At 47.6% G+C, this 72,089-nt stretch overlaps 1 protein-coding gene across 2 annotated transcripts; it reads right to left on the reverse strand.

The window, feature by feature from the left end:
* Positions 1–26,564: 26,564 nt before the first annotated feature.
* Positions 26,565–40,249, reverse strand: LOC123151682 (uncharacterized). Of its 2 annotated transcripts, XM_044571350.1 has the most exons (4): positions 38,589–40,249; positions 28,292–28,451; positions 27,345–27,838; positions 26,565–27,240 (listed from the first exon to the last, which is right to left on the reverse strand). In XM_044571350.1, the coding sequence occupies exon 1, from the start codon at positions 40,114–40,116 to the stop codon at positions 38,863–38,865; it is 1,254 nt and encodes a 417-aa protein (XP_044427285.1). In that variant the 5' UTR covers positions 40,117–40,249; the 3' UTR covers positions 26,565–27,240; positions 27,345–27,838; positions 28,292–28,451; positions 38,589–38,862. The 2 variants fall into 2 exon arrangements, with proteins under 2 accessions (XP_044427285.1, XP_044427284.1); XM_044571349.1 differs by lacking the exon at positions 28,292–28,451 and having other exon boundaries at positions 26,575–27,240.
* Between the last annotated feature and the right edge of the window lie 31,840 nt (positions 40,250–72,089).

The raw sequence follows: 72,089 nt of genomic DNA on the forward strand, positions 1-72,089 counted from the left end.
CTTAATGTTCGTTGACGATATAGTACTATATGAGTTATGTATGTTGATGAACGAATGTTGTTCGAAATCCGAGATGAGATCACGGACATGACGAGAAACTCCGGAATGGTCCGGAGATAAAGTTTGATATATGGGATAATAGTGTTTGGTCACCAGAAGGGGTTCCGGATGTTTCCCGAAATGTTTGGGTACGAGAACACTTTATTTGGGCCAAAGGGGAAAGCCCACAAGGTTTTTGGAAAGCGCAGAAGGAAGTTTTGCGGAGTCTAGGGGCCAGACGCCAGGGTCCCTGGCGTCTGGGTCCAGACGCCGGGAACCCAGGCGTCTGGCCCTGGAGTCTGAGAAGGACTCTTGCCTTTCGGGTGAAACCGACTTTGTGAAGGCTTTTACTCCAAGTTTCAACCCCAAGGCTCAACATATAAATAGAGGGGTAGGGCTAGCACCCAGGACACATCAAGAAACACCAAGCCGTGTGCCGGGAACCCCGTCCCCTCTAGTTTATCCTCCGTCCTAGTTTTCATAGTGCTTAGGTGAAGCCCTGCAGAGATTGTTCTTCACCAACACCGTCACCATGCCGTCGTGCTGCTGGAAATCATCTACTACTTCGCGCCTCTTGCTGGATCAAGAAGGCGAGGACGTCACCGAGCCGAACGTGTGCAGAACTCGGAGGTGCCGTGCTTTCGGTACTTGGATCGGTCGGATCGTGAAGACGTACAACTACATCAACTGCGTTGATATAACGCTTCCGCGAACGGTCTACGAGGGTACATAGACAACACTTGTGACGCCCCCGATTCAATCGTACACTAATCATACACGCAAACGTGTACGATCAAGATCAGGGACTCACAGGAAGATATCACAACACAACTCTACAAATAAAATAAGTCATACAAGCATCATATTACAAGCCAGGGGCCTCAAGGGCTCGAATACAAGAGCTCGATCATAGATGAGTCAGCGGAAGCAACAATATCTAAGTACAGACATAAGTTAAACAAGTTTGCCTTAAGAAGGCTAGCACAAACTGGGATACAGATCGAAAGAGGCGCAGGCCTCCTGCCTGGGATCCTCCTAAACTACTCCTGGTCGTCGTCAGCGGCCAGCACGTAGCAGTAGGCACCTCCAGTGTAGAAGGGATCGTCGTCAACGATGGCGTCTTGCTCCTGGGCTCCAACGTCTGGTCGCAGCAATCGGGTACAGAAAGGGGGAAAAGAGGTATCAAAGCAACCGTGAGTACTCATCCAAAGTACTTGCAAGCAAGGAGCTACACTACATATGTATGCATTGGTATCAAATGGAGTAAGGGTATCATATGTGGACTGAACTGCAGAATGCCGGAATAAGAGGGGAATAGCTAGTCCTATCGAAGACTACGCTTCTGGTAACCTCCATCTTGCAGCAGAAGAAACGAGTAGATGGCAATTCACCATGTATCATCGCATAGCATAATCCTAACCGACGATCCTCCCCTCGTCGCCCTGTGAGAGAGCGATCACCGGTTGTATTTGGCATTTGGAAGGGTGTGTTTTATTAAGTATTCGGTTCTAGTTATCATAAGGTCAAGGTACAACTCCGGGTCGTCCTTTTACCGAGGGACACGGCTATTCGAATAGATCAACTTCCCTGCAGGGGTGCACCACATTTCCCAACACGCTCGATCCCCTTTGGCCGGACACACTTTCCTGGGTCATGCCCGGCCTCGGAAGATCAACATGTCGCAGCCCTACCTAGGCACAACAGAGAGGTCAGCATGCCGGTCTAAATCCTATGGCGCAGGGGTCTGGGCCCATCGCCCATTGCACACCTGCACGTTGCGTACGCGGCCGGTGAGCAGACCTAGCCTCCCTTATACAAGAGTAGGCATTCCAGTCCAACCCGGCACGCGTCGCTCAGTCGCTGACGTCACGAAGGCTTCGGCCGATACCACGACATCGAGTGCCCATAACTGTCCCCGTGTAGCTGGTTAGTGCGTATAGGCCAGTAGCCAGACTCAGATCAAATACCCAGATCTCATTAAGCGTGTTATTTTGAAGTAACTGCGAAGGCCGACTAGGGCCAGGCCCACCTCTCTCCTAGGTGGTCTCAACCTGCCCTGTCGCTCCGCCTCAAAGTAACAGTCGGGGCCGTCGGGAACTCAGGCCCACCACTACCTGGATGGAGCCACCTGCCCCTTCAGCCCCCATCTCCAAAACAGTATCACCGGTAATGTAACAGTGTAAAGTATATAGTATATGCGCGTGATCACCTCACGAAGTGATCACGGCCCAGTAGTATAGCATGGCAGACGGACAAGAGTGTAGGGCCACTGATGGAACACTAGCATCCTATACTAAGCAGTAGGATAGCAGGTAAAGGTAACAACAGTAGTAGCAAGGTCGTCAACACCGTAGTCGAACTGGGGGTCGCCGGTAATCTTGGAGTCTACCGGAAAGAAGTAACGGAGGGGGAACACAAGTAAATAACAGAGTAATCAAAGCATCACAAAGCGTAACATGGCAATACGTGGTGCTAGAGGTGACCTAATGTAGTAGGAGGTGATACCGGAGAAGGGAGGAAACATCCGGGAAAGTATCCCCGGTGTTTCGCGTTTTCGGACAGGCGGACCGGAGGGGAAAGTTGCGTGTTCGCTATGCTAGGGATGTGTGGCGTATGATCGGACTGCGTACCCAGATCTGTCTTGTCGTTCTGAGCAACTTTCATGTACAAAGTTTTTCCATCCGAGTTATGGATTATTTTATATTAATTTTCAAAGTTTTTATCAATTTATGAAATTATTTTAATTCGAAAATATATATTACGTCAGCATGACATCATCATGACTGTCACATCCCTGGTCCTGTTATGCACTAGTCTAGACCTCATGTGAGCATCATGTTTTAATTCAAATGAAATTTGAATTGAGGAATTTTCAAAGCCTCAGAAACCTTCTAAAAATGATCAACATTAAAATCTCCTCAAAGAAGTCCAAGAAAATGTTCCTCTTAGTCTCTGAAAATATTGCAAAGAGGTAAAACTCAAAACAATATTTTTGGTATCTCAGAGTTAATTATTTTGGGCCTTTGAATTAAATAAATAGCTATTTGCATTGGATATATATTTGATATATAAATAATATATGTCCAATAATTACTGGAACATTTTATGTGGTTTGGTATATTTTAACTCTAGCCACATAACTATTTTCAGGATTTTATAAAGTGGTTTAGTATTTTACTAAACTAAAACAACACAGAACAAAATAGATAAATAAAAACAGAAATAGAAAGAGAGAGAAGGACTACCTGGCGCTCACCTGGTAGCCCACCTGGCCCAGCAGCACGGCCCAGCCCATCTCCACTTCCCCCCCCCCCTGTCGCCTTCCTCCTCGCGCTAGTAGGCACAGGCGCGTGGCCGACGCACGCCGGCGCACGCCCCGGCCACCTCCTGCTTGCCGCTCCACCTCGACACCCCGGACGCCTCCATGCGTGCCACGCCACCCCCCTGGAACTCCCTCACTCTCCCGAACTCTCCCCCCCTCCTCCTCTGCTTCCTCTCTCCCTCACTCGCCCGAACGGACCCGTCGCCACCGACGCCGTTCGCCGCGGCCACAACCACCGCCTCGCCTCCCCGACGCCTCCCAAAGCTCCGCCGGTCCTCCCTCTTCCTCCTCACCAAGACGGAAGGCGCCGGAAGCCCTGGATGGGCCCAGCTTCGCCGTTCCCCTCCTCGGCCACCGCGGATCGCCGCCGTCAAATTCGTCCCCGTCCGGCCTCCCTCAAGCTCGCCGTCCACCTCTACAGGGTCTACGTGAGCTCTCCGTCCGTTTCCCCCTCTCTGTTTCGTCGTTCGCGCGCCGTAGCTAGGTTATCCACCAAGACCGAAACCCCATCGCCGCCGGCCATGGCGCCGCCGTGGCCAGGGCCACCGCAGCCCGCGCCTGAGCACGTCGCCGTGCTCGGTGAACCCCCAGGAGCACGTAGCCCTCCTCGTTTACTCCTCTAGTGCGCCGTAGCTTCCCCACCGTTCGCGCCCGAACTCCGGCCACCGCGGAAGTGCTCGCCGCCGTCGTCTCCGGCCACCCCGCGGCCCCTCGTGCAGCCAGCTAGGTGCGGCCGTGTACGGGCTACCTTCTGGTGGCCTTCGCGCGTCCAGCCGCCGCCCGTAGCGCAACCCCGGTGAACATCCGCCGCGTTTCGGGTCACCATCGGCCGAACTCCGATGGCCAATGACGTGGCACTGTCATTAGCCACTAATGACGCACTAACCAACCCCCTAGGCCACTGACTATGGGCCCCACCCCTGGTCAAACCCCAGTCAGCGCTGGGTTTGACCGGGATTAGGTCCTGTGTCACTGACGTGTGGCCCCCACACGTCAGGTTTGACCCGAGCCAGCCCAGTTGACCCTGCTGACGTCACCGTGACGTGGTGCTGACGCCATATTTCATTTCTGGATTTATATTATTCAGGAAATTCCAGAAAATTGTAAAAACTTCTAAAAATCATAGAAATTCAACCGTAGCTCCAAATTAAATAATTTATATATGAAAAATTATCAGAAAATTCAAGGAATCCATCTGTACCATTTTCATGCATGTTAGAACAACTTATAGCTGCTGTTTAGCACAAATCAATTAAATGGCATTTGAATAATCACATATGGAGTTTGAATTTGAATCTTGTATTCAAACCAACTTCATTTAATCTGTTGCTAGTTGCATTAGCCCAAAACACATTCATTTTGCCATGTCATGATCATGCATCATATTGTGCATTGCATTGATTGTGTTCCTTCTGTGTTGCCGGTATTTGTCCCCTCTCGATAGACGTGATACCGATGATGTGATCGTTGACACTGATGAAGACTCAATGTTATCTTCAGAAGTGCCAGGCAAGCAAAACCCCCTTGTTCATTCCGATACAATCCTACTCTCTCGCTCCTGCTCTCTTTTACTGCATTAGGACAACAACGATTCATCTGTTACTTGCTGCGGTAGCTGAACCCCTTTATCCTTTGCATGACCTGTCATTCCACAGTAAATAGATGAAACCCACTAGCATGAGTAGGAGTTGTTTGAGCCCTGTTGTGCCTACTCATTCATGCTTGTTTGTCATGCCTGCTACTGCTTAGAGTTGAGTCAGGTCTGATTCATCGGGGATGAATCAGAGGTGTGTGAACATGTCCTACTGTGTGTGAGCTAAGTGTGTGAACACGATTTGGTAAAGGTAGCGGTGAGAGGCCATGTAGGAGTACATGGTGGGTTGTCTCATTGAAGCCGTCCTCAGGAACTGAGTTCTGTGTTTGTGATCCATGATTCAGCTACTACCATGCATTGGGCCCTGAAATATGACCCCGCTCGACTTCTTATTCACCCTTGTCCTCTGTCCAGGAGTTGCAAGTAGTTTCTGGTGTTTGTAGTATGCTGGAGGCCGTGGACAGCGCTGACCGTAGGGGTGGGCTGTGATGCGGTAGGCACGTGGCCGGGTATACCGGGCGCCCGTTTGGTGTCACGGAACCCTGTTCACATCGTTTGGGGCTGTGAGCGAAACTCCGGCCGGATCTCCTCATGGATGGAACCCGAATAGGCGATAAACCTGGACTAGAGACTTGAGTGTTTAGGTAGGTCGTGGTCTACACCCACGTCGGCTTTCCGCTTGAAGTCTGCCGAGCACATGTCGTGTGCAGACGCTAAGTGGTGGAAACATGTATGAAGAAGTACACCCCTGCAGGGTTAACATCATCTATTCGAATAGCCGTGTCCGCGGTAAAGGACTTCTGGGTTGCTTATATCAGTTCATAGACAAGTGAAAGTGGATACTCTAAAATACGCAAGATAAGCGTGAGTGCTATGGATGGCGTTCTCGTAGGGAGACGGGAGCGGATCCATAGTGGTGTATTGATATGGTGAATATGTGGACTCGTGTGCGCCACCTCAAAAGAGTTACTTGCAGTCGTAGTTCAGGATAGCCACCGAGTCAAAGCTGGCTTGCTGCAGTTAAACCCCACCATCCCCTTGTTGATAATGATGCATATGTAGTTAGTTCTGATGTAAGTCTTGCTGGGTACATTTGTACTCACGTTTGCCTACTTTATGTTTTGCAGAGAGACTTCGGTCTCGCTAGTAGTTCCACGTGGACTTCGACGTTTAGCTTGTTACCTCAGCTACGATCTTGTGCCCCGGCAGGATCTGGTAGATAGTCAGGCTTCTCAGCCTTTTTCATTTATAGATGTCTGTACTCAGACATGATAGCTTCTGCTTGTGCTTTGATTGTATGCTCTGAATGTTGGGTCATGAGACCCATGTTTGTAATATCTCGCTCCTCGGAGCCTATTGAATAAATACTTGAGTCGTAGAGTCATGTTGTGATGCCATGTTGTGTTTGCACATATCGAGCATATTGTGTGTATGTTATTGAAATGCTTGGTATGTGTGGCATCTGACTATCTAGTTGTTTATCTTTAGTAGCCTCTCTTACCGGGAAATGTCTCCTAGTGTTTCCACCGAGCCATGGTAGCTTGCTACTGCTCCGGAACACTTAGGCTGGCCGGCATGTGTCCTTCTTCGTTCCTGTGTCTGTCCCTTCGGGGAAATGTCACGCGATGAATACCGGAGTCCTGTTAGCCCGCTACAGCCCGGTTCACCGGAGTCCTGCTAGCCCAGTGCTACAGCCTGGATTCACTCGCTGATGACCGACACGTTCGATGCTGGGTCATGGATGCCTGTCCCTGTAAGTCTGTGCCACTTTGGGTTTACGACTAGCCATGTCAGCCCGGGCTCCTTATCATATGGATGCTAGCGACACTATCATATACGTGTGCCAAAAGGCGCAAACGGTCCCGGGCAAAGGTAAGGCGACACCCGTGGGAATACCGTGCGTGAGGCCGCAAAGTGATATGAGGTGTTACATGCTAGATCGATGTGGCATTGAGTCGGGGTCCTGACAGCGTTGGTATCAGAGCTTGACTGCCTGTAGGATTACCAAGCCAAACTGGTCGATGTTGAGTCTAGAAATTCTTTAGTTATATGTAGGGGAATTGATTGTGGGATGGAACGTAAGGCTCTTTTTACTCCTTATACCTCATGGCCTTCTGATCTGAGTCATCATCTTCTCTTCTACGGGGATTAAGAACTAGGCTATCTCTTCTTTCTATTAGGATCACGTGTTACTAATCAGTGGACTTATAAGATTGTTGGATTTAAGTCTCAGTTCAGTTCCTACTACTTCCGTATGTTAATTGTTGATCTCGAACCTTGGTATTGTGCTTCTGAGTGGCTATGCCACCATTTTTGTAGCATGTCTCAAATCTTTTCTGAGCAATTATAGCCGTTATGCTGTCCGAGTCTTCCCAGGTTTCTAAATAGTCTGATGCATTCGCAAAATCCTTTCCCTCTGGTTTCGATGTTCCTTTATGCCAGCTCAATCACACTAATTGTTGAGTTAAGGTATTCTATTGCCTTGACATTTATGTTGGAGTTATTATTATGACCCTAGGTGTCTCAGGGGATCATCTAGTGGTCTAGCCATGATTTGTGTCCTAGTGTGAAGATTCTGGCCTTTATTATCGAAAGCATCCTGTGATGCCATTTAGTTAGTAGGTATTCTATTCCTGGGTTCTTAAACCCGATATTCACCCTACTTACATCATGTTGATAGTGTTGCTAGTTCCTTTAGTATATTAGTAACCTTTGCGATAGTCCTCGAGGTCCGTGGTATATCGTTCTTCCAAATACCATGAACCATTATGGCAGAAGTTTGTTGGATCAAAAGATCACAACAGGCCCTCTATGAGTTCTCCATGCTATATTGTGACTCTGCCAGCTCAACCTTTCTGCATGGGTTATCCGGAAGAATTATGTTGAACTTTGTTCGGCATACCAACCCATGTATCCACAACTGAGAAAGTTATATGTTCCTTTGAGTTGTCCCTCTTTAGTTGTCTACTGACCTTCGTCTATCAATTGATAGTCAAGAGTATGCGTGCGTTCGTTTATCGATGCCTATTACTCTTGTGGTCCGTCAAGCCATTCTATCGCGGAATGACTAGGAGAAACAAACTCCAGTACATCTTCCCTATCCAGGATTGGGTCAAAGAAGTTGTGCTCCGCAGATCAAATTGCTAATCCAGCTTTTGTTCTGCTCTACCTTGGAGTATTACATATTTTTATATCGAGATTGTTATAGGAATTGCACACCATCCTATGAACTCTTGGTACAGTGATACTTCTTGCCATCATTGTTCATTCCTCGGTTCCTGTGTTATTGTAACCGGAATGCCAACAAATGAATCATGGTGTGTGAAATCAATGTTGCTAGCAACTCTGTTGCTTGGTAGTTAAATGGACGATAACCTCATTCTTAGCGTGTTGATTATTGAATCGTCACCCTAAGATTGATTGTGCTACCTAGTCCCTATTTCTGGTGCACTCCTCGACCAATGAGTTAGGAATTATTTCAAGTCCTCACCCATTTGATCATGTCGTCTTGCCCTCAAAAGCAAGATTGTTCTCGAGCTTAGTAACATACCGGTGGTTCGTGACTTTCCAAATATCTTCTTGGAAGTGTTACCGGGTTGTCACCTGACTGTTATGTTGAGCTCGTGATCAAGTTGGTTTATCCTGTAAACCACCCTTTCTCCAAGAATCCGTGTTGGATACCCCTGAGCTAGTTGGTTAAGCTAGACAACAACCTGGAGAGTTGGAAGATAAAAGCTTGCCTGACTTAGTTCGTTCCAAAGGGATATTCTTGTGTAGTGTGTGTTGAAGAGAGATGATATCTTCATCGATTGGTCCCTGTGATCAGTTATTGGACCTATTGCCTGATAAAAACTTTGATTTGAGTATGGGTTATCGTCAAATCAAATCAGAACCAACGATGTTCGTAATGTTGTCTTACTCGTGGTTGATCCCTCGAGCATACACCATTATATCTTTGGGTCTGACCAATGCTATCACTTGTTCACTTAACTATGGAATTCCTTTTAAAAGGAAACCCAGATGAATTGTTGTTGTGCCCATTGACAACATCCTTGTCTTCCCCATAATTTTGCTGAACATTAAGCTAGTGTTGGAAACTTTTGAAAGCATTTGTTCATGCTAGCTCATGAAGCATATGTTCGGATGTAAGAAGTGACTTCCTCTAGTTCATGTGCATTTGATGCAAGTTGCCGCCGTGGACTCGAGAAAGTCAATGTTGCTTCCTCTGGAATCATCGCAAGTCAGTCATGCACACGTGCGAAGTATTCTGTGGTCTGGAGACTTGCAACCTTCATTCCATATGTGTATCCTAGCACACCAAGCCACTGACTGATTTGTTCAAGGAGAAGGAGTATCTTCATAAGAGCTAATCCGGACTTATGAAAGAACTTCGATATCCTCGCTGATGGTTCCCAACCAGAACTCGGTAGTGTTTTATTGTAAGACTACCATGTGGGCATGCTTGTCTGGGACAACGTGTTCACATGTTTGTAGCAGAACCAGCTCATGTTTTGGAGCTTGCTATCGTAGTTCATCTCCCGAGAATCCCGCAACGTCATCTCGTCGATTTGTGTTGCAAACTTTCATTTTCTTCCTAGACTCGATGAGTCTGGAATATCCTGACACCAACCAGATCTGAATCTCAGGCAGATATGATGGTTGGAACATTTCCCAAGAACTATAATATTGGTCTCGCGATAACCGGTAAAGTGGATGTCGTGGCCAACACACCCAGCCGGAAGACCTGTTATTATAGTATCTTGATTTGAGGAAGTTGGCCACCTCCCCATAGGGATTTCGTAGGATTTACTCCCTAGTTGCCCCTATGGATTTCTGTGTTCCGAAGTCCGACCTTTTTACTTGATGTTCTAGATATCAAACCATATCTATGAATGGGTTACACTAGCACATCAAGGAGAACATTAGAAGCGGAGTGCTAAATGTCTCTCGGTCGATCATCCAGATTTTATTTCCTTGGCCCCGCCAAGGGTGAAATCTGAGAAGGTGTTATCTTCCTTTGCATCTGCATCCTCCATCACCATTCATCATGGTAGTAAGTTGTGTTACCGGACCCTTGACACGGATGTTGGTAAAACCTTGATGATTATGGAATTGCTCAAGTTCTTGAGAGCACGCGCAAGTGCTAGGTTTGATCGTCGGCATTAACTGTATAGCGCTCTCAGTTTCCTCGGTTATGCTATAACCATTCCAATAGTGGGATAACTCTCTATTGTTGAGTCTCTCCCCAGTTACTAGAATCATTCCCATCATTTGCATTTTGTTCCCAGTTTGCACCGCCAATGTGCCATTCTACCATGGGTCTCTTCCATTTCCGGTGATAAGCAAATTCATCCATTGCGTTGTCTTCAACAAGGTAATCCACATCATCCAAGTCCGAGTATGCCATTCTACTGACCCCCTCCAAACGATCGCTTGAGAATTGCCTTAGGCTGGTATAAAGGTTTTCAATGATCTCTGAATCAAAGGTAATTCTTTTTGCCACTTAAGGGGATATTCTACGAGTCACCTTCCCTAAGGTGCATCGTTCGTGGTATCATGGCAACTCAACTCCTCGCTACGTGGACAATCGTTTACCACCTTCTTAAGTGTGGAATTGTTGTCCACCTAGTGAACCTTCGTCATCCGTTTCTTTCCACCCCTCTTGATGTGTATCTCGTGTCTCAACCCGAGAGATGGTCCTATGTCTCATTCCGTGAGTTGTTCGATCTTCGAGAAGATCGACCCTTCTAGAGTCTCCTTCTTCCCTCCATGTCATGTTGACAGGATTTCTCAGAGCAAGACTTCAAGACAATGAATGGTGATCGAATCAACGTTCCTATGAAGTGCAACCTGGATCGTGAAGATTGTACTAGTTGCGTTCCCCCTTCACCTTACCCTACGCTTGAATCTCGGGACGAGATTTTTGTTTAGTGGGGGTGAGTTGTCACATCCCTGGTCCTGTTATGCACTAGGCTAGACCTCATGTGAGCATCATGTTTTAATTCAAATGAAATTTGAATTGAGGAATTTTCAAAGCCTCAGAAACCTTCTAAAAATGATCAACATTAAAATCTCCTCAAAGAAGTCCAAGAAAATGTTCCTCTTAGTCTCTGAAAATATTGCAAAGAGGTAAAACTCAAAACAATATTTTTGGTATCTCAGAGTTAATTATTTTGGGCCTTTGAATTAAATAAATAGCTATTTGCATTGGATATATATTTGATATATAAATAATATATGTCCAATAATTACTGGAACATTTTATGTGGTTTGGTATATTTTAACTCTAGCCACATAACTATTTTCAGGATTTTATAAAATGGTTTAGTATTTTACTAAACTAAAACAACACAGAACAAAATAGATAAATAAAAACAGAAATAGAAAGAGAGAGAAGGACTACCTGGCGCTCACCTGGTAGCCCACCTGGCCCAGCAGCACGGCCCAGCCCATCTCCACTCCCCCCCCTGTCGCCTTCCTCCTCGCGCCAGTAGGCACAGGCGCGTGGCCGACGCACGCCGGCGCACGCCCCGGCCACCTCCTGCTTGCCGCTCCACCTCGACACCCCGGACGCCTCCATGCGTGCCACGCCACCCCCCTGGAACTCCCTCACTCTCCCTCACTCTCCCCCCCTCCTCTGCTTCCTCTCTCCCTCACTCGCCCGAACGGACCCGTCGCCACCGACGCCGTTCGCCGCGGCCACAACCACCGCCTCGCCTCCCCGACGCCTCCCAAAGCTCCGCCGGTCCTCCCTCTTCCTCCTCACCAAGACGGAAGGCGCCGGAAGCCCTGGATGGGGCCAGCTTCGCCGTTCCCCTCCTCGGCCACCGCGGATCGCCGCCGTCAAATTCGTCCCCGTCCGGCCTCCCTCAAGCTCGCCGTCCACCTCTACAGGGTCTACGTGAGCTCTCCGTCCGTTTCCCCCTCTCTGTTTCGTCGTTCGCGCGCCGTAGCTAGGTTATCCACCAAGACCGAAACCCCATCGCCGCCGGCCATGGCGCCGCCGTGGCCAGGGCCACCGCAGCCCGCGCCTGAGCACGTCACCGTGCTCGGTGAACCCCCAGGAGCACGTAGCCCTCCTCGTTTACTCCTCTAGTGCGCCGTAGCTTCGCCACCGTTCGCGCCCGAACTCCGGCCACCGCGGAAGTGCTCGCCGCCGTCGTCTCCGGCCACCCCGCGGCCCCTCGTGCAGCCAGCTAGGTGCGGCCGTGTACGGGCTACCTTCTGGTGGCCTTCGCGCGTCCAGCCGCCGCCCGTAGCGCAACCCCGGTGAACATCCGCCGCGTTTCGGGTCGCCGCCGGCCGAACTCCGGTGGCCAGTGACGTGGCGCTGTCATTAGCCACTAATGACGCACTAACCAACCCCCTAGGCCACTGACTGTGGGCCCCACCCCTGGTCAAACCCCAGTCAGCGCTGGGTTTGACCGGGATTAGGTCCTGTGTCACTGACGTGTGGCCCCCACACGTCAGGTTTGACCCGAGCCAGCCCAGTTGACCCTGCTGACGTCACCGTGACGTGGTGCTGACGCCATAATTCATTTCTGGATTTATATTATTCAGGAAATTTCAGAAAATTGCTAAAACTTCTAAAAATCATAGAAATTCAACCGTAACTCCAAATTAAATAATTTATATATGAAAAATTATCAGAAAAATTCAAGGAATCCATCTGTACCATTTTCATGCATGTTAGAACAACTTATAGCTGCTGTTTAGCACAAATCAATTAAATGGCATTTGAATAATCACATATGGAGTTTGAATTTGAATCTTGTATTCAAACCAACTTCATTTAATCTGTTGCTAGTTGCATTAGCCCAAAACACATTCATTTTGCCATGTCATGATCATGCATCATATTGTGCATTGCATTGATTGTGTTCCCTTCTGTGTTGCCGGTATTTGTCCCCTCTCGATAGACGTGATACCGATGATGTGATCGTTGACACTGATGAAGACTCAATGTTATCTTCAGAAGTGCCAGGCAAGCAAAACCCCCTTGTTCATTCCGATACAATCCTACTCTCTCGCTCCTGCTCTCTTTTACTGCATTAGGACAACAACGATTCATCTGTTACTTGCTGCGGTAGCTGAACCCCTTTATCCTTTGCATGACCTGTCATTGCCACAGTAAATAGATGAAACCCACTAGCATGAGTAGGAGTTGTTTGAGCCCTGTTGTGCCTACTCATTCATGCTTGTTTGTCATGCCTGCTACTGCTTAGAGTTGAGTCAGGTCTGATTCATCGGGGATGAATCAGAGGTGTGTGAACATGTCCTACTGTGTGTGAGCTAAGTGTGTGAACACGATTTGGTAAAGGTAGCGGTGAGAGGCCATGTAGGAGTACATGGTGGGTTGTCTCATTGCAGCCGTCCTCAGGAACTGAGTTCTGTGTTTGTGATCCATGATTCAGCTACTACCATGCATTGGGCCCTGAAATATGACCCCGCTCGACTTCTTATTCACCCTTGTCCTCTGTCCAGGAGTTGCAAGTAGTTTCTGGTGTTTGTAGTATGCTGGAGGCCGTGGACAGCGCTGACCGTAGGGGTGGGCTGTGATGCGGTAGGCACGTGGCCGGGTATACCGGGCGCCCGTTTGGTGTCACGGAACCCTGTTCACATCGTTTGGGGCTGTGAGCGAAACTCCGGCCGGATCTCCTCATGGATGGAACCCGAATAGGCGATAAACCTGGACTAGAGACTTGAGTGTTTAGGTAGGTCGTGGTCTACACCCACGTCGGCTTTCGCTTGAAGTCTGCCGAGCACATGTCGTGTGCAGACGCTAAGTGGTGGAAACATGTATGAAGAAGTACACCCCTGCAGGGTTAACATCATCTATTCGAATAGCCGTGTCCACGGTAAAGGACTTCTGGGTTGCTTATATCAGTTCATAGACAAGTGAAAGTGGATACTCTAAAATACGCAAGATAAGCGTGAGTGCTATGGATGGCGTTCTCGTAGGGAGACGGGAGCGGATCCATAGTGGTGTATTGATATGGTGAATATGTGGACTCGTGTGCGCCACCTCAAAAGAGTTACTTGCAGTCGTAGTTCAGGATAGCCACCGAGTCAAAGCTGGCTTGCTGCAGTTAAACCCCACCATCCCCTTGTTGATAATGATGCATATGTAGTTAGATCTGATGTAAGTCTTGCTGGGTACATTTGTACTCACGTTTGCTTAATTTATGTTTTGCAGAGAGACCTCTGTCTCGCTAGTTGTTCCACCCGGACTTCGACGTTTAGCTTGTTACCTCAGCCACGATCTTGTGCCCCCGGCAGGATCTGGTAGATAGTCAGGCTTTCAAGCCTTTTTCATTTATAGATGTCTGTACTCAGACATATTAGCTTCTGCTTGTGCTTTGAATTGTATGCTCTGAATGTTGGGTCATGAGACTCATGTTTGTAATATCTCACTCCTCGGAGCCTATTGAATAAATACTTGAGTCGTAGAGTCATGTTGTGATGCCATGTTGTGTTTGCACATATCGAGCATATTGTGTGTATGTTATTGAAATGCTTGGTATGTGTGGGATCTGACTATCTAGTTGTTTATCTTTAGTAGCCTCTCTTACCGGGAAATGTCTCCTAGTGTTTCCACCGAGCCATGGTAGCTTGCTACTGCTCCGGAACACTTAGGTTGGCCGGCATGTGTCCTTCTTCGTTCATGTGTCCGTTCCTTCGGGGAAATGTCACGCGATGGATACGGGAGTCCTGTTAGCCCGCTACAGCCCGGTTCACCGGAGTCCTGCTAGCCAAGTGCTACAGCCTGGATTCACTCGCTGATGACCGACACGTTCGATGCTGGGTCATGGATGCCTGTCCTTGTAAGTCTGTGCCACTTTGGGTTTTCGACTAGCCATGTCAGCCCGGGCTCCTTGTCATATGGATGCTAGCGACACTATCATATACGTGTGCCAAAAGGCGCAAACGGTCCCGGGCAAAGGTAAGGCGACACCCGTGGGGATACCGTGCGTGAGGCCGCAAAGTGATATGATGTGTTACATGCTAGATCGATGTGGTACTGAGTCGGGGTCCTGACAATGACATCAGCGGCCAACTCAGACTGTTGACCAGTCAAACAGGGCAGTGGGGCCCTTCTGTCATGGACTTAGTTAATTAAGCAGGTTTAATTAGTCTGATCTAGTTTAATAGGCTAATTAAGTTAATTAATTACCCAATTAATTAATTAATTAATTAATTAATTAATTTTTAAAAATTATTTTCTCTCCTTTTTTTAAAGCGGTGTGGGGCCCATAGGCCAGTGGGTCATGGCCATAGCGGGCATGGGCTAAGGGGGCGCTAGGGTGCTGGCACCCGCACCCGAGGCCAACGGAGGCGAGGGTGGGCACGGCCGGGGCCTCGGCGGCCGGCGACGGCGGGGGTTGGCCGGCGGCCACGACGAGAAGCAGGCGCGGCGGGGTTCAGCTGGTAGCGGGAGGCAGGGCCGGCAAGGTGCGGTGGTAGTAGGCCAGCAGCAAGGGCGGAGCGACGCTGGGAGAAGGAAGCGGGCGAGCCAGAGCGCATGGCGGGGCGCGGGAGCGGTGTGCGCGGGCGGGGCGCCGAGGGGTTGGCCGGGCGGGGCGCTGGAGCGGGTGGGGCACGGGCGCGCTGGAGCGCGGGCGGGGCGCGGCCGACGCGTGCCCCGGGCGCTGGTGGAGCGCGGCGACCATGAGGGGAAACGGGATGCGGGCGCGGGCGCGTCTAGCGCGCACACGAGTAGGACGAGGACGGCAGCGGGCACGCGCGAGTGCAGAAGACGAACAGAGAGTTGCGGCGACGTGGACATGCGCGGGCGACGACGGATGCGCACGGAGACGCGAACGGGGTAGCAGAAGTGGGGAGCAGCGAGAGCAACAAGGGGCACTCCAGCAGTAACCGCATCAAGCAGCAGCAGTGGGGCGTCGGGAGAACGCGGGTCGCGGGCGAGGCGCAAGCAGCACTAAGAGACTCGAGCAGCAGCGCAGCGGCAAGTGAATCAGCAGTAACGTGGCAGCGGGCTCCGGCGCTCGGTTACGGCGGGACTTCGAGGAGAAAAACAGGGGGTGAAGGAGGTGCTCACAGAGGAGGCCGTAGATGAGCTCAGGGGGGTTGGGGACGGCCGGAGCAGAGGGATCTGGCGATGGACGACGATGACCATGGCGGAGAAGACCGGCGGTGGCGAGGCACTGTGGTCCTCCCGGTCCTATCTAGTAGGCGCAGGCGACGAGGCGGGGCGCGAAGGAGCTAGCGGACACACCCGCAGCCGGAGGGGACGACGGTGGCCACGGTGACGACGACGGCCATGGCGGGCGCGGTTCAGCTGCGCATCACAGAGAAGAAGGCGGCGCGAGGGGGGAACCGGGAGAAGACTAGGTTTGTCTACATCATCGGGGGTTTACTTATGCATCTCGGGGCATCGATGGATGGACGACACGACGACGATCGGTCGGGATAGACGGCGTGCGTGCGCGGCCACGCCATGGCCTCCCTGCCTCTGTACAGAGAGTAGGGGAAAGGCCAGCGCGGGCTGGGCCTTGTGCACCATGGGCACTTAAGCCCATATGTACAGTAGGCCTAGCTCTTCTTTTTAATCCTTTTCTTTTCTGATTTGCACTTTTGCTTCTTCTTGCAAAATGATTTCCCACCAATTGACTTTTGTAATTTATGCAAGTTGTCAAAACAATTACTAGGCATTATTTAGCACTCCCACCAAAAGTTTGGAGGCAAGACGATTTAGTTTAAAATTTACCTAAATACAAATGGAATAAATAGGTTGTTTTGGGCACTGTTTTAAAAAGGGTAGGGGGTAACTTAATAATTCAAATAATGTTGGATTATTCATCAAAATTAGTTAGTGAATTTTTGCAACCCACCGAACATTTTTGTTTTACCGATTAAAGAAATAATAACTTGACTTTATTTTAAATTTCAATTTCGAATCGATTTTTAAACTAACGCGGGTTTAACTACAGTGATAGCGGTGACATGGCATCATTAATAGAGGGTTACTGTAGCTTAACTATCCAGACGTCACAACACTCTCCCCTCTTGTTGCTATGCATCACCATGATCTTGCTTGTGCGTAGGAAATTTTTGAAATTACTATGTTCCCCAACATTAATTGCCTCATTTTTGCTCTAATTAATCATCAGACGACTAATATAGCCGAAATACTTTCGCTTTGTTTTCCGAAATGAAACATTTTTTAGCCAACATACTTGTACTAAAAAATCGCCTCGTTTGTCAGTTGTTTGTTGCGGTTTGTTCTTTTAGGATGGTCATAGTGGGAGTAACATAAGTAGTAACATAGATGCCACATGAGCAAAAATGATGAGATGGCAAGTAATTAATAAGAAGAGAGACAAATAGAGTAACGTAATATGTCTGACACACCTAGACAGAGGGAGTACCATGACATAACGCTACCCGATACAAAATGAGTCTACAAAGTAATAAATGAACACATCTATGTTACCAGTTACCATACATATGACACTACCCACTATAAAAGTAGTAACGTAGACTAGTAAGACTACCCACAGTAGGAGTAACATAGGTGGTAACATCACACATCTCTAGGCAAAATAGATGATGTGGCAAATAATTAATGAGAAAAGAGAGGCATGTGGTAACATAGCTAGTTATTGTAACATCACACATACCAAGATAAAATGAGTCTACAACCTAATAAATAAAGTGTTGCATGACACCACACATATGTTACTCCCCACTATAGAGGTAGTAACAACATGTGTATGTTACTAGTCTAAGTTACTACCCATTGTGACTAGTCTAACAACTCTCCACTATGACCAGTATTTTTCTTTTCTTTTTCCTTCCTCCCGAGTCACACGCGCGTGCGGCTCCGTAGGACCTCCAAACCCTAGAAAAAAGAGGGCCCTGATCTCCTTCCCTGGCCGCTGCCGCCGCCGGCGTCGGAGGTGGCGGTCGCGCCCGGTCATCGAAGGTGGCGGGTGCTGGTGGCATGCCCCGACGCCCCCCCCCCCTTCGCGCGGAGGCGAGACATCAGAGGGGCTGCGGTGATGTGGTCAAAGGCGCGAGATCTCAGCGGCGCACGTCGGGAGCGCGGAGGAGCGGCGGTGCCCAGTGGGGTAGGCTGCAAAGAGGAGCAGCAGGGTGGTGTGTCAGCGCGAACTAGTGGCGGCGGCGCTGAGGAGGCCCAGCCAGGAAGGAGATCCTGGCGGGCGGTTGGCCGCCTCCGCGTCTGTGTGAAGGAAATATGCCCTGGAGGCAATAATAAAGTTGTTATTTATATTTTCTTATATCATAATAAATGTTTTTTATTCATGCTAGAATTGTATTAACCGGAAACTTGATACATGTGTGGATACATAGACAAAACAAAGTGTCCCTAGTATGCCTCTACTTGACTAGCTCGTTAATCAAAGATGGTTAAGTTTCCTGACCATAGACATGTGTTGTCATTTGATGAACGGGATCACATCATTAGAGAATGATGTGATGGACAGGACCCATCTGTTAGCTTAGTATAATGATTATTTAGTTTTATTGTTGTTGCTTTCTTCATGACTTATACATGTTCCTCTAACTATGAGATTATGCAACTCCCGAATACCGGAGGAACACTTTGTGTGCTATCAAACGTCACAACGTAACTGGGTAATTATAAAGATGCTCTACAGGTGTCTCTGATGGTGTTTGTTGAGTTGCCATAGATCAAGATTAGGATTTGTCACTCCGTGTATCGGAGAAGTATCTCTGGGCCCTCTCGGTAATGCTCATCACTATAAGCCTTGCAAGCAATGTGACTAATTAGTTGCGGGATGATGCATTACGAAACGAGTAAAGAGACTTGCCGGTAATGAGATTGAACTAGGTATGATGATACCGATGGTCGAATCTCGAGCAAGTAACATAACGATGACAAAGGGAATGACGTATGTTGTTATGCGATTGCTTAACATTCGATGACGATTTGTATTATGAGTTATGTGATTTGATGACCGAAGTTTGTTCGGAGTCCTGGGTGAGATCACGGACATGATAAGGAGTCTCGAAATGGTCGAGAGGTAAAGATCGATATATTGGAAGTCTATATTCAGACATCGGAAAGGTTCCGAGTGATTCGGGTATTTTTCGGAGTACCTGGGCCTTATTGGTCCATACGGGAAAAGAGGAGGCAGGCCAAGGGGAGGTGCCCCCCATGGGTCCGAATTGGACTAGGGGAAGGGGGCGGCGCCCCCTTGCCTTTTCCTATTCCCTCTCTCTTTCCCTCTTTCCTTCTCTCCTACTCTGAAAAGGAAAGGGATTCCTACTAGGACCTGGAAGTCCTAGTAGGACTCCATACTCTTGGCGCGCCCCTAGGGGGCCGGCCTCTCTCCCTCCCTCCTTTATATATGTGGGCAGGGGGCACCCAAAAGGCACATCAAGTCTTCACTTAGCCATGTGCGGTGCCCCGTCCACAGTTAGACACCTCAGTCATATCGTCATAGTGCTTAGGCGAAGCCCTGCGCTGGTAACATCATCATCACCGTCGCCACGCCATCGTGCTGACGAAACTATCCCTCGGCCTCAACTGGATCAAGAACTCGAGGGACGTCATCGAGCTGAACGTGTGCTGAACGCAGAGGTGTCATACGTTCGGTGCTTGGATCAGTTGGATCGTGAAGATGTTCGACTACATCAACCGCGTTATTAAACGCTTCCACTTTCGGTCTACGAGGGTACGTAGACACACTCTCCCCTCTCATTGCTATGCATCTCCTAGATAGATCTTGTGTGATCGTAAGTAAAAAATTGAAATACTGCGTTCCCCAACACTGTGAGCGTGCGGTGGTGCTTTTCTGGTGGAGCCGACGCTAGAGTTGCTGCGAGATGGGGCGGGTCAGATCTAGATTTTGATCTGGGCCTGAGGGGTCGGTCAGCTGCGTGGCTGTCCCCTGGAGCGGGTGACGGCCGTCGCGGTGGCTCTAGTCCTTGCCCGAGGTGGTTGGAGGCTGTTGCTCCTCGCCTGGGTTGTTGGTGGAGTTTGGGCCGCTTTCTCTCAACTGTGTGGGGTGTTGGCGGTCCATAGCAGTGCAGCTTCGACAGCAAGGGGCTACGGTGGCGGCGGTACGAGGCTTCATGGACAGTGCTACCTCAAGCCTCGGAGGTGTGGAGATGTGTGGCCATACGGATGAAAATCTTGTCCGGTTCTTGTCGGGCCGGTGGCGATGGCACCCGTGGGTGTCATTCCCCTCCTTGGAGGTGTCACCGAGGCGTGTCACCATCTCCCTCGCTCACTTGGTGTGGGTAGGTATCTTCGGGCGAAAGCCTAGATTCGGTGATGGATCGGCACGATGGTGGCGGCGTCGACATCGTCTTTCTGGTGGGTGCATCGTGCTTGGAGACATGATTTGGAGGTCTATGTTGCACTCCTCCGGCGATCACTGTCGTCCATGATCGATCTTCTTTAGCGCAATGTACGACCGCTGTTGGTGAATCCAAGACGGAGCCTTTCTCAGGACGGATTGAGTCTTGCCATCCTCTTGCCATCTCCTTTTAGGCACAAAGGGGGGGTGCGTCGACAAGAGAAGCTCGGTGGGAGATGATGTTCTTCGGAGGTGATCGACAACGGTTGAGATGCAGCGAGGTTTTCTGATTTGGACAAGCCCTTTTGCTTTGTAGTTGTGGTGTTGTCAATGGTTATCCTTTGGACTTGCCTGGGTGTGGAGTTCTTGCTACGCTCGTTGTTCGCAGCGAGTGATAGTTATCTTGTACTTGCAATTACCTCTTCTATAAAGGTATGGTACGTAATTTGCGTACTCTAAAAAAACAGCCTTAATACAAAGTGGATTTAGCCGCATTGTAACGCCCTCGATGCGGCTATATCTCCCACGTGTCGAAGCACGACTTAGAGGCATAACCGCATTGAAAGCAATGTCGCAAGTGAGGTAATCTTCACACAACTCATGTAATATAATAAGGGAAAGAGATACATAGTTGGCTTACAATCGCCACTTCACACAATTACATGAATAAAACATTACATCATCCAGATACAATCAAGGTCCGACTACGGAACCAAAATAAAAGAAGAACCCCAAATGCGACAAGGTCCCCGATCGACCCCAACTGGGCTCCACTATTGAACAACTAGAACAAAACAACACAAAGGACAAGATCTTCATTGAGCTCCTCCTGAGCTTGGTTGCGTCATCTGCACGGACTCATCGGCACCTGCAAGCTGGTTTTGGAAGTATCTGTGAGCCACAAGGACTCAGCAATCTCGCACCCTCGCGATCAAGACTATTTAAGCTTATGGGTAAGGTAAAGGTATGAGGTGGAGCTGCAGCAAGCGACTAGCATATATGGTGGCTAACATACGCTAATGAGAGCGAGAAGAGAAGGCAAAGCACGGTCGATAAAAGTATGATCAAGAAGTGATCCCAAAACCACCTACGTCAAGCATAACTCCAACACCGTGTTCACTTCCCGGACTCCGCCGGAAAGAGACCATCACGGTTACACACGCGGTTGATGCATTTTAATTAAGTTAAGGTTTAAATTATCTACAACCAGACATTAACAAATTCCCATCTGCCAATAACCGCGGGCACGACTTTCGAAAGTTCAAATCCCTGCAGGGGTGTCCCAACTTAGCCCATCACAAGCTCTCACGGTCAACGAAGGAATAGACCTCCTCCCGAGACATTCCGATCAGACTCGGTATCCCGGTACTACAAGACATCCTCGACAATGGTAAAACAAGTCCAGCAAAGCCGCCCGATGCGCCGACATCCTGATGGGAGCTGCACATATCTCGTTCTCAGGGCAACATCGGATGAGACATCCTACGAGTAAAACCAGCCCTCAAGTTTCTCCGAGGTGGCCCCGCAGTCTACTCGGTTCAGACCAACACTTAGACAAGCACTGGCCCGGGTGGGGTTAAAAAAAAGATGACCCTTGGGCTGGCCTAACCCAAGGGAAAAAGAGGCTAGGAGGCGAATGGTAAAACCAAGGTTGGGCCTTGCTGGAGGAGTTTTATTCAAAGCGAACTGTCAAGGGGTTCCCATTATAACCCAACCGCGTAAGGAACGCAAAATCCGGGAACATAACACCGATATGACGGAAACTAGGGCGGCAAGAGTGGAACAAAACACCAGGCATAAGGCCGAGCCTTCCACCCTTTACCAAGTATATAGATGCATTAATTAAATAAGATATATTGTGATATCCCAACAAGTAAACATGTTCCAACAAGGAACAATCATCTCCATGTTCCAACAAGGAACAAACTTCAATCTTCACCTGCAACTAACAACGCTATAAGAGGGGCTGAGCAAAGCGGTAACATAGCCAAACAACGGTTTGCTAGGACAAGGTGGGTTAGAGGCTTGGTTCAACAATATGGGAGGCATGATAAGCAAGTGGTAGGTATCGCAGCATAGGCATAGCAAAAGAGCGAGCAACTAACAAAGCAAAGATAGTAGTGATTTCGAGGGTATGATCATCTTGCCTGAAATCCCGCAAGGAAGAAGAACAAGTCCATGAAGAAGACAAACGGGCGTAGTCGAACGGGTCCTCACAATCACGACGTTACCGGAACCAACCCGAAGAAGCAACACCGGAAAGAAGCACACAACATAGTAAACAACCAACACATAAACATGGCATGATGCACAACCAAGTATGATGCATGTTCGGATTAAAGAGGCATGGCATGGCAAAGAGCACACACAATCCTACAAATTAAGTGGAGCTCAATATGCAACGAGTTGCATATTGATGGAACACCACATTAATTATTTAGTTCTCTCTCGGTTAGGTACTCAAAAATATTAAATGTTGGTTAACATGGCAAGAGGAGAGGCATAACAAAACTATACCATCTAAACAATTTAAATGGGGCCGGGTATAACAAATAACGAATCCGGTAAATCCCCATATGCATTAGTAATATATTGCAACAACAATTTAAACATTTTAATTGTTGCTGTCATGATGCGGATGACATGAACAAGTTTATGCAATTTTTATTAAAAATTTGACAAGAGCATTATGAAGCATTTGTCACCGTGGTGGAAAGGAAAGGGGTGCCACGGCAACGATAACGAAAACGGTACCACGGCAGTGTTCCGGTTCCGGTAACTCGATTGAGACACCGATGCAAAGGAGAAGGGTGCGGATGCGTGCAAAAGATGGTGGGGCGCTCCCGGATTCCGGGGGTCCCACGAGTTAGTGGCATGGAAATGAGTGACAAAACGGACACGGTGCAGACAAAGGGTGCATCTCATCCCACATGCATTCATTCGTTCACGGGCGTCGTCTCGGGGTTATACCTTCGAGGTGAGACTTTTCGGAACGGATCAAGTTCGTAGAGGGAAGTAGGCGTTCTCGCGACGGCGGTAGTGGAAGTAGTCGTTCTCGCTTCGTAGATGTTCGGGGTCACGACACGGAACTTGATGTCCACGGGGTCTTCCGCGATGGTCGTGGTACATGTTTCGTAGACGTTCGTGGTCGCCGATAGTTGTACATAGTCGTTGTTGGACTTGACGGATCCGATGACTTCGGGGTTCACCGTTGGACTTGACGAAACCCACGGCAACGGAGAGGTACGCGTCGGCGGTAGTGGAAATAGAGGCTCACGACGTCTTCTCGAAAACCACGACGGCGGTAGTTGTACACAATCGATGGTAGTCGTCGTTCATGTTCGTATTGGTACTTGGCGCCATTGTGTCTCGAGTACTTGATGGTTCCAGTCGGGACAGCAAAACGTAGTCGACCGTGACGATGTTTCGGTGCGGACCTTAGCGAACCAAAACAAGGCAGCACCATGGCAGGGAGGCGGCGTGCCCGTTTCGTTTGTCACGGGAAAACACGGCAGCAGCAGGAACGACAGCTCTGGTGTGGGGCTGCCCGGTTCTCGCCGGAGCCATGGCCAGAGGCGGGCGGCGCGGCTTCCTAAGGAGCCTAGGGCGGCCATGCTGGAGAGAGAGGCGCAGGCGGGAGGAGGCGCCCTCGTGTGTGGCCGCGGCGTCGAGCACGGGAGGAGGGCAAGGCCACGATGTGGCAGCGGGGAACTTGGCAGAGCCGGCCATCCATGGCTGAACCAAAAATGTATGGTGCTCAGGCAAAGGAACGAGGAAGCAGAGGGGAGGCTTCGTGCGGAGAAGAGTTGGCAGGGCGCGGCGCTCGCCGGAGTCGAGGCCGAAGGGGGCGGTTCGAGGGTGGTGATGCCATGGCCGAGAGGGAGAGATGGGTGTTGAGGGAGAGAAGTGAACGGCGCGTGGAGCTCTCCCTCCCTTTTCTGACTGCAGGTGTGGCGCAGGAGGAGGACTCGGCCGCGAGTCGACGAGCTCGACCAGCAGGGTCGGGCGGCGGCGCGAAGTGGCATCCGGGCGTCGAGGCGGGGCGCGGCGGCCATGGAGGTGGGGTGCAGCATAGCGGCAAGACGACGACAACTGCAGGGCGCCGGCGGCGGGCCGGATCGAGGAGGAAGGAGGCTCGAGCTGATGGCGATGGGGATCGGGCTGCTCTCTGTGAGTGCGAGAGAGAAGGTGAGAGGAGAGAGCGAGGGGGATCGAGGAGATGGCTCTGGCGGCGGTGAGGGAAGGAGGGAAGGAGTTCGAGGGAGAGGGTAGCGAGGGGAGATGCTGGGCCTAGGGGTTAGGGACTGTAGCGGGGCCCTGCTGGGCCTTGGAGGCCGCTAGGCCTAGGTGGGCCGCGGGGATGGCGCCTGCTTGGCAGGTTGCAGCTGGGCTGGGAGGCCCAGCCGGGCACTTCTCTCTCCCATCTCCTTCTCTTTACAAAAAAAACAAAGAAATAAAAGAAGGGAAAAGAGAGAAGAGAAGGTTAGAGGAAGAATTTGGGCACGGGGGTAATTTTTATGGACTCAGAAAAATGTGCATGGTCGGGAAAAATAGAAAATGTCAAGTTTGAAAGAGTAAATTCAAATTCCTTTAAATTTAATTCAAAAGATTTGATCTGGGACAGGTTTATCAAAGTGCCCAAAATGTTGAGAATTTAGGTGGAGCTCCGAAAAATGATGAAAGAAATATAAGGCAAGGTTAGAGAGTCAACACTTGAAGAAGAAAAATGCCAAGGGATTTAATATGCAAGTGTGTTAAGGTGAATTCCAAAACAATGGAATGGTTTTATATAGCTCCCTAAATATTGGGAGGATATGTTATAAAGAGAATCACCATGTGAATTCCCTCGGTTTAAATGGATCAAAGATACATGCCATTTATTTAGTTGAGTTGCAAAAGATTTATGAGATGATGGCATGATGACATGATGCAATGTAAAAATAAAAGGGCAGGCACAAAAGAAACACACGGAAAAACCCAGAACATATGGAACTATTCTCGAGCATCGGTCTTGGGACGTCACACGCATGCAGTGGAATGGGTCATTTATTAGTCGAGGCATTCACCCTGTAAGACAAGCAGCAAGCAAGAGCAAGCTTGCATGTTGACTGATTAGTCGAGGCATTAATGTGTGGCTTTTGATTGACTGCTCATTTATGGCCTGTTTGGTTTGCTTCCTGAGAAAGCTGCCTGACTCAAGCAGGAATCTAAGGCATTGGATTTCTCAAGCCTGAGGCTGAGATTGTTGCCTGGGCAAGGAGCTGCCTGTATGGCCTCCATCCAAACAGGCTATTATTTCTCTGACGTTGTGCTGCCTGAACTGATACTACCATATTTCTCTGTATGCTTATTTGTGTAAAGAATAAAAACTCTTTTAACTAAAAACACTACTTTTTTTTGAACACCTAAAAAAACACTACTTTATCTGCATATGTCAAAGCGCCTGCAGACGGACAGGATACATGGACATGCGCCGCCCAGAGCCAAAAGTGCGCTTCCCCCTATATTAATATACGCCCCTCACTACGAGCCACTCATACTGTTTTACGATTAAAAAAATGAAGTGCTGACATGAAAACGTAGAGAACCAAAACAAAAAAGCATGAATAGCATAACAGTAGTACTCCCTCCGTTCGGAGTGAGGCCTTTTGGAGGCCGAGCTACCTGCATGCCGTTATCTAGGCCATGTGTTGAGACGATGTGATGTGTGAAGCCTGTATTTGCAATGCATATACGGCTAGCTATTAACTGGGAATACACAGATGCCATTGGCCGGTGTGCTAGATTTGTACATGGGCCTCCGTTTGGGTGGAGATGTCAAGTACATGATGTGCCTCCTGGCCAGATTTGAATTTTCCACATACGGCGCCAGAGAGCCTGGCTGATGTGTCATTAAATTAAATGGTATGAAGGCGATGATACAAGTCATTTACATTTGTTGGGAGGCGATGCACAGGTTTACCTTTTTCCAGTCGTCCACTTTCTCTGGCACACTACACAGGAGCGATTAAACCATGGATTGAATGGAATTCTTCAGGAGTGTCAAAATTTATACTTGTTCTAATATAGGGACTCGGTTGGGTGTGCGGGGAATCTCAGCTAGTGTGATGCTATGAACCCCCAAAACGGTTTTTGCTACCAATCTTCTTACAACTTAACACGGTGCTAGTTAGAAAATAAAAATAAAATCAGTGACGAACATGGTGCGTATAATTGATTTTAAAATAAAATCTGACGACACCAGGTAGAATGCATCTTATTTTATCTGGTTAAAAATAAATATGATGTAAAACATAAAAATAGAATAATTATTTTTCCATCTTCATCTGATAAAACTGCCACCATAAAAAATGGTAGGGTGCATCTTAATTTAAATGATTAGGACAATGGGGTATTATTTTTGATTGGCTGAAAAATTGAAGAGCATGGATAGTTGATCAGTTTTCAGTCTTTGCTAGAGGACTGACAATAAAATATGATTCCGTGTGTGTGATTTATCTTGTGCCCTTGCGAGTATAACATATGGGAATTTCTTGGAATTTTCACATCTGCAAAATTCTAGTTAGTGGAGTGCCAAGAGGTCGATGTGAGGTGTGATTATGGTATGGCATCAAAGAACCAAATTAGGATGTATGGTTCAATTGGTAATGGAATTATTCGCGCGCGTGTGCGTGTGTGGGGGGTGTCTATAATAAACCGCTAGTAAAAAGACAAAATATCCGAATGCATTTTTTTCACTAGGGCAGTGCTGTTCATACTGTGTGAAAAATGATCATAGATTGAACGAGTTGTAGTATCTGTGCAAGGTTGGCCAACATGTACTTAAATATGTATCACATGAGGGGTGTCTGATTGTTACTCCTTCTGTCCGAAAAACCTTGTCCCAAGTTTGTCGCTCAAATGAATGTATTTAGCACTAACTGGGTGCTAGATACATCTATTTAAGGGACAAGCTTTTTGTATGAAGGGAGTACCTGTTTAAAAGAGCATGACTTTGAGAGAAGGTAGTGCATAAACATATTTGCCAGCAAAATTAGTGCGGTGGGTAAATAGTGCATAATTTTTTACTGTAGCCAACCTGGCATATGTTGACGGACTCAATGCCGTGCGGTGTACATGTGTCTTTGGCATGATGCGCGTGACAAGAGATGCAACTGGGCAGCACTCTTGCGCCTGCTAGTATACTTCAGCCCGCACTTTTTAATCGCTAGCAAATACGGGCATCATGGAGCAGCCTCTTCTACAAAATACAGTAGCTGGATACCTGCTTGGCATGGATCGCGACGAGCACTGACGGAGCTGATTCCGGCCTGCAGATAGCTCGGCCGCGACAAGTAATTCCGAACGGAGGGAGTAGATATCACTTCCCCGGTCGCAGAGAGATAAATTAACGAGGATATCAACCAATACGGCTAGATGTTCAACAGAAAAGTCATTATAGCAACATCCTGAATGGACTATTACTAAATGGACAACTTTAACTAGTGTGTCCATGGTATTCCAAGCACAATACTTCGGTTGGTTCCGTCCATCCAAAAATACAACCAGGATCACCAACCATTCTTCTTCTTCCTGAAAATTACATAGTTCAGTGAGTTCATTTACACACACAAAAGAGCAAGCTCATCATGTATTTATCTTTAAATATAAATCAATGTCCCCACACTGATCATATCATAACAATATATAAGCAGTCAAAACATCATAATGGAAATCGTTAACAATCCGGGTTTAAAGCTCATGAGGTGCTTCCGATAAGTTAGCAGTTAACACGAACCACCAGAGTAAAATAATGAGCATTGTCCTTTATGTACAAGATCCTCGAGCACTTCACCATTATAGTAGTTAACCCTTTTTAAAAAAACATAGTAAGTTATGTTACCATGCAACTATTTTATTGAACAACTTTCATGGTCAGGCTGCCAATTAACTAGCTAAATGCTAAGATAGTCATTTTTGTCGAAGTAACCATCCCTACAGTTTCAGATTTTTAGTTTATAATAAAAGTTGGTGCATGAAACTTACTAAAATTTTGTTTGTCCCCTTTCTGCCCACGTTTACACATGAAAGCCACATGAGAGGGGTGTTGTCATGTCAAAGTATAGTGGATTGCCCAACCTTCACCATCAGTTCAGACATCCAGTTCTATTGGTTGGTGAATAAAACTTAATTTTCTGATGTTTACCTGAAGACAAAGATAGTCAAATGAGAAAGGAAAGTGGAACAGTGTTTTATGCTTAAATCACCTTGTTTATTTTTGTACGGATATAATAATTTATAACAGAAATATTGACGAAATAAGGAGCTCAACTGTCGTGCATATTCATGTACCTGATGTGATATTACATATATGTACACAAAATCAAATGGGATAGTGCTCAGCAGCTCGACGAGAAGAGGGAGGTCTCGGCACCCAAATCTCACTGAAGCACCAGGGCAAAGGAGAAGAGGGAGGTCTCGGAACCCAAATCTCACTGAAGCACCAGGGCAGTCCTACACAGGTTTCTCAGGTCCACAGGATTGTGCCACGGCGTTACATGTATAGACCACAGTCCTCGCCCTCCTAGCTCTCGCGCCGCCGGCCACCTTGGCCGCGGCGTAGCCGTGCTTGCGCCACCCAGGTGCAGGTCCCCACCGGCTCCCCCCCTGCCTTGCTCCGCTTTGGGCATGGCAGCCACTCCTCCGCAGTCACGGCCCAGTTTCGAGGTTGGTGGACCGAGTTACTCCCCCGGATCGGCGGAATCTGGGGAGCGTGTTTCTTTGTCTGAGCCGGCGTCCAACATTGATGGCACTCCGCTATCCTCGCCTCGGATGCTTGCGCGTGCGTCCTTCGCTGAGGTGGTCAGGCTGCCTCCTGCTGCGGCTGCGGCAGACGCTCCGCCTGCCCCGGCGAGGCCGCGACTGCTCTCCTTGGTTGTGGCGCCACCAGCACACCAGTTCGGCCATGCGCCTGCGCCGTGCATTCATGAGCATGGCCGCACCTTGCCGCCCCACGACATGGCTGATGCTGAGGGTTGGCAAGTGGTCGGTCGCAAGTCCGGACGGCATGGGTGCGCACTTCCCTCTCAAGAGGACGCATTCAAGGCGCACCAACGCTGCTCTGCGGCCGACAGTAATGGTGCTGGCGGCTATAAGCTCGACCTCCTCGGCCGTCGCTTCAGATGTCTTGACAAGAACCACAAGGTGGCCGCTTGCCGCAACCCAACTCGCTGCCTCCACTGCCTCCGAGAGCGACACACGGCTCGCTTCTGCCACCGCAAGCACCTGCCCCGTGTGCCTCTCTCCGAGCTCGACAATCCTTCACCGCCTCCACCTCGCCTCCGGGCCCAGCCTACGGTTCTTTCTCGGCTGATTTTCCCGCCGGAGCATCCGGTTTCCACCCGCGCCCCCATGCACTCGCGCCTCTGTTTCCCTCCTCCCTGCCACGTTCCCACTGTTACTGCCCCCGTGGCGTCGGTACCTGCTTCCGGAGCGGCGCCAGCAATGGACGTTGGCGAACTGCTGGCCGCGGCCGCATGCAGGGCGAGGAGGACGAAGTGCCTCGTCGATCAAGATGAGGAGATGGAAGCCGAGGAGGCGCGGCTCCGAGGGTCCGCCCTCATGCTCATCGTCGCCGGCATGCGCCCCGCCCTTGTGCCGGCGAACATCGCAGACAGCATCACCGCGGAGTTCCCGGAAGCCCCTCCTTCCGCGTTCCAGGTGTCCCTCCACCAGGACGGATTTTTCGTCCGCTTCTTCAACGACCGGTGGTTCCGTGCCGTTGCCGAGAAGAACATGCTGCACTTCCATGGCGTCCCTATCCTCGTGCGGCGTTGGACTGGCCTCTCCTTCGCCTCCTATCGTGCCAACCGATACAGCGTGCGCCTGTTTCTGGAGGACCTGCCGCCGCACGCCTGGTCCATCAACAGGGTCCAAAGGATGCTGCCGAAGTGCCTCATCTACCGCATCGCCACTGAAACGCTCGAGAAGGAAGACCTCTCCTACTTTGTGGCCACGGCATGGGTCGAGGACCTGGCGGAGGTGCCCACGGTTGCCACTATGACGGTGCGCGGCAAGCCTAGGCCGTGCTCAAATCCGCTGGCGCACATCTCGGTGCCGGTGGGCTTCTCGGAAGACGGCGGCATGGACGAAACCTGCGCCTGCACCGACCATGCCCCGCGGCTGCTACACCACAAGGTCCTCATTCATGTGGCCTCCGTGGCCCACCACCCTGCCAGGCCGGCTGGGGCGGCGAGGCGTTCTGGACCTCGCGGTGATCGCTACGAACAAGATGACAATGACGATGGCCCGCCGCCAGACGTGCACCCGGTGCCATGGGCGTGTGGCTTCGCGGATGACGACTTCCGGCGTTTCCAGCAGGCGCAGGCGCGCCGCCAAGCTCATGGACGGGGTGGTGGGGGTAGCGGCCACCACCGCGCCTGTGATGCGTCTACCGACGTGTCAGGCACGCTGACCGTGCACGCTAACGGCGTCAACTCTGTGGCCGTCGCAACCTCTGATGGCCAGCATGTGGCCGTGCACGAGTTGACGCCGTTCCCTCGGCTGCTGACGACGCGGCGGCGACTCGGGGCCACGTGATGGAGCTGCCGCAACCTGAGCCAACACAGGAGCTGCATGCTAATGTTGATGCCACGGCCACCAAACAAGGTGACAAGGATGAAAGGCAGATTGCCCTGCCAATGATAAGCTCCTCGATTGAGACCCCTGTGTTTTTGGATGCCGATCTGCACCATACCCCTGCTGCCCATGCCCTGTCGGCAGGCGTGGAGACGAACGACCTGACGACGGATGGGGTGCTGCGACCTGCTGCATGCGATACCCACGACCAGTCGCCGCCCATGGTCAACCGCAACGCCGAGCCTGGCCCGTCTGTTGGGCCGAGAATCCTTGCCGCCCAGATGGGCTGTGCTGAATCCACCACGGCCTGCTGCCTTGTGCTGGACCAAAGCGGTGCTATCGACCAGCATGCTACGACGTCTCTTGACCCATCATCGCCACCTCACCCCGTCCAGCAATTCCTCTTGGACATGACTTCCCCTGTTTCAGCGCCGCTTCTTGCCGGACCCAGATCCCCTCCGTCGTTGACCAAGCAAAGGCGCGCCCGACGCCCACCAGCAACGGCGACCAGGCGTAGCTACAGACTGCAGGGAAGGAAGGAGGCCCTCAGTGGAGGGGGCAACACTTCGCTGCGGTTGGCCCGACGAGTCCTTGTCGGAAAGAGAGGGCTCGCCATTGCCGAGCCTGGAGAGGAAGAAGAGGAGGAGACCCTCGAGAGGTACAAGCTTACCTTCAAGAAGCCTCTGACTGACAGGCAAATCGATGCCCTCTCTGCTCTGGCCAAGTCTGCCTCCGTTAGGAACGCCCGGAAGGGGCGGCGTACCTGATGCTGCTCTGTTTCTGTTGTTGTTGTTGTTGTTTTCTGTCGATTGAGTTCTTATGATTAGCGCAAATATCTTAGCATGGAATGTTCGAGGGCTTAACAACCCTGCCCGTCGTGGGGTGGTCAGAAATGTTGTACTGTTGCATAGCCCAGCAATTATCTGCCTGCAAGAGTTGAAGCTAGCAGTGGTTGACAGTATGATCATTAGTCAAGTCTGTGGTCCAAAGTACACAGAGTTCTTATTCGAGCCTGCTTTGGGTACTAGAGGTGGTTTAATTGTGGCTTGGGACCCCGATGTGGTTGATATAAACCTCCTTGCTCAGCAGAAATCTTTCATTGCCATCGATTGCTGTTGGAGGCTGACAGATACTAAGTTCAGATTAGTCACAGTCTATGGACCTCAGTCTGATGCTGACAAGCTAAATTTCTTAGATGATCTAAGACCATTGTGTCATTCCAATCTTCCTTGCATTTTCATTGGTGACTTCAATCTTATTGCTGATGCTTCGAACAAGAACAACATGAATATAAATCAAAGAATGATGGCAGCTTTTAGGAGATTTATTAATGAGCTGGAGCTTAGAGACATGTACCTCCATGGCAGAAAATATACTTGGACCAACAAACAGCAAATTGCAACAAAAGTGAAGCTGGACAGGGTGCTCTATAATGATCCATGGATGACAGCACACCCTTGTTGTCTACTTGCTTGCCCTTGCCACAGACATGTCTGATCACTGCCCATTGCTGCTCTCCACTGATGTTTCCTTCAAGCCTCCAAGACACTTCAGATTTGACAATTATTGGGTAAAGTTCGAGGGGTTCAATCAGCTTGTACTTGACTGTTGGGCACAACCAACCAATTGCTCGGACCCGTATCTACGACTGCACTGCAAGCTCACAAGAATGGCCAGAGCCTTAAGAAAGTGGAGCACTGCTCACATCGGAGACCTCAAGCTCCGTGCGCAATTTCTAGTGAGCTTATTGGACAGTTGGACGCCGCCCTAGATGAAAGGGATCTATCTGACGGTGAGAGACGGTTAAGGGCAGCCCTGAAGATGAATCTGCTTGGTATTGTAGCTGTTCAGCGTGCTCACAGCAGACAACGCTCTGGAATTGATTGGTTGAGAGATGGAGATGCCAACACTTCCTTCTTCCAAGCAAAAGCTTCGGCAAGACGACAAAAGAATTTTGTGCTAAATTTGCTGCACAATGGGGCAGTTGTCACTAGCCAAGAAGAGAAATTGCACGCTGTTTGGGAGCATTTCTCCTCGGTTTTGGGTTCTAGAACTCAAAGAAGCTGCTGCATAAACTTTGCTGCTCTTGGCATCAACCCTATTGATTTAAGCAGTATTGACGGACCCTTCTCGGAAGATGAAGTGAGAGCTGCTGTTATGGATCTGAACCCCAGAAAAGCACCCGGCCCCGATGGTTACACGGCACTGTTTTTCCAGAATTGCTGGGATATAATAAAAAATGACATAATGTGTGCAATCAAAGCTTTTTAAGGGATGAACATTGCAAACCTTGCCAACTTAAATAATGACACGTTGATTCTCAGCAGGAAAAAGGCTGATGCTGCTGAAGCCAAAGATTATAGGCCTATAAGTCTGCTCACCTTCTTCGCAAAGCTAGTCATGAAAATTCTTGCACGAAGATTACAACCAAGGCTGAAGGAATTAGTATTGCCTTCGCAAAGTGCTTTCATCAAAGGAAGAGCGATTCACGACAACTTTATGTTTGTCAAAGGCATGGTCAGGTCCCTCTACTTGAAGAAGATTCCATCCATTATGCTCAAGCTAGACATCGAAAAGGCATTTGATAGTGTCTCTTGGGAATTTTTGTTGGAGGTCCTTGCGGCCAAAGGGTTTAGCCAAACTTGGAGGAACTGGATCGCCTCCATGCTCGCCTCGTCTTCAACCAGAGTCCTTGTCAATGGGGAGCTCACTGACATAATTATACACCGAAAGGGCCTAAGGCAAGGCGACCCGCTGTCTCCGCTCCTGTTTGTGCTAGTTATGGACATTCTCGATGCATTGGTGAGGCGTGCTGTCTCTGCCAAAGTATTACCTCCCTTTGGAAGAAACCTACCAACATTGCGAGCCTCCCTTTATGCCGATGATGTGATGATTTTTGTCAAGCCCAACCCACAAGAAATCACAACGGTGAAGATGATCTTGGAAGTATTTGGAAATGCAACCAGCCTTTGGACTAACTTCAGCAAAAGCAATTTATGCTACATCCGGTGTGATAACATTGATATCCATCAGCTGGCCATGATCCTGCAATGCCCAATCAAGGAGTTCCCTGTCACTTACCTTGGGATGCCCCTAAGCTTTACAAGACTCCAGAAAATTCACTATCAACCTATCTTTGACAAGCTCAAGCGGAACACCTCTGGATGGATCAAATTAATGCTACCCACTGCTGGCAGACTTGCCTTGATCACCTCGGTTTTATATGCTCTGCCTATCTTTCAGATTTTGGCCATTGAGCCCCCTAAGTGGGTGGTAAAAAAGTTTAACAAGGGCTCCAGAGGATTCCTTTGGGCAAATAAAGATGAGGCAACTGGTGGCAAATGTCTAGTCAATTGGAATCAGGTGTGCTTGCCCAAGAAACTTGGGGGTCTCGAAATCCCTTGTTTAACCCGAAAGAGTGAGGCAATGAGATGCAGATGGCTTTGGCTGTCGTGGATGGAACCTGATAGGCCTTGGCACGGCTTACCTCTACCAATCAGCACCTCGGTCAGAGCTCTTTTTGAGGCATCAGTGCAGTTTAATATTGGAAACGGTGCCAACACAAAATTCTGGATTGACCCTTGGCATCAAAGGGAAAGTTTCTCCAGAAGGTTCCCCGAGCTTTTCAACCATTGCACGATCAAAACAATCTCCATCAGATGTGCCCTTGCTGATGGAAAGTGGATGAGACATTTCAAGGGAAACCTAACTCAACAGTCCATCACCCAATTCACGACCCTTTGGAATGACCTGCAGTCGATCCAGCTCACTCAAGCTCATGACGATTCACTTACCTGGCGCTAGACTAGCAATGGTCAGTTCTCCTCCAGCTCGGCCTATGCTGCCACTCTCACTGCCAACATTAAACCACCATTTGCGAAGCTCGCCTGGAGCTCGGATGCCCCGCCCAAATGCCAGTTTTTCATTTGGCTAGCTACGCAAGATCGATGTCTAACGGCGGACAACCTTGCTAAGCGAGGATGGCCCCATAACCCGCAGTGTGTGCTTTGCCTACAAGAACCAGAAACTGCTGCCCACCTACTTGCTTCTTGTCCTTATGCGAAGGAAGTATGGCACATGACACTCTGCAAGCTGAATATGAGCTCTAATTAGGCAGCAACCGATGATGATTCCCTTGTAAGCTGGTGGCATCGTACAAATTCTTCCATGGGAAAGGAAAAAGCGAAATCTTGGAGATCAATTTTGGCACTGGTATGGTGGAACCTCTGGAAAGAAAGAAATGATAGAACCTTCAGAAATAGTTCTTGCCGCCCCACACAAGTGTTCCAGAAGATTCAACTAGAAGCGAAGGACTGGGTAGATGCTGGACGAAAGCGTGCAATGGCTCTTGTAGAGCGACCCCTAGAGCCAGACTGATGTATTTCTGTTGTATCTCTAAACTCATTCCCCCCTTCTCTAATCTTTTGTAACTGTTTATTTCTCCTACTCGCAATGAAAAGCAGTGGCCCTGCCTTTTCGTCAAAAAAAAACAGGGCAGTGGAGAAGAGGGAGGTCTCGGAACCCAAATCTCAGTGAAGCACCAGGGCAGCTGCCCTCGGTCTATAGCCAGCCAGTTGGAGCTCAGCAAAGCTCAGCAACAGCCTCAGTCATCCTTGGCACAGCAAGGACATTGGGCAAGAGATTAATCCTAAAAGTGAGTCCCAGGAAGGACGAGGTATGGCCTATGCTTAAGGAGATAAGGCCCACACAAAAGGCAACTTTGACTAATCAGGCCTTATTTGAAATATAGAAACTTCGGACAAATGTCGCTTGGATTAAATGGAGCTACCAAATTCCTATGGGGTTATCGATGCTGCAATTCCATAAGAATGTCAACATCCATGACAACCGCTTTTTAAGATCTGATGATTCAAGTAGGATCAAGGCACTTAACTTTACTCTCTTTTCCCTATGTTACATCCAAACAAGTATTCTTGGCCATTTTCTCGTGTTTTTGCAATTGTCCACTTGCATTCCAGTAAAAAAACATTTGATTTTCCTATTCTGTGTTTCAAAGTGGCCCTTGACATGAAAACTAGCGATGAAGCCAAATCAAGAGAGAATCCTCCTCTCAAACACTCCACTGTGCCAATGCTACAGTGCTGCACGAAGGCACATCATTTATAAGTTTCTGCGCAGCACTGCCAGTAGCAGACTGCGAAACAGGCAGCAAGCAAATCAGCTAGTTAAAAGGGACGCGCAGATGTATCTCCAAATCTCAACACTGGGTCACAGCCTCAGCTCTAAACATTTGGTCTCAATTTTCGAGCTAACCTTCTTTACATAAAAAGGAGGTGTTGCCCGCGGTCTCTGCATCTATAGATGCACACAACAATATTTTATTTTCTATCTTTCTTTCTAAGATTATAGTTACCAAAAAGATCTGGAAAACATTGTCTTCTATCTTTCTTCTCAAGATTACATATTCTAATAATAAGTTCCCAAAATCAACACATTATCAGGACGGAATAAAGTGATGGATTAGGCACAACAAATTCAAGCATGAATTATTATGCGGGAATGATCCATAAAGTAAAACCTAAATGTCTTGGCTACTGGACGGAAACCAAGTTTTAGAAAGAGTTGAGAAAAAACAAGCAGGAATGGTTCATGCAACCAAAAGGACAGAGATGCAATTGTTTAAACTACAAAAGAAAACGCACTGATATATGAATATGCATTAAAATAAAATGGTACAGGTGCTTTCTCCGATTTTGTTGCAATTTGCACCCTCCACTTGGACAAGCTAAGTACTCCCTCTGGTTCACACAAATGTAATGTTTTGGACACTGATACCGTCCAAAATGTAACTTGACCACTAGTTCCCATTGTACTACTAGTAATTTGTACTACGTGAATTGCATGTCAGATTATTGTGTATCAAAATAATACTAAACCATTTGAATTGAATCTAAAGCACCTATGTTATGATAAATTTATCAGGTACTTCAAAAGGAGATTTATACTTTTTAGTGGGAACTCATGGAAGCATTTTTATTCTTCGTGTCAAATCACAGAAGTGCAAGAATGCAGTAGGCAAAGCCTTCAAAAATAAATGTCGTGAATGCCTGTTTGGGCATTTGTACGGTTTTGCCGGGATTCCATAATTAACATAGCAATTCTCTTTTGTTGTTTCTTCCTCTCTCGCATCAGCCTCTTTTGGTGTTTCTCGCGTTATTTGGCTGGTGTGTTTGTGTTGTCTGCCACGGTTTCTTCTCTCCGCCCTTATCTCCGCACACCCGACAGAAAAACCGCTTGCAAGACACTCGTGTCACTCTTGTACGTACTACAAGACCACGCAAAGCTAGCTCATGCCAACTCTAGCATCTTCCTACCTACACCCACGTTACCTGACTAGCTTGGAGCCAACAGATACTCCTGGATAAACGAATAATCTTAGTTGGTGACTGGCCCAAGGCAATAAACTAGACCTAGCAGCAAGCAAGTAAATCTCAAGGAAACTACACTGCATAATCACATCCAAAGCAATCCATTCTAAATTTTCCACACATGGACATGCACTTAATATATTGTCCCTAATTAATTTGGGTTTTGGTGATCTTATGCATCTTGAGATTCGCTATCATCGGAAAAGGAAATATTTGATCGTCACCCATGACCAGAGGCATCTTTTGACACAGGTCGGTCTCACAAATACTCGTTTATTATTATACTTCATTTAATTGGCTATGCATACGGCAGTACTTCTATGTGAACCTATCCTGTTGCTTCCTCTGCATCGTTGTGTGTGCACTTCTCCCTCTCACTATGGGGTCACCATCGTGTGTGCACTGTGCAGGAGGTCGCTAACCTATGCAAGTGAAATTTCTAGAACCTGTCCACCACACATGGACAGGGAATGGTAGCTGTACGATTGGACTGATTGATGACCAAGAATGCAGGGATTCGCGGCTGTACAGTTGCACTCGTCTAGCGTTTCGAGCACTTAACACCGTCCAATACGGTAAATCAATGGCATGCAAGTCATCTAAGATATTCAGGGGACAGTTTCAGGTGTACCTATCATTGTTCCACTGGTACACTATATAGGAGTATAGAAGTATAGATATGTAAAACAAGCAACAGACTATAATACTCTGAAATTACTTCCCAAGACAAATATATGAATATGGTTTTCAAGTTCCCAATCTATATATTCAAAACAATATATGTGGTTGGGTATTCAAAGTTCAACTTAAGACATGTCCAGAAGGTTACTTTTTTTGCTTACTGGAGGGAGCATATTTTAGTTCCTACAGTTTTGGTATATAATGTGCAACAAAAGTACATGTGGTAAGTCTTGCTTTAATGCTCTAGTGGGAAATTGGATAGCAAACTGAAGATATGTGTACTCTGTAATTGATTTTTTTCAAGGCATGCTCTGTAAAATGGATCTTCCATTCAAAGAACCTTGAGAAGCACAAAAAAATCCATTTGACCAGTTCTCTTGCAGGGGAGAAAGACTGGCATACAACAGCTCAATGTACAGAGGAGATGCACAAAGAGAGCATAGAGCACAAACGGTGAAATAGTCTAAATTAACAAGGCTAACCTTGAAAACATGATGAATATGTAGGATCATGAGGTAAGATCAACAAGACTGTAATAGTAGCAGGCCGCAACTGCCCAGTAGTAGATAAGAAACAAAAGGGGGTCCTGTGTATGCAAGAACGAGGGGGAGGAATAGCATATGAGGTGTAGTTACCTTGTTTGATCCACCTTTTTGATGCACTTGGGAAACTCACATGGAATGAATGCATCAGCAGCAGTAATGTTTCTGGACGCCATGTCACCATCATCACAGTAGTTGGAAATTCCGTCTACTTCAGTAGATGTAGAGGATGACTGCGTAGATGTAGAGGATGATTGCACAGTTTTATTGGACAAGTCAATTGAAACAATCCATGTATCGGCATCGACACAGTTGGCATCACCATCATCTCTCAACACAATGTACAGCAGACAGGGATCCTCCATACTCACGAGAGGGAATTCTGGCACGACATGTGGAAGATCGCATATCCATGAAGAGACCAGAGCTCATAATCTTGCAACTCAAACATCTTTTCCCATATCATATAATCTGCCCCCAGCTTCCACACTCTAACGGAAAATCTAGAAGAATCGGGTTCCGGGTTGCCTGCAACGAAGACTGTGGTGCAAACAATATCGACAAACATCAACACGTTTCCTTGGGTGACACACACACTTCGTAAAAGATGAGGACACCCTCTAGTGCCCAATTCAGGGTCTGTGGGGTCACCAATGGGAACCTTCACGGGTAGATGGATGTAAAGCAGATGAGGGTCCTCGTTGAGGACAGTCCCAAGTAAGATACCACGAAGGTAATCAACATAACATAGAAAATTGTCGCAAGGCACCACGGTGTCCGTTGACCACCACAGCAGGTCCCTGTCTTGATCCTTCTCATGCCTGATCACTGGCCAGCCACCTGGGCTGTCAGAACGAAAAATGCAAAACTGAGCCTCCAATGGGGTAACAGCGTCATGACCTTCTTCGACTGGTAACACCCGGAGGTCCGCAACCACATACTGTTCACCAAAGGAAAGGAGGCCAATGTGAGCAATCGTGAGCATGTGTCGTAACCCACCATGCGAGAGGCGGTCGCTTGCCATTTCTTTCAGGCAAGCAGGAAGACGGAAGAGGAACGGCTTCCCATGGAAGCGGATAGTGTAAACGAAGAAGTCTGGAGTGCGGGCGCCCAGGCCCACGTTTGGGGTGAGCTGCAGAAGGATGGAGTTACCGTGGGCAGACACCACTCGGGGTTCCACCCCGTACGACCAAGACAGGCGTCTGCTTATCACTCCCGATGACTCGCTGTTACAGTGCTGGTTGTAGCGCTCGCGCTTCATCCATAAGAGGTAGAGGCGGGAGGTCCCTGGGGGGGACACAGTGCGGAACCAGATGCCAACGGGCTCGCCAATGGAGTTCTTACTTTCGGCATACGTGTCTTCGCAGTCATCAAGATGAGCGGTAGTACCGTAATTCAGACGAACGTGGGAGTCGAGCATAACCCAGTTGGGACGGTGGGAGGAGGAGACGCCAGTGGACGCGTCGATGTTGGGGCGGTGGGAGGAGGAGACCCCGGTGGGCGCGTCGAGCATCGCCTGGCGGTGGGAGGAGTCGACGCCGGTGGACGTGTCGATCATCGCCCAGTTGGAGTTGGGGCGGTGGGAGGAGGAGGCCCCGGTGGACGCGTCGACGCTTTCCATGAGGCGGCGGGGCTGGGGGATAGGGGTGGATCTGTATGAGATGAAGTACGGCGGCCTTTAAGTTAGGGTTCCAGAGGAAGGAGAAGGGGATCGATCACACGGAACACGATTGCTTTTTTTTTTCTCGACAAAACAGAACACGCTTCCGGAGACACGGCAAACCAGGAACGGCTACAATAAGAGCGTGTTTGGTTGCCGTTATGAATAGTTCATCACATACCCTTCTTAACCCAGCTTGATTGAGCAAAAACAGGTCTTAATATGTCATTTGCTAGTTGTTTGGTTGCCTGCATCTAGTGTCCCTGCATTAGGAGTACATAAGTGCATTTTGTGTGGTTGCCTGCATTGGTCCTCGCGGCACATGAACACGGCGTTTGGTTGCATACGGCGTACATGTTGTGCTTATCTTATATCCTAGTTGGTGAGCTTACCCACACCTAGCACAACAACGTCACAACACAGCAATGGCGATGAATTGGGCGAAGATGATAAAGTTCTTCAGCTTCAGCCCAAACTGACGATCCACCTTGACATATCCAACCTTGCGACTGTCAACACTGCTGTCGTGCTTTTGCACCCACTCGGAGTAAGCTTTTTCTGCTGCCTGCCTAGTCTTGAACCCTCTATGGGTGATGTTGCTATACAATGCCACTTGTGCACTGACTTCTTCCTATGAACTATAAACCCCTCGGACCTTACCGATGAACACGGCATACCACTTGCCCTAGCAATGCACAAGAGTAAGAGTTGAAGCAGCAAATCAATGGAGCACACAAGTAGAGCAAAGTAGCACACAAACAACAATTGAGCAGAAGAGAAGTAAAACATGCATGATCATACGGCATATCAAGTTCTTCCTAGCACTATATTGGTGTTAACCTACCACCACATCCAAAAGAGGGTGTCGTCCTACCACCGCAAGTTCACCATCAGCATGAGGGGTTAGTATATACCACCTCACCAAAATATACAGACCATCAAATGGTTTTTGAGCCCTAACTACACAAAATGCACGTCGTCATTGTCATCATCGTCGTCGCCACCACCATCGCCGTCAGGGATCATGCACGCTCACAAGCAGCACTACTCTAGTAGTAGTGCTTGCCCAGCCAGCTCCTAAGCCACAGCACCCTGTGAGCGTCGGCCATGGCAATGAACCCAACACCCTGAGCCTTGTTGTCAAGCAGGTGGCTGAGAGCTGCCATGAGAGCCTCGTCGCTGAAGCCACCCTGGGTCATGACAGCGCCATACATGTCAGGGTGGACGTCGAGGGGCTTGCACTCCCTGATGGTTGTTGCCACCTCCTTCACGGCCTCAGTCATGTTGCAAAAGACATTGATCTCCTCCTCCATCAGGCCTCCTTTCTTCCTCTTCCTATCATGGACGGGGTCAAATGGCTTGTCGAAGGGCTTCGCAGCGGGCTTGTCAGGGCCATCAACGACCTCGACGTCCGGGGTCCCAGGGAAGTCTGGCATGGGAGAACCAAGAGGCTCCCCCGAGCCCATGGCATGCTTCCCAATTGCCAGCCCGAAGGAGAAGATGTGATGCATCTGGCTGTAGTTCTGGATGGGTGTGTTGAGAAACTCAGCGTCCCTTGGGTGGTCCTAAGAATAAAACACAAGTGTTGTTAGTTGTGATTAGGAGTAGGCAATGATGGACAGTATGAAAAGGAAGAGGGCTGTGAGCTAACCGCAACATGGCCGGCGTAGTGCTCTGCCTCCAGAACTATGGAGCAAGTGTTCTCATCCCATGAGGCGCCGCTAAGGTCTCTCAGCTTGGACACTTGGATCCATCGACTTCTCCACTTCCTCATGTGGTTGTACACCTGGGTGGTAGACACCGTTTGCCCACAGAACTCGAACACCTACTTCGCAACGGTGTTCAAGTGCACCTCCTTGAAGCCCTTGTCAGTCGTAACTCCACTAGAGATGAGCTCACACATCTTTTTCAGCACGAACGTGGACATGAATGGCTGCCACTTCATGTTGTTCGACCTACCATCCTTATTTGCCTTTGTTGCTGCTAGCTTGAGTACAACGGCAGCGGCGACAGCAGCAGTAGTTGTCTCAACAAGCACTACTGGCACATAGAGGGAATCAAACGCGAACACCTCTGAATCAGGTGCCATCTCGGACATAGGCTGTGAGTCCTCGACAAACGATGGAGCAAACTGGCTGTCGGACACGACAAGGGCCTGACTAAGATCTTGCGTCTGCGTGGTCACGTCCTACAATCGTAGCACGCATTGGAAGTAAGCATAGCACACAACATACAGGACAATCCATGAAAGCAGAAGCATACATGTACATGGTTCATCACTATCATAGCAAGCACATGCTTCATCGCTATCATACCAACCATACCAGACAATCTATGAGCAGGAACGTACATCTACAACAAACAGCGTGCTACAAATGGACCGCCAATAGTTACAAATCACAGATCTAAGCATGATTCAACACAAGCACAAGGTTCAATTTCAAACTCTACTACTAATCTAGCCTACCACATGCTTGAACATCTAGCCCTACCACAAATTTCAACCGCAGCATAGCAATCAACCATATCAGCTCACAGATCAGACCACTAATCAAACATGCATCTAGATCAAACCCTACCTGCAGCTCAGATCTAGCTAGAAGGAACAGAGAGAAAGGGGGATTAAAATCACATAGGCCATGGCTGCAGCTTGAGGACGAGGGGGAACGGTCGTGGAAGATCAACGCCGGCCGGTGAAGGAGCGCTGATGCCGTGGACCGCCAGCCGATGAAGATGCGCCGCTTACCTGTTCGTCGGTGCCGATGCGCGTCGGCGGGAAAGCTCGAATGGAGGGAGAATGGTGGCAGGAGTTGGGGTGGTGAGGGAGGGGCTAAATAGGGGTGGACTCAGCGGGAGGTGAGCCGAAATCCTCCCGCCGATTTTTCGGCGACGCGGGCAAGCTCGCGCCATCTCCCCTGTTCGCATGAGGGGAGAAGCGCGTCGCCCTCCTCTGCCTTGCCTAAGCCAGGCTAGCGAGCTACTGCAGATTCGGGAGTTTCCCCTGGGCCTGGCCTGGACGTGCTTAAGGTTCGTGCGATGCGGGTCACATAGTGAACGCAGGCAACCAAACGGGCCACTTTCTTCCCGCGCGGGCCAGGATGGGCCTAATGAGGGCAACCAAACACGCCCTAGAAGGTTAAAATGGATGTGCCTAGTGGTTGGGGCGCACCCTTGGTACGCCGTCTAAGAGCATCTCCAACAGCCGCACTAAACAAGCGCTGCGCCATAAATTTGCTCGTTTTAGCACGCATGCAATCGGTGGAGTGGTCCAGCGGGAGCGCAATAACCGCGCGCGCAGCATATAGAGTTGGGCGCGCGGTCCAAATCGCCAACGCGCGCTGTGTATTTGGGGCACCCGCTTCCGCATGGGACACACGAGCGCTCGTGCCGCACTCTCTCCTCCGCGCCACCTTCGCCCCGCGCGTGCCAGCGCCGGCGAACTGGACCCGATGGACGCACGCGCCGGCATACCCCTCACCCCATCCTACAGCCGCGACCCCTCCACCATTGTCGCCGCCGCCGCAAACCCTAGCACGGGGAGCATTAGCATCGCCTCCGCCGGAGCTCCTCCGAGCATTGGCCTCGCGCGCGGCCTCTTCATGTTGTCGTAGATGACCTCGGCGGCGGGTGGCGTCGCACCGACGCCCGCCGTGATGAAGCCACGTGCCCCCCCTCGAAGATCCCAAATGCGGCGCAGCCGAAGAAGGGTAAGACATCCGCGGAGAAGAACAAGGCGGCGGACAGCTCCGGCACCTCAAAGGCATTGAGGAAGAAGCTTGCAGGGCATGTGACGGGTGCGGCGGCTACCAAAGCGCCGGCGAGCTCACTTGTTGAGCCGCGGGTCAACGCACACAATGTGTTTGAGGATATGCCCCAAAGGTAGAAAATTTCCCCAAGTTTTTTTCTTGTTATTTTTTGAATGCATACATATAGATAGCTTATTTGCATTGTTCTATGTACTTTGTAGTCTCAACGATGATGCATACATGTCAAATATGGGTGTTGGCTCCAACAATTCGCATTGGTCTCAAACCAATGACATGCACTTCGATGACCATGAGTTTGAGGTGGACGAGGATGGTGAGGGCATTGTCGATGTACCGAAAGAAAGAGCGGCCAATTACACCAACGCCGAAGACATCTTACTATGCAATACTTGGTTGCAAGTGTCGAGGGATCCATCCGTTGGAGGTGATCAAAGTGGAGATGCTTATTGGCTTCGGATGAAGGAACACTTTGATGTTCGCAACGTGAGTGGCATTGACCGCTCCGACCGATCTCCTCGGTCTCAGTGGTCGACAATCAACAAGGATTGTCAAAAGTGGGCAGCTGCACAAAAGGCGGTTGACAAGTTGAACCCAAGTGGCACTAATGAGGATGATAGAGTAAGTGTCATTTCATCCATGTTCATCATACTTGTTGTTGGTGTTTGAGTGCCAACTTGTTTTGTTTTCATGTAGTACAACATTGCACAAAACTTGCTCAAAGGAGAGGAGAAGAGTACCAAGAAGGGGAAGATCAACAAAGGAAGGACATTTACCTTGCCTCGTTGCTATGACGTGTTGAAGGATGATGAGAAATGGAAGAAGCGTGATGATTTGGATGATTTGGATTTGAGAAACAAATGCAAGCAAACAATTGAGTTGGATGATGATGAGGAGGAGGATGCATCAAGTGATGACGGAAAGAGAAGCCCCACACCCATCTCGGTTTCATACTCGAAGCCAAAACGACCGGATGGGTGCAAGAAAGATGCAAAAGAAAAAAAGAAGAGGAAAGGAGATGATGAGCTCAAAAATGCTATGGAAGCTATTGTGAAGGCAAGAAAAGAAGCCAATGAGGTGAGGAAAATGGCAAGGAACCAAGATGCCGCGACCGAGGAGAGGAGGTTGGTGGCTGAGGAGAGGAGGGTGGCGACCGAGGAGAGGAAGGTGGCTTTGGAGGAGAGGAAGGTGAGCGATGAGGAGTGGACTAGATTGTTGGAATGGGATAAGCACTTGTTCTTCTTGGACACATCTATTCTCAATGAGGCGCAAAAGGAGTATGTCAATCTTGCCTGTGAAGATGTCTTGATCCAAAAAAGAGCCATGATTCGCGCAATGGGTGGCGGTGGCCTTGGCGCCATGGATGGCGGTAGCCTTGGCACCATGGGAGGCATGGGTGACTCCGGAGCTACCATGGGCGGCATGGGTGCCATGGGTGGCTTTGGAGCTACCATGGAGACCATGGGAGGCATGGGTGGCTTTGGAGCACCTCCTGGCACCATGGCCGGCATGGGAGGCATGGGTGCACCTCCGGTCGTCATGGGTGGAATGTCTTCCAGTGTGCCTCACACACCTTCCCATGAACATGCCGTTGAAGATCTTGCCAACACCGTCCGAGCTTCACGTGATGCGGTGCGCGGCAATGATGAGGAGGAGGAGGAGGAAGAATCGTCTTCGGAGGAGTCGGATGAATCGTCTTCGAAGGAGTTGGATGAATCGGAGGAAGATGAGGACGAAGACGAGGACGAGGCTTGATGTGTCTTTCGTTTGTGTCTTGAACTTGGTTGGATGAACTTGTGGGCATGAATTTGAACTTGTGGGCATGAACTTTTATTCATCAACTTGTTTGTGTGAAATTATATTATGCCATGGTCATTGAATTTTGAATGTTTGAAATCCATTTTGTGTCCAAAATGCAACATATGGCATGCGCTGGCGAGTCACGCGCGCTGTATTTTTGCGCGCTGCTGGAGCTACGCGTGTGCACTGCATTTTAGCGCGGCTGCTGGAGCCAATGCTGCCCGCCATGCCAAACTAGGCGATGGGAGCGCGACAAAGTAGTTTTTAGCGCGCGACGCGTTGGGCGGCTGTTGGAGATGCTCTAAGAGGAAGTTGAGGCGGCGCCAGATGGGGTGCGCTTGTTTCACCTTCTTACATCTATATTAGGTATTGATATTGGATAACACTTCTTTTACTTACTTCACTAGAGAATAAATAGAAAGTGAAACAGAAGTTCGAAGTTGCCGGCAGCAGATAAAGATGTATTGAAGATTACATTAACAGAAACCGGACTTTTCTCTAACAATGTGATACGTTTATTTTGCATCATGCTTTTATATTGATTTTTAATGCATTATGGGCTATTATTACACATTATGTCACAATACTTATGCCTATTCTCTCTTATTTCACAAGGTTTACATAAAGAGGGAGAATGCCGGCAGCTGGGATTCTGGGCTGGAAAAAGAGCAAATATTAGAGACCTATTCTGCACAGGAGTCCTGAAACTTCACGGAATACGTTTTCAGAATATATAAAAAATACTGAGCGCAAGAAGTTCACCAGGGGGCCACACCCTTGTAACGCCCTCGAGGGGTGTATGCCATGTATTTTTGTGATCTTTGTGGTGACTAGCACAAGCATGCAAAGTAGCTTACTCAATGGTGCTGATTTCAGGGACTTAGAATTTCACTAAGTCCTTGTCCTGTTATTGTTTTTATGCCATATGTTCATGTTGTTTCCTAGTGATCCGTGCATCTTTTGGGCATGATCAATAAGGATGTTTTGTAGATATTGTGGTGCTCTATTCATCCATGTCTTTGTTTGCAATTATGGAGCACCCTAGCTTGAGTCAATCGAGCTCTACTTTTGCTATAAAATGTTCCTGGCAGATTGTTAACATGTTTTGCAATTTTGCCAAGATTGTTGTTGTTGATCCTTGCATGCTATGTTGTTGTTCTTGCCATGTCTAGCTTCTATGCCATGTATTCTTGAAGGGTGTATGCTTAGTTTGTCATGCAATGCCTCGTAGTGAGTGCTTCGAGCTCGTAAACATGCCTACTCGTTATCTGTTTTGCCATGCTCGAGTTTTTCACTAAGTCTGAATCTGTTTATGTTTTTGCTATGTTCACATGCTTGCAATTGTATTCTCTGATCCCTTTTGGCTCATGTTCACTAAGGGACTTTTGTTATATGCTTTGAGTAGCTTCATGACATGCCTTGCTTTGTCATGATATGTTCCTATAGCATGTAGTTTTCATGCTCTAAAGATTGCTTCCTGAAGATAAATTCCTGATATGCTGTTAATTTCACTAAGTCTGAAACCTGTTATCTTTTGCACTTTTGCCATACTTGTTTGAACCTGTTAATGAGTGAATTAGCCGTAGATCAGTGTTCACCTTTTGTCAAGCATCATGAGTGGATCACTGTCATGTATTTTGTTGCTATGTTTGGGTGCAGTAGCATGTTGTTCTTGATGCATTTAGATGGTCTCGTGCTGATTATCGCAGACCGGTGCCATATTTGTTTTGCTTGACATTTCCAAACCGTGCACCCGATTCCGGTGATCTTTATATCGTCTTCGACCAAAATCAACTCACCTTTCTAGTGGCACTCTTGGATTTCCAAGTTGAGGCCAGGTTCAATCATTTCTTTCCAAATCATGCATATGCATCACATATCGCATCCCGCATATCATACCATGTTTGCATCATGTTGCTTGAGCATTGCACGTGGTTGATTGTGCTCCTTTTTGTTTGTTGTTCTTGCTTGCGTAGAGCCGGGAGATGAGTACATGAATGAGGAGTCCATTGAGTACGCTTACGAGGATCAAGACAACTCTGAGAACTTTGCAGGCAAGATGACCATACCCTTGAAAACACTTCTATCTTTGCTTGCTAGATGCTCGCTCTTTTGCTATGCCTATGCTACGATACCTACCACTTGCTTATCATGCCTCCCCAATTGACATGTCAAGCCTCTAACCCACCATGTCCTAGCAAACCGTTGTTTGGCTATGTTACCGCTTTGCTCGGCCCCTCTTATAGCGTTGCTAGTTGCAGGTGAAGATTGGAGATCGTTCCTTGTTGGAACATGTTTATTATTGGGATATCACCATATTATCTTGTTTATCTTAATGCACCTATATACTGGTAAAGGGTGGAAGGCTCGGCCTTATGCCTAGTGTTTTGTTCCACTCTTGCCGCCCTAGTTTTTGTCATATCGGTGTTATGTTCCCGGATTTTGCGTTCCTTACACGGTTGGGTTATAATGGGAACCCCTTGACAGTTCGCCTTGAATAAAACTCCTCCAGCAATGCCCAACATTGGTTTTACCATTTTCCACCTAGCCTCTTTTTCCCTTGGGTTTCCGGAGCCCGAGGGTCATCTTTATTTAAACCCCCCTGGGCCAGTGCTCCTCTGAGCGTTGGTCCGACCGAGTAGACTGCGGGGCCACCTCGGGGCAACTTGAGGGTTGGTTTTACTCGTAGGATGTCTCATCTAAGTGTGCCCTGAGAACGAGATATGTGCAGCTCCTATCGGGATTTGTCGGCACATTCGGGCGGTGTTGCTGGACTTGTTTTACCATTGTCGAGGATGTCTTGTAACCAGGATGCCGAGTCTGATCGGATTGTCTTGGGAGAAGGAATATCCTTCGTTGACCGTGAGAGCTTGTGATGGGCTAAGTTGGGACTCCCCTGCAGGGATTTGAACTTTCGAAAGCCGTGCCCGCGGTTATGGGCAAATGGGAATTTGTTAATGTCCGGTTGTAGATAACCTGAAACTTAACTTAATTAAAATGCATCAACCGCGTGTGTAACCGTGATGGTCTCTTCTCGGCAGAGTCCGGGAAGTGAACACGGTGTTGGAGTAATGCTTGACGTAGGTTGTTCTAGGATCACTTCTTGATCATAGTTGTTCGACCGTGCTTTTGCCTTCTCTTCTCGCTCTCATTTGCGTCTGTTAGCCACCATATATGCTAGTCGCTTGCTGCAGCTCCACATCATTCCTTTACCTTACCTATAAGCTTAAATAGTCTTGATCACGAGGGTGTGAGATTGCTGAGTTCCCGTGACTCACAGTTTACTTCCAAAACCAGATGCAGGGATTGATGATACCGCTCCAGATGATATGACCGAGCTCAAGTGTGAGTTCGATGAAGACTCTCGTCGTTACTACGTGTCTTTCCCAGATGATCAGTAGTGGTGCCCAGTTGGGGCGATCGGGGACTTTGTCGCATTTGGGGGTTGATCTTTATTTTGGTTCCGTAGTCGGACCTTGAGTGTATTGGATGAATGTAATGACTTATTTATGTATTTGTGTGATGTGGCGAGTGTAAGCCAACTATGTACCTTTCCCCTTTACTTATTTACATGGGTTGTTGTGAAGATTACCTCACTTGCGACATTGCTTTCAATGCGGTTATGCCTCTAAGTCGTGCTTTGACACGTAGGAGATATAGCCGCATCGAGGGCGTTACAACCCTACCTCGTGGGCCCCCTGGTGGCCCTCTAGTGGTCATCTTCTGCTATATGAAGTCTTTCGATGGGAAAAAAATCATAAGCCATCTTCTCGGACGAAACTCCGCCGCCACGAGGCGGAACCTTGGCGGATCCAATCTAGGGCTCTGGCAGAGCTGTTTTGCCGGGGAAACTTCCCTCTGGGAGGGGGAAATTATTGCCATCGTCATCACCAATGCTCCTCTCATCGGGAGAGGGCAATCTCCATCAACATCTTCATCAGCACCATCTCCTCTCAAAACCCTAGTTCATCTCTTGTATCCAATTCTTGTCTTCAAGTCTGGGATTGGTGCTAGTAGGTTGCTAGTAGTGTTAATTACTCCTTGTAGTTGATGCTAGTTGGTTTATTTGGTGGAAGATCATATGTTCAGATCCTATATGCATATTAATACCCCCTATGATTATGAACGTGTTTATGCTTTGTGAGTAGTTACATTTGTTCCTGAGGACATGGGAGAAGTCTTGCTATTAGTAGTCATGTGAATTCGGTATTCGTTCCATATTTTGATGAGATGTATGTTGTCTCTCCTCTAGTGGTGTTATGTGAACGTCGACTACATAACACTTCACCATGATTTGGGCCTAGAGGATGGCATTGGGAAGTAATAAGTAGATGATGGGTTGCTAGAGTGACAGAAGCTTAAACCCTAATTTATGCGTTGCTTCGTAAGGGGCTGATTTGGATCCATATGTTTCATGCTATGATTAGGTTTACCTTAATACTTTTGTTGTAGTTGCGGATGCTTGCAATAGAGGTTAATCATAAGGGGGATGCTTGTCCAAGTAAGGACAGTACCCAAGCACCGGTCCACCCACATACCAAATTATCAAAGTACCGAACATGAATCATATGAGCGTGATGAAAACTAGCTTGACGATATTCCCATGTGTCCTCGGGAGCGCTTTTCTCTATATAAGAGTTTGTCCAGGCTTGTCCTTTGCTACAAAAAGGATTGGGCCACCTTGCTACACCTTATTTACTTTTTTTACTTGTTGCTCGTTACAAATTATCCTAACACAAAACTATCTGTTACCACTTATTTCAGTACTTGCAGAGAATACCTTGCTGGAAACCGCTTATCATTTCCTTCTACTCCTCGTTGGGTTCGACACTCTTACTTATCAAAAGTACTACGATAGATCCCCTATACTTGTGGGTCATCACAATGCAGTTAGAAAATTGCATACAAATAACAAGTATTGTCTCTTCAAGAAGTATTACGGTCCACATTGCATTCCACAGATGCTTTTGACAGCAAGATGACAGAAATGGCCAAACATTGCATATGTTCCTAGTAGGAAATTCTGTGGCCATAATCCATTGAAGTAGGAACGAAGGCACCTGCTTCTGCCTACGTGGACAGGCCCATCGCTCGCCCTGCAATCCCCTCTTGAAGAGTGTAATTATTGATAAAGCTTGTGAGGTTGATCTTGCTGGGGAGGCAATATTGGAACACCTTCTACTTCTTTCAGACCAAGACTTGAGTATTATAGGATACCAAAATGTACGTAAAATGATAGCTATTTCAGCTTGGTACCTATGGTGGGAAAGACGAAAACTAGTGCATAAGGAATTAACTCAGAATGCAAATCAGATAACAATGGGGATCATGGCTCTCACATCCAACTTTGTAAATGCATCATCTCCAAAGGCGGCCATGAAAAAGGGGGGTTGGTACTGTCTTCCTACGGGTTTTGCGAAACTTAATGTTGACACCTCTTTTGATCATGATATGTTGAAGGGTATGATGGGGGCAGTCTTAAGAGACCACAAAGGTAGGTTCATTGCAGGAGGAAATGGAAAGATTGACTAGTGTGCGGATGTTTTGATGGCTAAAGCTTTATCTCTCAAATTTGGCCTAACAATGGCGCAAAGGGCAGTGAGTAACCGCCTAATCATCAACTCAGACAGCATGGAGGTGGTTGAGACCATGCAGGAAGGAGGACAATCAAAGGGGGCGGCGACGGCAGTTTTTTGAGGACTGTTATCACTATGCCTGTGATTTTGTCACGGCTGGATTGGAACATTGTAATTGATAGTCAAATAAAGTAGTTCATGAACTTGTTAGATTAGCTAGATTTTTTTTGACTTTCGACTGGTTTCAGAAACCTCCAAATGAAATTGTAATGATCCTCACAAATGATGTACTGGTTATTTCAAATGAATGAAGTTTTGTTTTAAATAAAAAAGAGCAGCTACAATAGAAAACCAGCCCAGGTGAAAGAACAGAAAAAATGAATCTGTACCATCAGATAGAAGATTGATGGCCCAGATTTAGGTGGAGCGAACTGGGCACACTATTTGCAAAAAGCTCCCTTGCTGCTGGTTAATTTGTTCCTGATCTCCTTTCCTCGTCCAATTTTTTTAGAAAAGGAGGATGACCCCGGCCTCCGCATCTGGAAGATGCATGCGGCCACTTTATTGATTATTCTCGAGGACCTTACAAAGTATTACAACAATATGCCTGAATCTGCCATCTTGGAAACATATGCCACTACTCCTATCCATATGATGAAGGGGTGCTAGCTAGGCCAAATACTCAGACCACTCACCTAAGCCTATCATCAAAAACCAGAAGCCCCAGCTGAGCCACATACCGGGTCTGGGGCATAAACTGGTCTGACGCACTCACATGTGTCGTCGCCGCCATCTTCTATAGGTCCGTCTTCAGAGCAGATATTGAGGTTTCTACCTTGTCAGGCCACTCTGCCACCGGTGTCACCATGACGCCAGACAACTACCTCCTCCTGCGTGACTTCATCACCGCGCATCGAGCGCCGAGTCTCCATTGCGTCATGCCACCGAGATCCGCACATAGAGTTCATGCCTCGTCACGACACACATATAGTTAGTGCCTCAATTAACATGTCTTGATTAATAGCCCGATTAACTCATGCATGGTGAGTCCTTCAGAGCACGGACAATATGCAAATGCTAATTAACCATCTTGTTTTTTCTCTAATTAAGTACCAGACGACTAATACATCCAAAATGCTTTCATATTTTTTTTGAACCAAGACTTTTTTGAGCCGAAATACTTCCAATAATTAATCACCTCGTTTTCTGAAGCATTCTTGGGCACAAATATTTTCACTAATAAATTTCCTCATTTTTGTTGTAATTAAAGATCAAACGCCTAATACATTTGAAATACTCTCGCTTTGTTTTTTGAACCAAAACAATATTGAGAAATACTTGCACCAATTAATTGCCTCATTTTTGCTCTAATTAAGCATCAGACGACTAATATAGCCAAAATATTTTCGCTTTGTTTTTTGAAATGAAACATTTTTTAGCTAACATACTTGTACTAAAAAACCGCCCCGTTTGTTAGTTGTTTGCTGCGGTTTGTTCCTTTAGGCTGGTTATAGTGGGAGTTATTGAGTATATGTGTTGTGCATATTGTGCATTGGGCCCACCTTCTAGTTTCCTTGTATAGTTGAGGTCGTGGTTCACCATTGTACATCATATATTCGTGCGATTGCACCTGAGTAATACATCGTGCAATTCCCACAACATACATGGTATCCGTTTTTAGGTTTCAACCCTAGCTTCCGCTGCCGTCGCCGCGCCATCCTCCGCGCTGCCACCGCCGCGGCGCCCCTCCCGTCGCGTCGCTGCCGCTGCCGCCTTCCCCTCTCGCTGCTGCGCCACCCTCCTGCCGCCGCTGCCTTTCCCGATCGCCCCAGCCGCCAACGTCGCGATCTTTGTAGTCGCCGCCCCTACCCGAGCGCCTCTGCCATCACCTCCCGTCGCCACCGCCGGTCCTCCCTGCCGCCGCGACCCCCTCCCCTCCACCCGAAGCCACTGTTGCACCTCTCACAGCCGTCGCCGCACACCCAACCCTAACCCTAGCCGCACCACCACCTCGCCGCCATGTCGTCCGTCACCTCGTTCGGCTCTACCATCAACTCCAACCTCTGCGCCGACGCCAACCCTCCCGACATCATCGACATCCGCAACCTCAAAATCTACGAGCGGGTTCCGGTTCGTCTCTCCTAGACGGACTCCTCCTACTACGTGTGGAATACTTACTTCTCCCTCGTGTTCCGGGAGTACCACCTCGTCGACCATGTGGACAGCTTTGTTGACTCCAGCCTCGTACCCGACTTCATGACTGGTCCACCATCGACGCCACACTCATCTGGTGGTTCTTCCTCACCATCTCGCTGGACCTATTTCAGACAGTCGTGCAAGGCGGTGATGACGCCCACGCCGTGTGGACCAAGCTGAACGGGCTCTTCACCGAAAATCGCCTTCAACGTCGCGTCTTTTTGCAGCAAGAGTTTTTTGGATGCCACCAGGACAACTCCTCCATCGACAACTATTGTTGCCGCCTCAAGACTCTCATTGATGAGCTCCGCAATATTGGCGCGAAGATTGACGATGATATCCTCCTTAGCACACTCACCGCTCGCATCAACGAGGACATCGGCAACCACTACAAAAAAGACACATCCGTGACATTTTGGGCCGAATGAATTTTTTTTCTGTCATACATATGACACTTCTATGACGATAATTGTGACAAAACCCGGTATCATCATAGATGTGGTGGGCTCCTACTTCTATGACAAAAAATGGGCTTTTCGTCTTGGGCGGGCCGGAGATGCAGCTGCATGACATTCTTTGGGCCGTCCATAATGGAAAAAACTGTGGTAGAAGCGAGGGGGAGGAAAATTTTGGGGAGTTCCCGGTTACGGTGGGAGGTCGGGGGCCGAGCGATGCGCGTTTCTCTCGTACACATACGTGCGTGTGTGTGATGCGTTGGCTCTAACTGAATCCGAGCGAGGCGTTGGGCTCTAACTGAACCCGAGTGATTGCACTGCAGGCTACGCGTTACTGAACCCGAGTGATCGATCGATGGTTATTAACTGAACCTGATCGAGCGATTCCTTCGCTATTTCTGCTAACTGAAGCCGATCGATTGGATGAACAGTTAGCGTTGCGGGGGGGGGGGGGGTTGGATGAACAGTGAGCGGTGGTGTTGCCTCTGGATGAACAGGACCCTGTGGTGTGGAGGGCTGGATGAACAGTAGACGGTGGAGGGGTGCCCGTGGAGGGGTGGTTGAACAGGACCCCATGGTGTGGAGGGCTGAATGAACAGTAGACGGTGGAGGGGTGCCCGCGGAGGGGTGGTTGAACAGTAGCCGGTGGAGTAGCGCGCGGTGGAGGCTGGATGAATAGGAGCCCGTGGAGGCTGGAGGAGGTCGACGATGGAGATGAATAGTATCCCGTGGAGCCCGAATCCCTTTGCTTCTCTGATTGGTGCTCTTCCCTATGCTTGATCAATCTTTGCTCTTGGTTTGGTCATATTGACATGAGCCAAGTAGCTTCTCCCCATATGATGATTCTTGATTTGGTCACATTGACACAAATCATGAATTCTTTTCCATGCTGCCCAATTTTTTCTCTTGGCTTGGTCATATTGACATGAGTCAAGTAGCTTTTTGCTTGATATGATGGTTCTTGATTTGGTCACCTTGACACAGATCTGGAACTTTTCTTCAAGTAGCATGATCCTTGCTTTTTTCCTCCGTATGATGGTTCTTAATTTGGTCATATTGACACAGGTCTTGAATTTTTCTCCAAGTGACATGATTCTTGCTCTTGGCTTGGTCATATTGACACATCCCAAGTAGCTTTCATCCTTCACAAATTTGGCATTCTACTCTTGGCATGGTCATATTGACACATGTCAAGTAGTATTTTCACCATATTTGAGAGCTCACTCTTAGCATGGTCACATTGACACATGTCAAGAGATTTTTTTTCAAAATTCAATAATTTGTTCTTGGCATGGTTATGTTGACACATGTCAAGTAGCACTCTCAGAAGTAGTACTCTCATCTTGACACATGTCAAGAGGTACTCTCACAAATTTGATAGTCTGTTCTTGCCATGGTCATGTTGACACATGTCAAGAAATACAAGTTGCATGATGAACTCCTTTGATTTGGTCATGTCGACATGAATCAGGGTGTTTCTTCCCTTATGTACCATGAAGGCTTAGTTCTCAATAGAATGATGGCAAAGGTATGGCTCAGGGAAAAATCAACTAAAAAAATGATGGACGAACTATATACTAGAGATTTCGTATAAAATATATATATTGCAAAACCATAAGTGTTCGTCAAAAGACACTATCCTTAGTCGCATGTTCTATGATCACATGCGTGTATGATATGCGGAAATGAGTCATGTAGCACAAATTAAGCTTGTTCATACCTGGGTGTACGTATAGAAAGTAATATTCCCACTTCATGCCGCTCAAATCGTAAATGATATTATATTAACAAAATTTCTCTAAAATAGACTAAATGGATGCACTATATAAAAATGTGTCGGTCCCAAATAATGCTAGCCGGCATCATCGACAAAATAACTAGATATGGGTGAATCTAGTGTATGTGCATGCAAAGTAAAATGGACACATCGTACCTTATTAATTTTAGGTTAATTGGCGTACATCCACCCAACTAAAATAAATTGTATGGTCCCTTCATATGGACATACATGCATTAAAAAAACTAAAAGATGATCAGAGTCATAATCTGAGTCTGATTGCACTCGAAATGTTGTAGTACACTTGCATATGCCACCAAAACACATTAAATATCTTTTATCTGCTCCATATATGTGTATGCTCAAAAAGGTCGCATCTAGCTTATCTTCGCATAAGATGAAAATTAGATCATGCATCCCCCATACGTCTTGCAAATATTAAGAAAACATAGATGTCATTTTACTCATAAAACAAGGAGTACTACAACTGTTAGTACTAATGTATTTTGCATACACAGAACACGTGCATGCATGATTTTATGCCCCATACACATGCATCATGATGTTTGAAGACTCATTTAACAGATTGGTTAACCATTAAGATGCCTTTTTCATACAAAGTAAAGAAAATAAATCAAAGTCTATATATTGGTTAATCAACATGGAAAAGTAAGTGAAATCATTCAAGCATGCGCACATGTACTGCCAATATCAGTACAAATCAAATAAAAGCAAAATATAGGTGAAAATCATCGCGTATGATAACATCAACAAAGTCCAAGGCTTCCCCGAGCATGCCGGCGTCAACGACAGCGAGGAGGAAGATTTTTCTTTTATCATTTTTGTAATGGTCGTATGTTGTAATCCCATGTAGTAGAAATGTTGGAATTCTTAATCAGGGGTTTTCTCTTCGGAGATGTAATTAACAGAATTTTTATGTAAATGTAAGAGTTCTGAAAATAAAGTACCTGCAATGTTTGATCCTATTTTTATTGTATGCATTTATGCATTTAAATTATTCATTCTGTATCAATGACGTGAAAACGCGTATTTTCACGCCTGCCATTTTCCCGTCATCAGATTCTGGCACGCCCAGTGGAACCTAAAAATATGTAAAAAAATAAAATAAAAAAATTCATGCATCCCCCATACGGCTTGCAAATATTAAGAAAATGTAGATGTCATCTACTCATAAAACAAAGAGTACTACAATTGTTAGTACTAAAGTAGTTGCATTGCACAGAACACGTGCATGACTATATGTCCCATACGCATGCATCTTGATGTTTGAAGACTCATTTAACAGATTGGTTAACCATCAAGATGAGTTTCTCATACAAAGTAAAGAAAAATAAATCAAAGTCTATATATTGGTCAATCAACAAGGAAAAGTAAGTGAAGTCATTCAAGCATGCACACACGTACTTCCAATACCAGTACGAGTCAAATGAAAGCAAATATAAATGAAAGTCATCACATATGATAATATCAACAAAGTCCAAGGCTCCCTCGAGCATGCCGGCGTCGACGATCGCGAGAAGGAATTTCTTTTTTGTAGCATGTTGTAATAGGAATGTGTTGCAATCTTATGTAATAGCTATGTTGGAATTCTTAATCAGGGGTTTTCTCTTCGGAGATGTAATTAACACATTTTTTATGTAAATATAAAAGTTCTGGAAATAAAGTACCTGCAATGTTTGATCCTATTTTTATTGTATGCATTTATGCATTTTAATTATTCATTCTGTATCAATGACGTGGACGCGTATTTTCACGCCTGCCATTTTCCCATCATCAGATTCTGGCACGCCCAGTGGGACCCATTTCTCCCCTCATCTTCGAATTCCAACATAGGATTGCAACATATGAATTTCCATAGTACATAAAGCATAAAACATTATGTATGCATATACAAAAAAATTGAAGAAAACTAACACTGGTGCAGAACCGGGCAATAGCCCCGGTTCGTAAGGCCCTATAGTGCCGGTTCGGTAACCGGCACTAAATTGTGGGCACTAAAGGCCCCCCTTTAGTATCGGTTCAGCACGAACCGGTGCTAAAGGGCAACCACGTGGCACGAGCCAGTTTCGGAGGCAGGGAGCCCTTTAGTACCGGTTGGTGTCACCAACCAGTATTAAAAGGTTGGGGGGGGGGGGTTGGGTTTATGATTTCTTTTTCATTTAATTTTGTGTTTTCCATTTAATTCTTTTTCGTTTGCTGGTATTTTACGATACTACATATTGTACACGTTATGCATATATATAAATAGAATTTCTAGTAGAACCGATCATAATATATATATATATATATATAATTTTTTCTAATTGGTGCCTTAGGAGCCAATGACATTAGCCTAATTGGTGCCTTCGGAGCACGATAACAATTGGAAGTGGTTCATGGGGGCGGTAGCGGGTAATAGTATTCTCCTTTGGGATCTATGACCTGGTCGAGCAAAAATCCCGCTATTTCCTCTTGAATTGCTTCTATGCGGTCCTCTATTAGGAGCTTCTCCCGCACCTCTTTGAACTGTTAAGAAGGAGATCAATATGCATGTGTATTAGTTGTGTGACTAGATATCGATAATGGTGTAAAATTTGTGAATAATGTTCTGACAAACGTACCCACTCCTGTCTTTGAGATGTGCTTCTTTCGGACGCCATCATGCGAATGTTCTCGCAAATGTAGTATGCACACAGATTATTCCCCGGCGCCTGCTTCAGGGTCTTTACGAGAATGGAATTTGATCAGATAATAATTAATCAAGCATGATAATTAAAGAGATGGTAGCTAGCTAGTACTACTTAATTAATTACCCTGGGTCGATACCATTTTAGATTTTGTTTCCATGGGCCTGAAGTGGCCCTAATGAACTTTGCCCAAGCCCTGCCCGCCGACAAAGAAAATGAATAAATGGGTTATTAAATAGTTGTTATCAGGAAATGACGAACTAATTAAATAGGCTGAGATATAGTTAATAATTATTGAAATTACAGTTGACTATCCCCTTCACGATGGTGTAGTCACTTTCTTTCTTAAGTAGTGAGTCTAGTACTTCAACTGTTCCTTTATCAACTTTAATGATTAACAAGATCCAGTGAAATTTGCATGCACACACGTTTGCATGTCTTAATTAAGCGGGCATATGTAATTAAGCAAAAACATGTAGCTAGCTAGTAGGCAAAAATAGAATTTGTAGTACAAGACAGTGTGACTCACTCGAAGTTGTAAGGAAGTAGTATATCTTCATTGTATTTGAGGCGCTTGAAGAACTCTAGCATGCTTTCCTCTACCATTTTTTCGTGATATGGATCTATTTTCCATGTGTATTCATTAATGGTATTTGGGTCAACGAACCCAATGCCATAGCGTCCACCTTTTTTCATTTCATAAATCTTCATCCTGCATAATACCACAGAAAAGAATATAGTGAGGATAATTACAGGTAATGATTGATCAAAATGATCACTACAGCTAGCTTGAGACTTAAATTACAGAAAGAAATTACTTACAGACAATAGCAACTGACGATAGATTTGTCGAGTGCGTCTTGATTGCATAGCTGAAATAGTTCTGAATACTCAACGGACACAGCTTTCTCATGGTAGTAATGATCCTTCTTGACATTCACCATGAGGGACTCTCGATTGGAAAACTTGGTAATGTCCATGTACCATTGATGCAATTCATACATTCTCGTTGGGAGCTTGTTGATCTCGTCTGGCTCGACCAAAGGTTGGTCCCGGACACATTTCCGTTTTATTTCCTCCTCTCTAGCCGGAGACATGGGCTCGATATCGAGGATTTATCCAACAGTGATCATGAGCGTTTCAGCCTGCTCAATATGCTCCTCGGTTATTACCACATCGCCCAACCCGGGAATGTTAACGGTTTGCCCACAATAATATTGGGCGCGTCTACTCTCATGTGTTGTTGGCACAACAAGCGGGGGGATTGATTGCGCCGCCTGTTCTCCCAGCTGGGGAACAGTTTTACCGCATGTTTTGCCAGCTGATTTGCTCGAGCTCGAGCTCGCCTCTTTCTGTAGACGTGCTCGATTTAACTTCCTGATGTGGCGCTCATAGTCTATGTCAACAGGCTTGGGAGCTGGTGGTGTAGCCATACGAATGAAGTGGTCAATCTTTTCCTCAGGCACTTTCTCCCTTGGAGGCAGTGGCGGTTTCGGTGCAAAATGGGCTTCCACCTCGGCCTTCGATATGGCTAAGTTTTCCTCCTCGGACTTGTCGTAAGGCCTCTGCGGAAGAGGCGTGAGGCTTGGACCATATTGAAATCGCTTGCCTCCGCTTGTACCTCCAGTACTACCTCGACTTGTACTACTACACACCATAGCTGAGGCGGCTCTCTTCCGTGATTGCTGAGGCGGCAAAGACGGCTGACGTGGCTGAGTTGGAGGAGGAGGAGTGGCCTGAAGCTGTGCCGGACTTGGAGGAGGAGTGGCCTGACGCTTTGCCGGACTTGGAGGAGGAGGAGTGGCCTGAAGCTGTGCCGGACTTGGAGGAGGAGTGGCCTGACGCGTTGGTGGACTTGGAGGAGCGGGAGTCTGCTGACTCGGTGGCAGACTTCGACGAGGAGTCGGATGACGCGGTGTCGGTGGCCTTCGAAAGATGATGCAATCCTTTCTCCATAGGATGATACGATGGAGGGCCTCTCCCAGTGTGTGCTCCTCGTCACCTCCAGGAATGTCAAGCTCTAGCCCCGAATATTGGTCCACCACCTCATCAACCAAGACACGAGCATAGCCCGTTGGAATCGGGTTGCAATGGAAGGTTGCCTCGGGGGGATTTGTAAAAGCAATGGCGTCCGCCACCTTCATGGATATGTTCTTCATTTTGAAGGGTAGCTCGCAGTTAGTGCTCTCCATGATGTCATCCACTGGGTAGCTATCCAGCAATGCGTCGCCCGTGGCGGAACCCACGCTGCTTCTCGGCATGGATGGGCCGGTGCTATCCAATGCTGGATCATCCGCTAGCTACTGCAGCTGCTGAGACCCCCTTTGCTGGCTAAGTGAGTCGATCTGCTCCTGCTGCCACTGGAATTTGACTTCCAAGTCCGCGTGCGCTGATTCTAGGCCTTGAAGGCGTTCATAGTCTAGCTTCCTCTGCTCCTCCTCCATCTTCCTCTTCTTCTCCTCCGCAATCTTCTTTCTCGCACGGGTTCTGTAGTCGGCGTTCCAGTCCGAAAACCCCTCATACCACGGAATAACACCCATGCCTCGTGTTCTTCCCGGGTGTTCAAGATTTCCCAGGGCACGCGTAAGCTCGTCGTTCTCTCTGTTGGGCTGGAACACCCCCGATCGAGCCTCTTCTATTGCAACAAGTAGCTTATCTTCGGCTCCGTCCAGACATACCTTCTTCGAAACTGTGCCTGTCTTCAGGTCCAACTCCCCCCCATGCGCATAGAACCAAGTCCTGCACCTGGGGGCCAGCTCAATGTTTCTGGAGTGACACCTGCATCCTCCATCTCTTTCTCAGACTTATCCCACTTAGGCATTCCCACCGCATAGCCACCTGGCCCCAGCTTATGGAACTTATCCTTTTTTGCGGCATTGGCCTTGTTTATTCTTGACCGTTCCTTAGATAATTCCGAATTCTTGAATTTCACGAAATCGTCCCAATGAGCACTTTGCTTCTCTAGTGTTCCCTCGAATACTGGAGTCTTCCTTCCTCCCTTTACGTACTTGTCCCATTCACGATTCTTGTGGTGGTTGAATGCAACCGCCATCTTCCTAAGAGCAGCGTCCTTGACTTTCTCCACATCTGCATCTGTGAAATGATCTGGTAGGGTGAAATATTCCATGAGCATTTCGCAAAGCAGAAGTTTTTGTCTGTCATCGACAAAAGTAACTCCTGGACGTGGCTTTGTTGGCTCTCTCCATTCTTGAAGGAAGATCGGGAGTTGGTCCTTCACAAGAACTCCGCACTGACGAATGAACTTGTCTGCAATCTTCTTAGGTGCTAATGGTTCGCCATTAGGTTTGATGGCCTCGATATTGTACTACGCCCTCCTTCAACTTTTTGTTTGGGCCTCATTTCCTGTTGTCTGAAGATTTTCTCGATCCGGATGGCTGAAAGAAGAAAGATCGATTCGTTAATATATCTTAAGTCATTTAAAACATGTGATCATCACCAGATGCCTGCTTATATAAATAAATATACCTCGCCGGTCTTTGTTGTTTCAAGATCAACATTTTCTTCGTCATGTTCATAGTTCATGACTTCATCAATTCGGTCGTCGCGATCGAATATCATATCACCCTCCCCGGTGTTGTTTAGATATTCAGAGCCGTCATAATCTTCTTCATTCTGATCATCATCAGGCCCGCGAGGATTGCGTATGATATTGAATAGGGCCTCTTCTCCGTCTCTGCCGGTATTGTCCGCCATAGGTTTTGTTTAACTAATCCAAAAGAAATATATTCAAATTACAATGCATGGATGCAATCAATTAATAAGGAAAAACTGAATCAATCATAGTCCATAATAAGCATCATCGAATATAATCTCGAATACGTCGTCTTGAATAATAGAAATAATCTCGAATACATCGTCTCAAATAATATATATAATCTCAAAAAAATAATCTCGAATATTATATATCGAATACATCACTAGCTAGCTAGCTAGCTAATAAAGATCGAATACTAGAGAGTAATCAAGGCGGTGGACAACCAAAGTGAAGGAACCATCACTGGATCATAGCTCGGGTGATCTCCCCAAAGAACCTGCTAGGTATTGGAGAACCTGACGTCCATATCAGCCATGTAGCGATGGACGTGCTCGTCCTCCTCCCTGACACGGCGACGTACCACCTCCGGCGGGGCCAACTCCCTTCGCACCGAAAGTGGCCCACGCGAACGCCACCAAAGGAGATGAGGGTCAACGACGGGACCCGGGGCCGGGTTCCTCACCAAGCGTCGCGCCCCTGAAGGTAGCACCTCCCAGTGCCAGCCCGGTGGAGCCCAGTCCTGGACATGGGTCCTCTGAAGCAGGACGTCGTCGCGAACGGGTCGACGGCGAGGATGCGGGCGGGGCATCGTTGACAACAACTATATGCCGCAAAAGTAAAGTAACATTTTTTAAATGATGGATTGTGATTTCATATATGCAAATTCTAAATTTTATAACTAAAACTAACATTTCTAATATTTCTATAACTAATTTTTTTTCTATATAACTAACATTTCTAATATAACTAACATTTCTATATAACTAACATTTCTAATATTTCTATATAACTAACATTTCTATATAACTAACATTTCTATAACTAAAACTAACATTTCTAATAATTCTGTAACTAAAAACAGAAAGATTGCTAACAATTCTATAACAATGTGTGTGTGTGTGTGTGTGATTGGCGGCCGGGGCAGGAGCTCACCCGCGAGGCGCGACGATGGGGGGCGGCGATGGGGACGGGGACGGAGACGGGGACGGGGCGGCGACGACGGGGACGGGGCGGCGACAACGGGGACGGGGATGGGCCGGGCTGGGACGACGGGAGGACGGGGCGGGGCGCGGTGACGGGGCGCGGCGCGGCGCGGCGACGGGGACGGGGACGGGGACGACGACGACGACGGACGACGACGGGGACGGTGACGGACGGCGACGGGGGCGGCGACGAGGGGCGGTGGCGACGAGGCAGAGGAGAAAGAAGCAGGGAGAGATGAGAAACTGACAATTTTTTTGAAGTGTTTTCTTATATAGAACCCACCTTTAGTACCGGTTGGAGCCACCAACCGGTACTAAAGGTCTGTTTTCGCCAGGCGAAGCGACGGCAACCGCACCCCTTTAGTACCGGGTCGTGGCACCAACCGGTACTAAAGGCCTCCCCCTTTAGTACCGGTTGGAGCCACGACCCGGTACTAAAGGGTGTGCGCTGTCAGGCGAGGGGCGCAAAAGTTTAGTCCCACCTCGCTAGCCGATGGGCACTTGCACCTGCTTATAAGCCCCGCCGTCGCTGCTGTCTCGAGCTCCTCTCTTAAGCAGGCCTTCTGGGCCTACCTCTGCTGCGATGCCCTGTTGGGCCTACTGGGCTAGCGGGCCTGCATCCTGGACCAACTAGAATTTGGGTTTCTAGTCGTATGCAGGCCGCTGTGGCCCAGTAGGTGGGCTTTTTATTTTTCTTTTTTTTGCTTTATTTATTTTTGTTTTATTTATTTTTGAGTTATTTTTTGCTGTATTTAGAGTTTCTTTGTGAATATTTTTGCTTTAGGTACAAACAATTACAAACTTTCTATTAGTACCGGTAGTTTACAAATTTGAATAGTTTAAATTTTGAATTATTTGAAATTTGTGTGAATCACTAGTTTGTGAATAACTTAACTTTGAAAATAGATTTTTCAGTGATTCTTTTTTCTTATGTTTAATATTAGTGTGTTTTATCATTATATTCAATTTGGTAATGTTTAGGTTATTTAAAAAATAAAATGCCTTTGTAACGGATGAGTTTTCGTCCGAAACCGTGATACTTCGAAAGAGATTGTCCATTTTGTACACGAAGTGCATCCAGTTTTTGCGGTAACCCTCTCTACTTTTTTGCACATGCTATGTGGGTGAAATTATGATACCATGCCAACTTTCAACCTTTTCTGAGTTCATTTGAAATGCTTTTCAATTTCAGGGTCATTTTGCTGAAAAAATCAGTAAATGCATGAAAGAATTTGCTTGCACATAAAATTTCTTCGCGTTTCAAATGCCAAAACACATAACTAGCTACCCTAACTATTACAGACATTCCCTCCTGGGTGTGAAACACAGAAGAAAGTGATGATAGTGAAGCCGATCACATCCCAGATCTTTGGGTGTGAAACTTTTTCTTCGCGTGTGTCCCTTTGCGTCGTAGCCATGGAAAATCTTCATCATTTAACTGGATGCTCAGGTCAATATTCACTGTGAATGGAGCAACTTCATCAAACTTTTCATAGTCTTCTGACATGTCTGTCTTGTCATCCACTCCCACGATGTTTCTCTTCCCAGAAAGAACTATGTGCCGCTTTGGCTCATCGTACGATGCATTCGCTTCCTTATCTTCTCTTTTTCTCGGCTTGGTAGACATGTCCTTCACATAGAAAACCTGTGCCACATCATTGGCTAGGACGAATGGTTCGTCTGCATACGCAAGATTGTTGAGATCCACTGTTGTCATTCCGTACTGCGGGTCTTCCGTTACCCCGCCTCGTGTCATATTGACCCATTTGCACCGAAACAAAGGGACCTTCAAACCACGTCGATAGTCAAGTTCCCATATGTCCTGTATATAACCATAATATGTTTCCTTTCCCGTCTTGGTTTCTGCATCAAAGCAGACACCACTGTTTGGTTGGTGCTCTTCTTATCTTGGGCGATCGTGTAAAATGTATTACCATTTATCTCGTACCCTTTGAAAGTCATTATATTCGAAGATGGTAACTGGGACAACAAGTACATGTCATCTTCAATAGAGGCGTCATGCATGGTACGTGTCTGCAACCAGCTGGCGAAACTCCTGGTTTGTTCACGTGTAATCCAGTCATCAGACCGCTCCGGGTGTTTGGAGCGTAGCAAATTCTTGTGTTCATCCATATACGGAGCCACCAAGGCGGAATTCTGTAGAACTGTGTAGTGTGCTTCAGTGAGAGAATGTCCGTCCATACATATTATTTGTTCCCCTCCTAGCGTGCCTTTTCCATCCAGTCTGCCCTTATGCCGCGATTCAGGAACACCAATCGGCTTAAGGTCAGGAATAAAGTCAATACAAAACTCAATGACCTCCTCATTTTCATGGCCCTTGGAGATGCTTCCTTCTGGCCTAGCACGGTTATGAACATATTTCTTTAAGACTCCCATGAACCTCTCAAAGGGGAACATGTTTTGTAGAAATACAGGACCCAAAATGTTAATCTCTTCACATAGGTGAACTAGGACCTGCGTCATTATGTTGAAGAAGGATGGTGGGAACACCAACTCGAATCTGACAAGACATTGCACCAAATCATTCTCTAACGTTGGTATGATTTCTGGATCGATTACCTTCTGAGAGATTGCATTGAGGAATGCACATAGCTTCACAATGGCTAATCGAACGTTTTCCAGTAGAAGCCCCCCCAATGCAACCGGAAGCAGTTGCGTCATAATCACGTGTGCAGTCACGAGACTTTAGGTTCTAGAACCTTTTCTCTGCCATGTTTATTATTCCCTTTATATTCGACGAGAAGCCAGACGGTACCTTAATGCCGAGCAGGCATTCAAAGAAGATTTCCTTCTCTTATTTGGTAAGAGCGTAGCTTGCATGACCGTGATGTATGCCGTCTTTTCCGTGCATACGTTGCTGGTCCTCCCGTGCCTTAGGTGTATCTTTTGTCTTCCCATACACGCCCAAGAAGCCAAGCAGGGTCACACAAAGATTCTTCGTCACGTGCATCACGTCGATTGCGGAGCGGACCTCTAGGTCTTTCCAATAAGGCAGGTCCCAAAATATAGATTTCTTCTTCCACATGGGTGCGCGTCCGTCAGCGTCATTCGGCACAGGTTGTCCACCAGGACCCTTTCCAAAGACCACCTTCAAATCCTTGACCATATCATGTACATCAGCACCAGTACGGTGGCGAGGCTTCGTCCGGTGATCCGCCTCACCTTTGAAATGCTTGCCTTTCTTTCTTACGGGATGCCTGCTCGGAAGAAATCGACGATGTCCCAGGTACACATTCTTCTTACAATTAGCCAAATATATACTGTCGGTATCGTCCAAACAGTGCGTGCATGCGCGGTATCCCTTGTTTGTCTGTCCTGAAAGGTTACTGAGAGCAGGCCAATCATTGATGGTCACGAACAGCAACGCCTTTAGGTCAAATTCTTCCCCCATGTGCTCATCCCACGCACGTACACCTGTTCCATTCCACAGTTGTAAGAGTTCTTCAACTAATGGCCTTAGGTACACATCAATGTCGTTGCCGGGTTGCTTAGGGCCTTGGATGAGCACTGGCATCATAATGAACTTCCGCTTCATGCACAACCAAGGAGGAAGGTTATACAAACATAGAGTCACAGGCCAGGTGCTATGGTTGCTGCTCTGCTCCCCAAAAGGATTAATGCCATCTGCGCTTAGACCAAACCATACGTTCCTTGCGTCATCTGCAAACTCCTTCCCGTACTTTCTTTCGATTTTTCTCCACTGCGACCCGTCAGCGGGTACTCTCAACTTTCCGTCTTTCTTACGGTCTTCTCTGTGCCATCGCATCGCCTTGGCATGATCATTGTTTTGGAACAAACGTTTCAACCGTGGTATTATAGGAGCATACCACATCACCTTGGCAGGAATCTTCTTCCTGGGCGCTCGCCCTCGACATCACCAGGGTCATCGCGGCTGATCTTATAGCGCAATGCACCGCATACTGGGCAAGCGTTCAAATCCTCGTACTCACCGCGGTAGAGGATGCAATCATTAGGGCATGCATGTATCTTCTGCACCTCTAACCCTAGAGGGCAGACAACCTTCTTTGCTTCGTACGTACTCTCGGGCAATTCGTTGTCCTTTGGAAGCATATTCTTTATCATTACCAGCAACTTTCCAAATCCCTTGTCAGATACACTATTCTCTGCCTTCCATTGTAGCAATTCCAATGTGGTGCCCAGCTTTTTCTTGTCACCTACGCAATTCGGGTACAACAATTTTTTTGATCCTCTAACATGCGCTGCAACTTCTTCTTCTCCAAATCACTTGCGCAGTTTCTCTTTGCATCGGCAATGGCCCGACCTAGATCATCAACGGGCTCATCCGATGCCTCTTCTTCAGCTTCTTCCCGCATTGCCGGCTCAGCTTCTTCCCGCATTACCGGCTCAGCTTCTTCCCTCATTGTTGTATCATCGTATTCAGGGAACCCATGGCCAGGATAGCTGTCGTCGTCCTCTTCTTCTTCATTGTCTTCCATCATAACCCCTCTTTCTCCATGCTTGGTCCAAACATTATAGTGGGGCATGAAACCGGACTCAAACAGGTGGACGTGAATGGTTCTTGACGTAGAGTAATTGTGACCATTCTTACAGCCAGCACATGGACAAGGCATAAAACCATCCGCCCGCTTGTTTGCCTCAGCCGCAAGCAGAAAAGTACGCACGCCATTAATGAACTCGGGAGAGCATCGGTCATCGTACATCCATTGCCGGCTCATCTTCAATACACAGCACCGAAAACACCAAATTAATACAATACATAAAGTTCATACATAAAGATCATACAACACTTAAATGCAACAAACAAATAACTCTCTAGCTAAAGAATTTAAATGCAACAACAAATGCGATCAAGATCGCAACTAAGGTAACAATTGATCCAACAGCATAATGATACCAAGCCTCACTATGAATGGCATATTTTCTAATCTTTCTAATCTTCAAGCGCATTTTCTCCATCTTAATCTTGTGATCATCGACGACATCGGCAACATGCAACTCCAATTCCATCTTCTCCCCCTCAATTCTTTTCAATTTTTCCTTCAAATCCTCGTTTTCTCTTTCAACTAAATTTAACCTCTCGACAATAGGGTCGGTTGGAATTTCCGGTTCAACTACCTCCTACATACAAATATCTATGTCAACTTGATGGGCATAATTTGTCATAAACACGAAATGCAATGAATAGTTTTAAAAGAGAATATACCACATCCGAATCATAACCCGGACGAGGGCCGACGGGGACGGATATCAAAACCATGGCACTATGTATAACAAACAACGTATGGGTAAGATAATTATATGAGTAACTATATATCCAAATCACACAAACATCAATTTTTTATATAAAACTTCATGAACAAGAGGCTCACCACAAGGTGGTGCCGGCGACGGGACGTTGCGAGCGATCGACGGTGGTTACGACGGAGATTTAGAAGGTACTAAGTAAACCACACCTACATATGCAAACTAAGTGTTATTTTTGACCTCAAATTGCACATAAATCAAATACTAGCACATATATATAATTCCTTCCAAATTACGAAACTCAAAAATCAATCACTATATAAAGCATTGCACGAGCTAATCTAGCAATGAGAGATGAAAGGACAAAGTTGCTAACCTTTGTGATCATTTGAATGGATGGGGGCCTTCAAATCTTGACAAATTTTGGGCAAAATGTGTGATGAGCTTGAGAGGAAGAGGGAAAAGAACAGAGAGGAGAGGGGAAAGGGGAAGAACAGAGCGAGCTCGGGTGGACGAAGGGTCTATGTAGGACGACCTTTAGTACCGGTTCGTGATACGACCCGGTACTAAAGGTTCTGGAGGGGCCCCGGACTGACAACATCCTGCCACCACTCACTTTAGTACCGGTTCGTGGCACGAACCCCGTGCTAAAGATTCGCCACGAACCGGTACTAATGAGAGCAGCCGGCTAGCCGTTGGAACCGGCACTAATGCACACATTAGTGTCGGCTCAAATTCAAACCGGCACTATTGTGCTTCACATTTTACCCTTTTTCTACTAGTGTAATATATGGTTTTCTTTATTTAGAAGGTATGGAGGGACAAGTCCAACAGTTTGTCACTCTCCGCTTTGGTGACCTCTGGCTGGATGTGCCAATTGGTCCGCTTGTGGCTGCAGTTAGCAAGAGTTTGGAAACAACAGCTGCATCCCCAGCTAAGCCAGAAGAAAAGGAAGTCTCCTCTGCACTGAAGGAGGGGTTTACTCCTGTGCTCACAAAGTCAGCAAAGAGAAGGATGCGTGCAGTTGCAAGAGCATCTAAGGATCAACATGTATGCGAAGCTTCTTCATCTACTTCAGTTCATCCTGGTTTCACAAAGATGTCACCTACCAAGGTCATGAGCTATGAGGTACCAGCAAAGGTTGTTCGCATGACACCCGAAGAGTGGCCCGTTCTTGCAAAACGGATAGGATCACTAAAGGTGGCATCGCCAAGACAATCTGCTTCAACTACATTGACCAAAGTCACAGTGCCCCTTACACCTTCAAAACTTAGGGTGGGCGCACATGAAGGGTCAGGAGAAATCTCACATAAGCTTATCCCAAGCAACGTTGGGGCAACACAAAGGGCTTTCTCCGCGGACAAAGGAAAGGGTGTAATGGTTGAGGACACCGAGTCTTCCTCAGATGAAGGATCGGCTCATCCAAGAAACCAACTGCGTGTTGATGCACCTGAATTTATCCCCACCATGGGCTATAACCCCATTGGACCATGCCTAGTGGGAGAGCCAAGCAATAGACGCTCGCTCCAGTGGCAGGGGGTGTTTGTCACTTCAGATGACTTCCAAGCTGGTCATGTGGATCCAACTGCTACAATATCAGATCCTTTGTCCTCATCAGTGCCAGCACCAAGACCATTGTTTGAAGGCTCAGTTGATCCAGCACGTCGTCGTCGTTGTCGACAGAGGGCTCACCATGCATGGCTTGATTTCCCATTGGCAACTGATGCAAACATGACCAGTCAACAATGGAAGCAAGTGGCATATCCCATCAGAAATAGAGAAAGGAAGATCAATGCGAGGATTCACGGAGAGAGCCATGCTAGCTTCCATGCCGTCATGACACAGAATGTTTGCCAAGCTTTGAAGGAAATACTTCCAGGATGCTCTATCTCTGCTGATAATGTTGGTGGTGACATCATGCAGCGTGTAGAAACTCTATCGAAGTGGCCAGAATATGAAGAATTTGTGAAGGCAGATCCACGACGACAAGAGTATGTGAAGCAGGCTGCTCATGCACGCAAAAAGCAGGCCGCCCTGAAACAAACAGAGATGGCAGTACGAGCCGATTCGGGTTATAGCAGAATACAAGGAAGAGATTCTCCATCAACAAGCCAAGTCAGTGGAGGAAATGGGGCAAAAGAAATAGCAAGTACAGAAAACAAGACTACCAGAACTCTCACTCCATGGCCAACTCGTAAGAAGGTCTCAGGCAACTCATTTGAAGTATTCAACGCAATGCCAGTTGGTGTCAAAGGGGTGACAAACAATAGTAGCGAAACCTCCTCATCATCAATACACTTCAATAGGAAGAAGGCACGTAAGACTGTTGTAGAAGGTCCTCGCTGCACGACACGAAGCCAGAAGGGTTCAGATCATGAAGAACTTGGGTCAAGCAATGGGGGATCTTACAATCCCCTATCAGATAACACTCCTTGTCCTTCTGAGAATGAGATAGAACTTCACCATGGTGCAGAGCATACAGAACAAGTCCTAGCTGCGAATGAAACTCGTCCCGTTGAGGAGCAATTAGCCAACCTTACGGCAGCACTTCAGCAAAAGGAAGACGAACTAGCAGCCCTTCGAATTCATATGAGCGATAACTAGAGCAAAGGAAATGAAGGGAATGGTGGCGCAAGTGCTAGCAGCCAACATGGAGGAGTAGGGATTAACCTTGAAGCGATCCAAAGAATGATCGTTGAAGGGGTAAAGTCCTAGTTGATGCAAACTCAGTACTCAATGCGGCCAGGTTATGTTAAGCCATACCCACCTGATGTGGACCTAGTTCCTTTCCCAACAAATTACAGGCAGCCACAGTTTAGTAAGTTCAACGGGAGTGGATCTCCCCATGAGCACATAGCACACTTCCTTGCTGCTTGTCAGGATACAGCTCACAACGGAGCACTTCTCCTTAGGTAGTTTGTACAGACAATGTCTGGGCCTGCCTTCACTTGGTACAACAAGCTATCTCCAAGCTCTATAAAAACGTGGGAACAAATGCAAAACTCATTCCTCGAATGGTTTTATAGCACGCAGAGGACGGTGTACATAACTGAGTTGACCCAAACTGAACAAGGGTTCAACGAGAGGGCAGCTGATTTCATAAATAGATGGAGGAACCTAAGTCTTCACTGCCCACAGCCAATCACTGAGCCAGAAGCAGTGCGCATGTGCATGAACAATCTCCGCTCAGAAGTGGCTGTCCAGTTACAAGGAGTGAGGCCCCTCACGTTTGAAGAGTTAGCTTCAAAATCCACGGATATAGAAAATTTTATGCAGCTTGTCGCTCGTCGAACAAAAACGACGTTCAACAAGCCTACAGACAAAGGTGGTCAGCGTGAAAAGGTGCCAATGAAACCCAAGTATGCACAAGCCATGGAGACAACGGCAGTAAAACCCCAGTTTTAGCCCAGAAGAGCACCTACAGGGAACCAAGGACTGCGAGATGCACAGGTCGGTAGGAGGCCGACGCTCAATGAACGACAAAATAGGGAGTATTCTTTTCCTGTAGAAAAAATTGATGACCTTTTCATTGGTTTAAAGGAGTTAAGTCTTATAGAACTTCCCAAGCCCAAAAGGCCAGAAGAAGCGTCAAAATTCAATGACCCAAATTTTTGTCACTACCATCACATTTTGGGCCATACACTCAAAGACTGCTTTGTTGTGAAGAATATCAT

Source organism: Triticum aestivum, chromosome 7A (assembly GCF_018294505.1).
Source record: "Triticum aestivum cultivar Chinese Spring chromosome 7A, IWGSC CS RefSeq v2.1, whole genome shotgun sequence".
In the NCBI taxonomy this organism is placed as follows: domain Eukaryota; kingdom Viridiplantae; phylum Streptophyta; class Magnoliopsida; order Poales; family Poaceae; genus Triticum; species Triticum aestivum.

Excerpts from the sequence above, each read along its gene's own strand:
- LOC123151682 (XM_044571350.1), bottom strand. The coding sequence starts at position 40,116 with ATGGAAAGCGTCGACGCGTCCACCGGGGCCTCCTCCTCCCACCGCCCC.